This window comes from Triturus cristatus, chromosome 12 (genome assembly GCF_964204655.1).
Source record: "Triturus cristatus chromosome 12, aTriCri1.1, whole genome shotgun sequence".
In the NCBI taxonomy this organism is placed as follows: domain Eukaryota; kingdom Metazoa; phylum Chordata; class Amphibia; order Caudata; family Salamandridae; genus Triturus; species Triturus cristatus.
Window position 1 is genome coordinate 851,281,077 of NC_140595.1, and position 72,089 is coordinate 851,353,165.

General features: G+C 46.4%; 1 protein-coding gene across 1 annotated transcript; it reads right to left on the reverse strand.

Annotated features, from left to right (window-relative positions):
• Window positions 1-7,850: 7,850 nt before the first annotated feature.
• On the reverse strand, window positions 7,851-43,242 carry LOC146783078 (olfactory receptor 11A1-like). The gene is made up of 2 exons (XM_085637276.1): window positions 43,162-43,242; window positions 7,851-8,816 (listed from the first exon to the last, which is right to left on the reverse strand). Exons 1-2 carry the CDS (start codon window positions 43,240-43,242, stop codon window positions 7,851-7,853), a joined length of 1,047 nt encoding a protein of 348 aa, XP_085493402.1.
• Window positions 43,243-72,089: the final 28,847 nt, after the last annotated feature.

Below are 72,089 nucleotides of genomic sequence, written 5' to 3' on the forward strand. Positions count from 1 at the left end.
ACAACACTTCCCTCTTGTGCACCTAGTCAAGTGATTGGGTTAGGCATATTGGTAAATATGATGGGTCATATAATGTAACAGCCTAACTTGCAGGGAAATATCCAAGCCCTTTCTATCAAGGTCTGCAGCGATCCGTTTTGCTTGCATTCGATCACGGAGGAATTAAGGTGAGAGCTCCGAGTTGAGTTCTCCAGCGTTAGCACCTGCCACAAATATTACTTCAAGGATCCCACCGGCGCCATCTTTGACTTGGCACAGACACATGGCAGAAACCTGGCTTTGAGGGCATATGGTGCCTTATGAGGTTGAATTGCAAAGAACTGGTACAAGTTTGTGAAAACATTTATATTGTGCCTTATTCAGCCAGACGTCAAGCTTATATTTAAAGGCGCAAGCCCCCAAGCTAAGGTGGGCGTTATTTTACTGTGAACAACCTTCAATGGTGCCTTGTATCCGAGCGGATCAAACTCTTGTGCAAGGTCAGCTCTTGGGCAGACCTCTAAAAGGCACTCACATGTAGAGTATTCTGCCCTCTCTCGCCCCGTTGATATCTAGAGGCCGACGCCCTCTAGAGTCATGTATGTTCGATGTCCAGCACCACGGCTGATCAGATTGCGCTTCAAGGTCATGACCTTGGTCTTGGCTAGATTAAAAAGAATGTGCAGTCCAGAGCCTCATGTGATCTTTGCAGATTGATTGGTGTCTGATAAATATAAGCACCTTATTGTCTAGGTTGCAGATCAGCTATAAAAAGATTTCGGGCCATATTTATGAGAGCCTTGCATCACGTTTGCAGCACGCAAAGGGGTTTGTGCATGACACAAGCTTCTAACTCAGATTTTAAAGTCACGCAAGCCACTTTGTATGGCTTTGAACAGCTTCAAAAATATGGAGTAAGATAACGCAGCGTAAATCACTGCATTGCCTTACACCACGCAAGGGAGGCATTCAATGGACTTCGCAGTGGGTGTTCCACCCATGGATGGTCAATCATTCCTAAATTTTCAAGGACTTGTAAACCAGGGAATAATCCAAGATCCTATGCCTCCCAGGTATCAAGGAGAAATATCTTTATTTCTCCTTGTTTTCTCCTTATTGCATGTGTGCAGCACACATACAAAGAGGATTAAGACTCTTAGGATTGTTTTTGTGCTGGAAGGTACCCGCCCTGCACAGAACCAATGCTGCTGACAATGCAGGCACCCATGCACCATGGTGCTAGGGTGCCTGCATTGGCGCTCGGCTGCCAAAATGGCACCAGCGCAACAGAAATGCAAGAATGTGTCATATTGGATACATAAGGCGCATACCTGCCCTTTCCCAGTGATGCAGGGCAGTGCTGAAAGGTGACTTGCTGTGCTGCCCCGTACCACTGATTTCATTAAAAAACTCCCTTACTTCAATCCCTTGTTGGTAAAGATCTTGTCTGACATGCCCATCTGAAAGTCACCTTGATTTTGACCAATGTTTCGGGGTACAAGGAGACTGTGGCTATTAGCAAGGCTGCTGGTATGCCCCACTTAACTGATTTAGCTCACAAATTAGGTCTGACAACATTGTCCAAGGTGGTGATAAAGTTGATACATTTGATAATCAATAATTTTCTCCTTCTTCACCTTAGTCTCTTCTATCACTGTTTTTAAACACAAAAGGGCATTGCTAATATTTCCTCCTTTTCAGAACCCTGTTTGGAGGTGTGGGATTATGTGGTTTAGTTTGGAAGTGTAGGATTATGTGGTTTAGTTTAGAAGTGTGGGATTGTGTGGTTTAGTTTGGAAGTGTGGGACTCTGTGGTTTAGTTTGGAAGTGTGGGATTATGTGGTTTAGTTTGGAAGTGTGGGATTATGTGGTTTAGTTTGGAAGTGTGGGACTATGTGGTTTAGTTTGGAAGTGTGAGATTATGTGGTTTAGCTTGGAAGTGTGTGATTATGTAGTTTAGTTTGGAAGTGTGGGATTTTGTGGTTTAGTTTGGAAGTGTGGGATTATGTAGTTTTCCACCACTTAGTTTCCCAGCTCCTGGTTTTAAATGTGAGCGAAGCATTTCCCCTCAACATCCAGCTAAGCGATCGGCCTGAAGTTCTGAGGGAATTTAAAGTCTCCTTTTTATGGATAGGTTCCAGTAAAGACCGCCTCCAACTCTCTGAACTACTTTTCCCTGTGAGGCGCGAATCATACAAAGGCATCAACGTCTCAGCTCACAATGCAGGGGAGCTCCTGACAATGGATGCTGTGAGGCATCAGGCAGGGTGCTCCTTAGTTTTTGAAAAGGGTGATTTTTTTTTACTATTTTAGGGGTGACTCGGATTGGGTACCCTGAGCACCATCGTTGGGGGAGCTCCTCTTTAGAGTGTCCTTGCTGTTTACTAAACTATTGCCCACATACAACTTTTATATGTAATTCACCCAATTAGCGGAGCTATGTTAGATGAGGCTAATTGGGAGTTCTTGGCTGCAAAGTTAATAATTATACACCATTTAGTGCCAACATTTCCTGGAGAAATTAGTTCTCATAACAGCATGTAGCTTGTCTGATTTGCAGTCTGCTATTGGTGCAAAGCATTCTGAAAGCCTTATTTAACAGAGTTTTCAGATGTATAATTTCCTTTCCTAGCTAGCAGAGCTGGTCAACATTTTTCTATCTTGTAGGTTGTCCCCTACACTCCTTTTAATTCTTGTAGCCTCATGTAAAATTGATATCAGTGCCGATCAATGTTTTGGGTGACCTGACTCCAAATTACACCAGGCAGACAATTCCTCCAAACATTGGTCCAGTGGGAGCAGGTAGCTTTTCATGTTTTCAGGCCCACATCTCATCCTTTTGATTGGTTCTAGTTTATCTCGGGTCACCCAGATGTACCGCTGCCCGGGCAGCAAAGGGCTTGTACATTCAAGGAACATTCCAGCATTGCGTGGTCACTTGATACTTTGGGCTGCATATAAAAATCACAAAATTGAGACAAATTGGATGTAGATATCCATATTAAGTACAGAGCAACAATCTGTCAGTTGATGAATGGGTGTAGGCAGCATTCTGCTGTTTAATAAGCATGCCTGCCACTGCTTTCTAAACTCTTTGCCAGAATACATTAAAGTGGTGCTGGTGTTGTGTCAGTCAATCAATCAAGTTTTTTTTAAGCGCAACTACTCACCCGTAAGGGTCTCAAGGCGCTGGGGGGGGGGGGGGGGGGGTCACAGGTTCCAGTCCATCAAGGATGGGGTCTGTCGAAGAGCCAGGTTTTTAGGTTTTTTTGCGAAGATGGGGAGCGATGTTATCTGTCCGAGGTGGAGCGGAAGGTCGTTCCAGGCTCTGAACGCATGGAAGGAGAAGGAGCAGCCTCCCGATCTGGTCTTTCTGCTGCGGGGGACCACGGCATAGGAGAGCTGAGCTGATTGTAGGGTCCTTTGGGTGAGTGGAATTTGAGTCGACTGTTCAGATATGCTGGTCCGGTGTCGTGGAGGGCCTTGTGAGCGTGGGTTACCATCTTGAAGGTGACTCTAGCTTCGATGGGGAGCCAGTGGAGTGTGCGCAGGTGTTGGAATGGAAGATGTGACAGTGTCTTGGCAGGTTGAGTTGCAGTCTTGCGGCGGTGTTTTGGATGTTCTGTAGCTTGCGAGTGAGGTTGTTGTTTATTTCAGCATAGAGTGTGTTGCCGCAGTCGAGTCTGCTGGTGATGAGGGCGTGAGTGACGGTCTTTCTGTGCACAAGGGGCATCCATTTGAAGGTCTTACGTAGGAGGCGGAGGGTGTGGAAGCATGAGGAAGAGACGGAGTTGATCTGGCGGTCCATTTTGAGCTCTGAGTCCAGGATGATTCCCAGGTTGTATTCGTGGTCCGTGGGGGTCGGCAGGCTTCCGAGGGTGGGGGGCTACCAGGTGTCGTTCCAGGCGTCTGGGTTTGGGCCCATGATGAGTACTTCTGTTTTGTTGGTGTTTAGTTGTAGGCAGCTGTTTTTTATCCATTTGGCGATGGCTTCCATGCCTTCTCGAAAGTTGTGTCTGGCGGTGTTGGGTTCGTTAGATAGGGAGAGGATGATTTGGGTGTTGTCTGCATATGACACAATGTTGAGTCCTTCGGTTCTGACGATGGGGGCAAGTTGAGCCATGTAGATGTTGAAGAGTGTAGGGCTGAGGGAGGACCCCTGGAGGACTCCGCAGGTGGTAAGTGTAGGTTCCGAGAGCAAAGGGGGGAGTCTGACCCGCTGCGTTCTATCGGAGAGGAAGGAGCGGATCCAGTCGAGGGCCTTGTCTTGGATCCCTGCGTCATGGAGTCTGCATATTTGGGTGCGGTGAGAGACTGTGTCGAACGCCGCTGAGAGGTCGAGGAGGATGAGGGCTGTTGTTTCTCCTTTGTCCAGTAAGGTACATATGCCGTCTGTTGTGGTGAGGAGGGCGGTTTCCGTACTGTGTTTTTTTATGAAGACGGATTGGGAGGAGTCGAAGATGTTGTGCTCTTCAATTAATGTGGCGAGTTGTGTTGATGGCTTTCTCAATGACTTTCGCTGGGAACAGGAGCAGGGAGATGGGTCTGTAGTTTTTTTGGTCAGTGGGGTCTGCTGAGGGTTTCTTCAGGAGGGGGTTGATCTCAGCGTGTTTCCAGTCATCAGGGAATGAGGCGGTTGCCAGGGAGCGGTTGATGGTGTTGCAGAGCATGGGTGCGATGGTGTTGGCGGCTCTGTTGAAAATGTGGTTGGGGCAGGGGTCTGTGGGGGCCCCGGAGCAGATTGACTTCATCGTCTTCAGTGTATCTTTGGTGGTGAGGGCTGTCCAGTTGTTGATCGCTGGCTTCAGGGTGTCAGGGGTGGTTGGTGAGGGTTCAGTGTGTTGGTTGTCTTCGTCGAAGTTGTCGTAGATGCTCTTGATTTTGTGGTGGAAAAAGGTGCTGAGTTTGTTGCAGAGGTCTTGTGAGGGAGAGATGTCGGTGGACTCACTGGTGGGTTGGGCGAACTCCTTGATGACAATGAAGAGTTCTTTGCAGTTGTGTGCATGGGTGGAGATTCTTTCATCAATCGCTTTTTTCCTCGTTTTCTGATGAGTTGGTGGTAGGCGTTGGTGGTGGCTCTGAAGTTGTTGTGGGTTTCTGTTGATTTGGTGTTCCTCCAGGCCTTTTCGAGGCGGCGGCAAGTGCGTCTGGACTCTCGAAGTTCGGTGGAGAACCATCTAGCTTTCTTGGCGTGGGTGCTGTTGTTTTTCTTGAGGGGGGCTATGGTGTTGGCGCTATCGGAGATCCATCTGTACAGGGTTCGGGCTGCGGTATTGGGATTGTTGTTTTCCGCGATGGTTGGGGTGGAGTTGCTGAGTGATGAGGTTAGCTGGTCGTCGGTGATTCTCTTCCAGTTTCTTCGTGGGAGCAGGTGCTGGTGTCTGTGGATGGTGTGGAGGTATGAGACCTGCCAAGTGTCTCCACTACAACTGTCTCCCTTTGAAAAAGCCTTGACATTTTAACAGACATTGCATTGTTTCCTAGGATTTGAAAATGTGCTGTTAACATTTTAACTAATGGCTCAAAATCTCAGCAGTTTGGTAAAAAGCCAGGATCAGCTGAATGTATCACACAGAAAAATGGGACATCTTTCAGCCATGAATTGCAATGGAATGTGGAAAGTCTTGTGTTATGTTTTCAGCACTATCCAATGTGCATGGTGACAGCACTCTTTTCATAGGTACCTGACATTACAATTTGACCGTAGTGTTTACATTCTAGGGTGTTTGGCAGTTGACCTGCTATCAATATGCACTTTCTAGTAAATAGGCGTATATATCAGAGAGTTTTACCATTCTGTGGCTGTGTGTAAATGTGATAGTACATATTGTCCAACATTCTTATGAGCCAACAGTTTCAGCAATCAGTGAAATAATTAAACACTGCCAAAATATCAAACATGATTTAATATTCATGGATTAACTAGGGTGTATAAAATGATTAGATTAAACCTAATAAATGCTTATAAACCCTGCACTTGTAATCCAAGCACACAAAACTGGAGGAAATAAAAGGAAGAAAAAACAATATTTTAATGGCATCCCTCAAAAACAAAACACAAGCAGAATATTCCTAGACTCTTTGGTGGGGTTTTATCAGGTATTATAGGTTTAAACCTAAAACAGGATAGCATAATTATAAATTATAATGTGTTCATTTTCTGGAAAACATGAGACTACTCAACAGCTATGGCTGACTTTAGGTAAGACCCAACGAGATGAAACCAGGAACAGCATATTATACATTTAAACTCTTTTAAGAAACTGTTGAATTATCAGAAGGTTTGGTAGTGGTCATCTCTCTGACTTTGATGACTGAACCTTTCACTGACAACTAATGGAAAACTTACTTATCTCTAAAAATCTAATTAGCCATTGGCTGCAATCTATACCTGACAAATACAATAGTACCACTACTCAGCAGCTCATGAAGATGGCCCCACGCAGAAAGATCACATCTTTAAGGCAGTAAAGGCAACCCTTTATTCATGCATCTACCAAACATACTGGACTTGTCTGGATAAGGGGACCACTTACAAAGCTGAACCTTGAGGAGCCTGACACAGCTCTCTTGAGAGGTTCTGGCTCTTTTGTAGACAAGGATTTGGACAAACAATCAATAGGGAATGGGACCACTAATACCCGATCCTAGAGAAGGAATTCCTTCTTGTTTTTAAAAGGACTCTCACCCATTAAAATTCACATATGACATGCTACATCACCAAATCTTCACCCAGAATACCTATTGGAGCTCTTACTAGAGGAATTGATAGTGAGACCTGTGCTCTGTAGAAAATTACCTCAAGTACCCGTGTGCAATTTATTTCATTTTTGTGACAAAAACCACGACACAGCGTGCCAGACAATTGCGCACATTCAAGCAAGTCACAAACATGCACACCCTTTGGGTTCACTAGCCCTTGTGATATCCAGGAAGGAGTATACAAAGCCCCCTAGAGAATTTAGAGTCAGGCAGACCGTGCAGTCACACCATTTGTCAAGGGTGCCATCCTGGCCATTGCACCTACTAATCCATGTAGATTGCATTGAAATTACCTCAACTAATGGAATTACCTCTAAAACCTGCATATTGCATTAAATAAGTGGAAGTGCCTGACCAAGACAGGATTTAAGCCGCTTAAGCGATGTAATATCAGTCGATGAAAGCTAAGCGATTTAAATGTTAGGTGTGTTTAACATCGAGTCAGATGGAAAGATCAAAATATTCCATCGAGAGGATCAAGTACGCCTCCAGCTTGAGTGTAGACCAGTGCAGAGGTGAAGAGACTGCACACAAAACCTCTGGAAAAATGCACAGTACTCCACATAATGTACCCAACTATGGGTGCTATGTTATTAGGTTTTTATAGAATGCAAACAGGTACCCAAAACGGGCTTCCCTGCACCATTGGAGGAAATAAACAGCAGGAGTCTAAAAGACAGGGTATCTAAAAGAGGGCCAACTAATTTATCTAAAAAGTATGTAATGGTTACATTTTACATTTAGATGCATATTCTACACTGATAACAAAATAGTTAGAAAAGAGTGAATCTAGTGGGTGAGCACTTGCAGCACAGGGCACCAGACTTGGACTGTGGTTAAGACCTGAGTCCAGTGTCTTCCCATGCTTAGAGTGTTTGCACTAATTCATCCCCTCCAATGCTTCTATAACCCATCAAAGTTGACTCAGGCTGTGAAGCAGTCCTCTGCATGTTTAGGAGTACAAGTGAAATGTACTCTACATTAACAAGCCAGTGCACCATCCTATAACAAAAAACACCACAAGAACATTGCATCCTCCCACTAACAATATACATTGCAACCATCAGTGAGATCAGCAGCTTTTCACCCTGAGTAAAAAGTAAATATTTCTAGACATAAATAGACTGTAGCATCTTCCTCAGGATCCCTTTAAAGGCCTCCAAGACAGCCTTATTCCTCAGGACATAAACAACTGGGTTAGTCATTGGGGTGCCCATGGTGTAGAGGAGCGACAGCGCTTTGTTTGCATTCAGTGAGTGTCCAGACGGCGGCACCATATACATTATAATCAACATGCTAAAGTATGTGCCGACCACCACCAGGTGGGCGCTACATGTAGAGAAAGCATTTCTTCTCCCTTCTTTTGATGGGAATTTAAGGACTGCTGATATAATATATAAATAGGATATAATGATTAACATGAAAGGGATTGAAATGACAGCAATTGATAGGAAAAAAGCTACTACTTTAATAAAGTCGTTGTTAGAGCAGGCTACTCTCAGAAGAGGTTCATAGTCACAAAAGTAATGATCTAGCTCACCGAGTCCAACAAAATGTGCTGTCCTCACAAAAGAGGCCAGAGGTGCCATCAGGAAGAATGAAGCCGTCCAGGACCCCAGAGCCAGCTGAAGACAACACCTGCGGTCCATGAGTCTTGGGTAATGTAAAGGAAAGCATATGGCCACATATCTGTCATAGGCCATGACTGTCAGTAGGATGCACTCAGTAATTGTTGTCCAGCCGAAGAAGAAATACTGTGCCAAACAAGCAGAGAATGATACTATGTTGATTTCTGTCAATAGCCCACTGAGTAAGGTGTGGATGACACTGGATGTGGTACAGACGTCCAACAGCGACAGGTTCCCAAGGAAGAAGTACATGGGAGAGTGAAGGCTGTCCTCCAGATACACAGTCACAATGATGAGGACATTTCCTGACACTGTTGACAGATACATACTGAGGAATATAAAAAAGAGGAAAGGCTTCAACTGTGGGTCAACCTGCAGTCCAGTCAGTAGGAATTCTGCGACACCAGTTGTGTTCCCTGAGCAGGCAGCTTCTGTCATTGCTATTGTCTGAGAAACAAAGACAACAAGAGATATAATGTCTTTGAACCACTTTGCCATTTTATGATCCAATACTGCATAAACAACTGCCACATTTATTATTCCAAAGACATTTTGCATGCTGATGTTATAGCAATATGTTTTCACGTCTGACGTACATAGAACTAGGGGCAGATTTACAAGCCCCTTGCGCCACTTTTGCATCACTTTTCCCATTTTAAAAGTGACGCAAACGTGGCGCAAGGGGCTTGAAAATCTGCCCCCTAGTTTCTATGCTTAAGTAAGCAAACAGGCGATGGGTGGGCTGATTGAAATAATGTCAACCACTAGTAATTATTCAGGGTTGCATCCCAGAACATGATGTTTTGCCGACCATGCCACCCCAGATTAGGCCAAGCCATATGTAAATCAGTCATGATCCTGCTCCAATGGGAAAAGTCCCACCCAGACTGCCAAGCCAGGTCCTCTCCAAACTTGAACACAAGCCCCTGATTGGGGTGCATCGGTCGGGTGTAGTTTGAGCCAGTGGCACAATGAGCACTGGACCCATATCTGGGCACACCCGTTGCAGTTGGGGTGTCAATCTGAAGTAAACTAACGAGTGATGGGTGGGATGCTTTAAATTATCTCTGCCACAAGTAATTAATCAGGCCACATTAGAGTTTGATGGCTTTGGGCATCTTTCACTAGTTGACATGTATTCCCACGGATACTTATGCCAAAGTACGAATCATACAACAGAATTACAGTAACATTACACATTAAACTCATTACTAACATTAAATCTAAGGAGAGAGGGTATTATAATCCACATTAAAGAAGTCCGGGTTTTCACAACTGTAAAAACAAAATTATATCATGTCACCAAATTCTCACCAGTCATTTTGTTTTATTTTATGGTATAGTCATGTGGATTATACCCACCTGAGCTTTAGATGATACACACAACAGTAATATGTCACGAATATGACACGTTACAACGCGAGTCATCACAACGGGAAACAACCTTTACAACACAGTTATTACTAACCCTGGGCAAAGCACTACACAACGCTCGCATAGTTTGCGAAGTTTGCGCTACTTCGCACTACGCGAATTGCACGTAGCACAGTGCCAATACGCGTAGCATAGTGCAGCCGTCATTTTTTGCTTGCTCGTGGTCCTCAACGTCAAGTTGGCGACCGCGAGCAAGCAAAATGGCATCCCGGCGAGACTTTCTCCTCGTGGAAAATAAACCTCCCGGCGAGATTCTCAACGCGGGGAGGTCAGGTTTCTCATTGCGAGTGGTCACGTATGCTCGCGACCGCTCGCGATGAGAAACTACCAGTCCGCATTGAGAAAGCTGCTGCTCGATTAAAAATCTACTCGAGCGGCAGAAAACTACAGCTCGCACTGTGCAAGATGCCGTTTTCAATGATTGCACAGTGCCGGATGCTTGTCCGCACTTTGCAATCATTGAAAACGGCATCTTGCACAGTGCGAACAGGGTACTACGCAGTTCGCGAAGTGCTACGCGTAGCTCGCGTAGTGCAAAGTACACTTTGCGTAGCTACGCGTAGAGCTACTTCGCGAACTAAGCCCAAGGTTAGTTATTACATCGCACTACATTTACAATGTAGTCATTACATTGCAACATCCTTTACAATGCAGCCATTACATTGCATGTCACTACAATGCATGACACTACAACGCATCACACTACAACGCAGGCATAACATCGCATATGTCATTACAATGCATACCATTACAACGCATAGTACCCCTACACTATCCGACACTTACCCTACTGTTGCACGCCCTGGAGTTAGAATAGTAATTTTTACCCCAACACTATCCATCACTTACCCTACTGTTGCACCCACTGGAGTTAGAATAGTCATTTTTACCCCTACACTGTCCAACACTTACCTTAAATGCAATGTAATGTTATGCGTTGTAATGGTATGCGTTGTAAAGGTATAATACGATGTAAAAACTGCATTGTAAAGGCATGCGTTGTATATGTATGTGTTGTAACGTAATACATTCATCACAACGCATGACATTACAACACGGTCATTACAACGACCGTGTTGTTACCACGCAAAGCCATTCCTAGGCAAGTCATTACATCGACTTGCAGTAGATGGCGCGCTGACATTCGAAATTTATAATTTACCATTCCAACTCCTGCCTACATAAAAGTAGGGAAGGTTTTGGAATAGTAAACTACACTATTTCTAATGTTTGCACGCCATCTACTGCAATTCGATGTAATGACTTGCATAGTAATGGCATTGCGTGGTAACAATGCATTCATTGCAATGACGCGTTGTAATGGCATCACGGTGTGATGCCCGGATTGTAGTGGCTGTTTCCCTATGTCACCGGGATGTCAAGTCAGCCTTTAATCAAAGGGCTATTGGTCAAAAGAAAAGATAAGGGGTTTCCAAAGTTCACTTTTTTATATAAATATATTTTTAGTGTACATTCTAACATACAAATCCCCGAATCCCTCACAACCCGTTCCATGCCAAAAACAATCATATTCATTCATTGGGAAAATTACAGGTGCCAGAGGAAAGAGAGAAGAAACACCTCTAACAAGCGGAGGGAGATAGAAAAGACCATCCTAACGAATACATTTTGAAATAAAAACCACCTCATATAAATGTTGCCCAATACTATCCCACTCCCTCACTAATCCAACCTACTCCCCCAGTTTCTAAAGTCAATGATGTGAATCCAGTTCTCAAAGCTGCTGCTTTGAGCCAATTCTGAAGTGCTCGAAGAACATGGAAGATGCAGGAAATGGAGTTTTAAGAACATTACTGGATTTCTCATCTTCCATCTGCACAGGAAGTTACATCAAGTGTTTCCTGCCAAAATTATCTTTAAAAGAAGAAGCCAAGTAAGCAGACTTAATTTCCTATTGCCAATATGCACAGCAGGTGGCATCACTCGGTTTCTCATCACCCATCTGCACAGGAAGTTACATCAATGGTTTCCTGCTAAAATCATCTTTAAAAAAAAGCATCCAAGCAAGAGCTCTTAACTTCCTATTGCCCATCTGCAGAGGAAATGACATCACTGGATTTCCCATCATCTATCTGCACAGGAAGTGACAGCACTGGATTTCTGGTAAAACCATCTTTAAAAGAAGCCAAGCAAGAGGAAGTTCCCATTCCCCATAACTGGATTTCCCATCATCTATCTGCACATTACTTGTTTCTTGTTGAATGAAAACAGGCTGTTTGCAGGGGCCGCCCCTCATACTTTTGGCCCAATTTGGACCTCAAAGTTGATGTTTTTTACTCTAAAAGTACAGTGGAACCTGCTAACCAAGCCCCAGTGCCAGTGCTCGCTCCCTAAATGATGTATTTAAATTGGAAACCCCAATTGGCAAGGACTTTAACCTCTTATAAGTCCCTGATAAGTGTTACCAGTGGTATCCAGGGCATGAGAGTTAAAGGGGTCACAAGGGCCTGAAACCCTGTTTGTGCCATACGGAGTGACCCAAGTAAACAGATGACAGCAGTCCTGGCATTGAAGACTGCAGAAGCAGTGAAAACAGATCCAATTTGACTTTGCCCTCACCATGTAAGCAGTACTATAAGTGATCAGGGGGACTTAGGATAATATGGGCTGGGACCCGGGCAGCCTTTAGGTTGCCAGCTCCATTATGGCCCCACTGAAATATGTCATGTTTGGTATCATCCACCTTATCTCATCACCCCTAGCATGATTCTCATTCCAGACTTGATGCGACATGCACCCAGGTGGCTACCTTAGAGATTGTCCCCTTGGGTGCCCCAGCCTTTCCTGTGCTCCCACCAAGACAAGAATCTGAACCACTGCTAGGAGGTGTGAATACTCCCAGGAATCAGAAACAAAGGACTGTAAGGGAAGGAGGTGACATCTCCCTCCCTAACTAACAGTATGGACAACAGTGGCACATCAAGGCGGTGAACTTCACAGTTTACCCTGCCTCTTATATGCATCCAGGCTGCCTTTCAAAGGAGGAAACAGCCCTGCCCTATCCCCCAGGCACATTTGCACACAGGCAGATGGGAAAATTAAATAGTCAGGAGGTGTAAATCCCCAAAAGACAAGCCACACCCCTAGGGTGGGCTACCTGGTCTGTACAGCTATGAACGTTTTCTGCCATTTTTAAAAGTGGTAGAATAGAGGGTTCTGGTAGCAAAGGTGCTCAACCCACTGGATGTGGTCACCTCAAGGGTGATTAGCCACTGGGGCTAGTAGCCCCTTAGCTACTTGCACCCACATCCCTAAAAACCCTAAATCTAGGATTTGAGGGACACCTCTGGCACCAGAACCTCAGTTCTGATTTGAATTACAACAAAGGACAAAGAAGAGACCCGAATCTGCATCAACAGGACTTGCACAAACAAAGGTGTGCTATTCTGCACCAGTGGCAACCTTCCTTGACCTGCACAACTACAACTCGTCTTGGACCAAATACTGGCTCCCCCAGACAGAGAGACCCCTTTGAGAGCCAAAGGAAACTCCATAGTCCTTTGGACTAGTGGCACTAGCCCACTGCAGTCTACAGGTAAAACAACATACTGGAACCAAAGAATTGCTGGCCATCGGGCTGCCTGAAGAATTGCCTAAAAGTAGATGGTCCTTTGCATTATGGGAAATGTAGTCCGTGCCTACTGCAAATTCAGGTGAGTACCGTTTTCTCCGGACCTCTGGGTGTCAAAATATCTGAACACTGAGCTTACTGCTGCCAAGGCTTGTGGGTGGGCACAATCTTCACTCGATGCTACGCTTTGTGGGAACTCCATAGCACCTTTTAACTGACCACCGCAGTGGCCCTGTTGTCACCTTTTTGCATCCGTTTCCTCACCAACACACTCTAAGCAATAAAATCAGCTCCCCCGCAGATCTCACTTCAGCACTAGGGACAACGAACATCACTCTGTACCCGGGCCCTACCAGCCTGGTAAAACTGAACTGACGGTCGTGGCCTGGTCCTGGGACCCACATTACTTTACTCCCCCAGTGGGTTGCACACAACTCATCCTACCAATTGCCGATTGTCACTAGTGCTTTATACCATTGACTGCAAGGTTAAAGTTCTGCAGGATTGACTTGCTTTGATGTATTTTTCCTTTGAAAATCAAAACTCCAGACATACATTTCTGATTGTCTTCATTTTTGTCTCTAAATTAATATAAAAATCTACATACATTTTTTATAAATTGCTGTTGAATTTCTTTTGTGTCGTGTCACTCACTCATCGTCCATGCTGTTACTCTAAAATGGTTAACACATGTTCCTTTAGTAAAGCCTGACTGCTCTTTGCCACACTAACAGGACTGAGCTATGGATTTATTATTCTGAATGCAAGGACCATCTTGGGGTATTGTGAGAGAATTACATAGTGAAGCCTAAGCAACCTTGCTGCACAATACTTCACTTTCCTACACTCGCTCAGAGTACCTTGCGCTCCTCCTTCCTCCAAGGACCTATTTAATCGTGGCTGCAGTAGCATCACACAGGGGACGCACGGTTGATGTGCCAAAGCCAATCCTATCTGTGCCTTTCTATGCCTCAACTGTGCCCAGTCTAAAGGGACCCTAGTTTACACCCTACCCACAATACCTTACTGTGCTCATCAATGCTCTTAATCCTGGTCACCACTTGTCCCATTGTGCCACATTGCACCACACAACACATAAGGAGCATTCATATGCTCCTTCTGCAAGTTAACATGCACTCTCTTAGACCCCAACACCGGCCACTCCCGTATCAATAGCACCCTGCACCCCACCTGTTCACTCTCAAAAACATCAAATACCCACTCACACACACCAAACACCACCCAAACAACATGCTCCTCTCACATGCTTGCTCCTCGACACCCACTCACTCGTCGAACACACCACAGAGATGTGGGACCTATGGCATGACCATGCTCTAGATCTGCTCTTTCTCACTGATACAGAGCTAAACCAAACCTTTGCACCAGACATCATTGCCGTCATCCCAACTGACTACAAGATTGTTAGGCAAGACCATCAGCAAAACTCTAGAGGTCGAGATATAATCATATTCAAGGATACCATCAGCTGCATTACCTATATGACACTCCCACAAGCTACATGGAACAGCTTCCATTTAAGATGTGCATCACAGCAAACTTCTCCCTGGGGGAACCCTTGAATACAAACCACCAGGACCCCACACCAAATTTGCTAGCGACATCATGGACGTTGTTTGTTGCATACCTCATCATAGTTGCCAGCACCTTCATCCTCCTTGGAGACAACATCTTTCATTTAAAAGACCTCACAGACCCAAAATCTAAGGACCCTTCTAGGAAGCTTCGCAAACCGTGGCCTCACCCAGTATGTTACCGAACCTACCCACACCACCGGCCAGTAATTGGTCCCAATTTTTTACTCTATCGACAGCCTTTGACCTAGACATACATCCCCCTTGTCAGTTTCACCTTTCTCCTTGTTAGAAAGTGGTTTATTAGGAATGATACGGAGTGACTTACCACCAGGAATTAGGTAACAAACATAATAAAATGTTCATTTGAGGTCACAATAAATTAATCCCTTGCTCAACCCTTGGTAGCTGGCAACAAGCAAGCAGGCGTAAATTAGGAGACAGGTGTAGAAACCATTTAAAAACACCAATGCAAAAAATAGGTAAGACACAACACGCACAACCAATGCAACACCAGTATATAAACATAGGAAATATTTTAATCTTTAAAATGACACCAAAATGACAAAAACCCAATGTCGGGCACCGGAGATATTAATTTTTTTTAAGAATAAACAGTTTCTAGGGCTTAAAAACCAAACACAGAAAAAGTTTTAGGCTGACTGTGATGGAGCCCTGGTCAGATACACTAAGCGGGGAAACCTCTGTCAAAATTTTATAGGTGCACTTCAAAATGTTTCTTGATGATTTTATCTCAAAATCGATCAAGGCTCTTCTTCAGGCCAGATTAGTGTCAACATTGTTGGCTTGATCCAGTGCTAGCCCTTGGTCAACTCCTGGAAGCCTTCGGCTCTGGTGATTTCAGCGGGACAACCTGAACTCCTGGTCGGGTCACAGTTTGAGGTCGCCGGCTTGACTCTCGACGTCAAGTTGGTCACCTCCTGGAACTTTTTTCAAAAGTTGTTCCGTACTTCTCCAAACTTCTGGAGCTTCTTCCTGGAGTTCCTCTTGTGGGTTCAAAGTGCCCAAAACACCAATACAAAGATCTAGAAGCTCTGAGATGGTCCTTGGGAAGTTGGGACTACAATTTCCACAATGCACCTGCCCAAATCCTTAAATGTACACTGAACGCATTCAAAAGATTGGGAGTTCTTGGTGGAGATTATGCAGGTGGGCTCTGTTAACCGGCAGCTTGCATGGGGTCCGCCCTTAAATCCTTATGAGGCCAGGCAAAGTCCTTAGGGATGTAGTACAAGACTGTGCAGCAGGTGCAGTCCTTCAGAGTGCAGTACTTTGGGTTTATAGCAGGGTTCCAGCATGGCAGTCCTTCTTCTACGTATTTTTTCAGGTAGTAGATCTTTGTTGCCATGTAGGTCTTCCGTACGTATTCAGTGTTCCTGGGCATGAAGCTGAGGGCACCCCTGACAAATAGGATGCAGGGTGCCAACCGAGTGTATGACAGCGTCCTACAAAGTGTGACAGGTTCTTCTCCTATAAAGCACTATTCCTCCAAAATCCAAAATGGAGTGACTCTCCCCTGAAGGGTTAGATCTGGCTATAGCAACCCACTTGTGTGGCTAAGGTTTTTTAACACTCCCCTTCCAGGCCCTTCACTAATCTAATTACAGGGGCTCCTATGTGGCTGGGTGTGCAGGAACTGGGGTTGAGCCTGTGCTGTGTCAAAGTGGCATTGTCCCTATGAAGACAGGTTTGGCTACTCCACCCCATCCTCTTTATGCTTCTGCAGCTGCAGTTCTCCACCCAGAGCAAATCCTTTGTCTCTCTAGCAGGCTACTTCACACTTCATTAAGGCATCAACAGAAGGCAGCTGAAAGGCTGGATTGTGGCTCACAGAAAAAAAAGTTCTATAACTTATTTTTCTGTAATAGTTATTGTTAGACCTGGCACCTTGGCGTGAGTTTCCCTTCCACTTTTTGATGGTGTGCCTCGACTGTTTTGCTGGTGTTGTCCGCTCAGGGCACTGCGCCACGGCTAATCCGTGCCGCAGTGCAAGTGCTCCCTAAGTAAAGTGTACCTGTAATTGATGTCCATGATTGGTTGATTGGATTCACTATCAGTCCCCAGTAGAGTGCACCAGGGGTGCCAGGGCTTGTGAATGCCAATGCTGCTGGTGGGCTTGCAGCGCTGGTTGCGCCACCCACGGAAGCGGCCTTGTAAAGTGTGTCTAGGGTCTGCCACCGCAGACCCTGTGCGCGGTCCCGGACCGTCGCGCTGACTGCGCAAGTGCCCCCACTTGCCAGTCCCTAAACCTTCCCTTACCTACATATTAGCCACCCCTCTGGTAGGCCCAAGGGCAGGGTGCATTGTAGGCATAAGGTAGGACATGCCCTGATGTGTGTGGCATGTCTTAGTAGTGAATTACAGCCATTTTCGTTCTTCACTATTGAAGGCTACCTGCTCTCCATAGGCCAGAATGGGCTGCCGGGATCACGCCGACGCTGTGACCCCAGTGGACTCAGAGAGCATGGTAGAAGTGTCAAGTTTAGTATGCCTGAACTCAGGATGATAAAATACTTCTTGTAGTCAAGTCTATTTTAGTATCCTGGGTTTGTAAATACTACTTTTAGAAAGTTAGTATTTACTGACCTGACCATCTCAGTCCGCCTCTGCTGTGTGTATGTGTTCTGCCTAGCAACAGTAGGAGCAGGGTGGGGGGATCCCCAGAGACAGGTTGGCTGCCAGGTGGTGGGTAGAGAGATTACACCTGGATGGGTGGGAGGAGTACACCTTGACTCTTGAATAGACCTGTGCTCTGCCACCACAAAGCCGGCGCCACCCCCTGTGGGGCGGCTGATGTCTCTGCCCTGCTGCTGAAAGGAAAGAGCAGAGTCACCATAACAAAGTGCTCCAGAACTGGACTGAGCCAGGCCTAGGCCCCCTGGCGCTAAAGAACAAAAGAATCATGGTATAAAAGTAGGAGCCTGGCTCCTAAGAAATCAGAATCCTGTTTACCACAAAGAACCTCTGCCCGACTAGAAGGAGAAGGAGACGCTGGAGGAGCTGGCCTGCTGCCTGCCTTGCTGAGAAAGGAGAGGAAGAGACTTACTGAAAAGACTTTGCTACTTTGTGCTTGAACATTCTCCAAGGGCTTGATCTGAGCTTGCCCCCTGAACTGAACCCCAGGAACAGTGGGTTCTCTGTGCTTCTTGCTCGTCCTCCAATTCGAGCCGTGTGTGCATCCCGCCGGAAAAGAGACTGCGCCCCTCATCGCCCCTCCTAGGGCCGTGACACTCAGGAGCTCGCCTGCCGCAATCCCGTGAGAGCCCCGCTCCGTCCGGAGCCGCTCTCTGTCCCCGGGCCAGGCCGCCTGCACCCCTGTCACCGCCTGCCATTGGAGTGCGCTGAACGCGCTATCACCCCTCCTGCCGGAAGCCGTCCGACGACTGTGATCTACGCCGGGTCATCCAGCTGCACTGACTGTGCCTGTGACCCCGCTTCGCTATCCTCGGACATCTCAGGCCGCGCCGCCCCCGCTGTGGAGACCCTCCTGCACCGCCGTGCTAAAGGGTCGCTGGCCGCGCCTGCCTACCTGCCCACACCTGCTGATTGAGGACCCAAGAACACTTCCCAAGCTGAGAGTCGCACCGACCTGTGCCGACTCTCCACCTCACGAAAGAAGTTCCAGTATCGGGCTCGGGGCCCGCAACGCCTTATTTCCCCGTTCGCAGGAGTCGATCTCTGTGAGTACTGGAACTACAAGTAAAGAGACTACAAAGTATCCATTTGAAACTACGAACCCAGAACATTTGCCTGCTGTATAACCTGGTGGCCTAGCGAAAACGTTATTGGTCTTGTGATAAGTCTGTTGAGATATATATACCTTATTTTTACATAAAGAATCGTATTTTTATATATATCCAAGTCTGGTGTCCGTTTCTGGGGGGATTGATGTATTTACTGTGTGTACGATTGTAAGTGCTTAACCAACAACGCCTGAGGAATCGCCTTGGCTGCTCACGCCACGCACCTAGAGGGTGAGCAAGGGTCATTCGCGAGGGGTTATCCTGCGCCCTGACGTGGAGGAGAGGGTTCCTGCTTGACACAAGGGCAACCTTGCGCCAACCAGAGATCCCCGACTCTAACATTGTTGGCAGCGGTTGGGATTTCGGATTTGCACTTGTAATTTGCATACAGTGAATTATTAATCACCAGATAGTGAGAGCAGACCAAATAACGCAGCCACAGGTTTTTTGTTGAACTTTGTTGAGACATCTGCCATTACTGCAACCATGCCTGGCTCACACTCCGCTGGGAGAGCACTCTCTGTGATTTCTGGAATCGATGAGGTGGATTGGGAGAGACTGGAAGGCTACACGATGGAGCAATTGAAAGGCTACAGTGTACAATTCAGAGTCCCCCATGCGGGATGCAAGAGGAAGCCCCAGTACACCAAGGCGTTGAGAGCCTGGAAGGAGTCACGAGACCTACGGAATGCGGGGGACATCGTTCCACCCGACAACCTTGAGGAGCCCAGCAGAGTCCGGTCGCCAGAGGAGCTGGCAGACAGGGCAGCAGACAGGGCGCATGCAATGGAGATGGCAAAGTTGGCAGGACAGATGGAAATGGAAAAGCAGAAGTTGGCCCTGGAGGCGCAACAACGCCAAATGGATCATGATATAAGATTGAAGGAGTTGGAGCTGAAGGCGAAAAGTTTGGACACCGCTCCTTCTGGTGGCAGCACTCCACCAGCGCAGGTAGAGTCCAAGGTGTACATCCCCAAAGATGTAGTAAAGGAGTATTTCAGAAAGGATGACATAGGGCAGTGGTTTAGGGCCTACGAGGTGGCCATGTCCTCACACCGGGTCCCTGAGAAAGACTGGGGAGCGGGGTTGTGGGGAAGGTTCCTTGCTGAAGGGCGTGACACACTGTTAGATTTACCCTTAGATCTCCAAACCTCATACCCCCATATGAAGGAAGCTTTAATGACCAGGTATGGGTTAACTCCTGAGCTATATAGACAGAGGTTCAGGGAGACCAAGAAGATCCCTGAGAGTACGTATGTGGAATATGTGACCTTTTTCTGCAGAGCGCTGGATGGTTGGGTGAAGGGTAGCAAAGTGAGTGATTATCAAGGGCTGCTTGATTTAATTGCATGGGAGCACTTGTCCAGTCAATGTTTTCCTGAGCTACGCCAGCACCTGATTGATAGCAAGCTGTCCAACCCGAGGAAGCTTGCTGAGGAGGCGGACCGCTGGCTCAGCACCAGGGTCCACAAGGGTCAAGTGGGAGACTCCGCCAAAGGTGGGCAGGGTCCCCAGCAGAAGAGTGGGGGGGACAAGGGTAAACAGAAGGGGTTCCAAAAAGGCCCCCAAAGTAATTCCCAAGGGAACCAGCAGAAGGGTTCTCAGCCTCCCCCACCCCCGCAGCAGAACGGGGCCCCGACAGGTAGACCTGTTCCAAAGGGGCCCTTCAATTGTTATAAGTGTGGTGACCCGGGTCACATTGCCTCTGATCCTAAGTGTCGCCTGTTTGGTAAGACCGCACCCACTGGTGCTCCACCCCGGCAAGTAGCTAGTGTTAACTTTGGGGAGGAGGTAGCAGTCCAGGAGGGTGGGGGTCCCGGGCAGATGACCCTAGTCTCGCTAGGAGACAGTGAGATGGTCCCTGTAACCTACCTGCCCTCTAACACTAAGAAATATGGGCAGGTGGTGACCATCAATGGAAAGAAGGTTGAGGCTCTTAGAGATACAGGAGCCAGCGTGACCTCGGTGAGGCAACACCTGGTGTCTCAAGAGCAGATTGTACCCAATGCCTACTGTAGGGTTGTCAATGCTGACAACGTAGAGAGTCGTTGTCCAATGGCTCAAGTTCCCTTTGAGTGGGGGGAGGTCTCTGGTACTCTACAAGTCGCTGTGAGAACTGACATGCCTGTAGACTGTCTGCTAGGGAACGACCTGGAGAGTTCCCCTTGGGAAAAGGTGGAGAAGACCACGCATCTGAGGATGGTGGGTCTACCCGACTGGGCGTGCGTGACCACCCGGTCCATGGCAGCCAGTAGGGGTGTTGAGAGGGTCCTGGAGCCTGAGGGAGAGGTCCAGGAACCGGCCTTAGGGAGAAGGCGCAGGAGGCGCGGGAAACCGGCCCCCGAAGTTCCCACGGCCCAGGAGGAAGTAGACCCTGAGGGGGATGCTCTGGAGCCTACCGGGGAACAGATTGCCGAACTGGGAGACTTGCCTGAGCTGACCCATTGGCAGCAAGAAGGAGGTCCCTCCAGGGAGGAATTCTGCAGGGAGCAGAAAGAATGCCCTTCTCTCGTGGGTATGCGGCAACAGGCTGCAGACCAGGCCAATGGTGTTCAGGCCAAAACACACTACGTGTACTGGGAGAGTGACCTCCTGTATTCCGAGCCTAAGGCTGCTGAACCTGGGTCAGCCCGTGTGCTGGTGGTACCCCAGAAGTTCAGAACCTTCCTACTGGGGCTGGCTCATGATGTGCCGTTAGCAGGACATTTGGGGATGGACAAGACCTATGACAGGCTTGTCACCCACTTTTACTGGCCCCAAATGCACAAGAATTCCGATTCCTACTGCAGAACCTGTCAGACTTGCCAGGCAAGTGGTAAGAGCGGAGGGAAGCATAAGGCTCCTCTGCAACCTTTCCCTGTGGTCGGTACGCCATTCCAACGAGTGGGTATTGACATTGTGGGGCCTCTGGACCCCAAGACAGCCCTGGGCAACAGGTTCATCCTGGTCTTGGTGGACCATGCCACCCGGTACCCTGAAGCCATCCCTCTGAGGACAGTGACGGCCCCCGTGGTGGGACGGGCACTGATGGGAATTTTCTCCCGAGTGGGATTCCCTCTAGAGGTGGTGAGCGACAGGGGGACCAATTTCATATCCACATATATGAAATCCCTGTGGAAGGAGTGTGGGGTAACTTACAAGTTCACCACTCCTTACCACCCCCAAGGAAATGGGTTGGTTGAGAGATTCAACCGAACCCTCAAAGGCATGATCATGGGCCTGGACGGTCCAATGAGGCGTAAGTGGGACGTCCTCTTGCCATGCCTGCTCTTCGCTTACCGAGAGGTGCCGCAGAAGTCTCTAGGGTTCAGCCCCTTTGAGCTTCTGTATGGTCACCCGGTAAGAGGACCTCTGAGTTTGGTAAAGGAAGGCTGGGAGCAATCTCCCAGGAAACCTCCCCAGAATGTATATAGTTACATGCTGGCCTTCCGAAACCAGACTCGGCGTTTCAGGCAACTTGCTGAGGCAAATCTGGAAGCCAGCCAGGAGGAGATGAAGCGGTGGTACGACCGGAATGCCACTGTGGTCGAGCTTCAACCTGGACAAAAGGTGTGGGTCTTGGCCCCAGTGGAGCCGTGTGCACTTCAGGATAAGTGGACCGGTCCATTTGAGGTTGTGGAGCGCAAAAGTCCTATCACCTACTTGGTGGACATGCAGACTCCCAGGAACCCTTTGAGGGTCCTACATGTTAACCGCCTTAAGCCCCACTTAGAGAGGACCGAAGTGGGCATGCTGCTGGCCACTGATGATGGAATGGAAGAGGAGACCGAGCCTCTTCCTGACCTCTTAGTGGCCTCTGAGAAAGATGGGTCAGTGGATGGAGTTAACCTCTCACCCACCCTGACGCCCGAACAACAGGAAGACTGCCGCCACTTGCTGGGACAGTTTTCCGACCGATTCTCCCTGGTTCCTGGTGTCACAGATTGGTGCGTCCATGATGTGGACACAGGAGACAGCTTACCTGTAAAGCACAAGGCTTACAGGGTAACTGACAGGGTCAGAGCTTGCATTAAGGAGGAGGTCTCCAAAATGCTTGCGCTAGGGGTGGTTGAGTCCTCCAGCAGTCCTTGGTCCAGCCCCGTGGTCTTGGTCCCAAAGGCTGCTGCGCCGGGAGCCACACCTGAACTCCGGTTCTGTGTGGACTACAGAGGACTCAATTCAGTCACGAAGACTGACGCGCACCCCCTCCCCAGAGCTGATGAGCTCATTGATCGGCTGGGGGCTGCCCGGTTCCTCAGTACGTTTGATTTAACGTCTGGGTACTGGCAGATCGCCTTGACCGATGGGGCCAAAGAGAGGTCCGCATTCTCTACACCAGATGGGCACTTCCAGTTCCGAGTCATGCCATTTGGGATGAAGAATGCCCCTGCCACCTTTCAGAGGTTGGTCAACCAGGTACTGGTTGGGCTGGATGCGTTCAGTGCCGCCTACCTGGATGACATCGCAGTGTTCAGTGCCACCTGGCCTGAACACCTGCGCCACCTCTGGGAAGTGTTGATGGCGCTGCGCCGAGCAGGCCTCACGATCAAGGCAAGCAAGTGCCAGATCGGGCAGGGTTCCGTGGTGTACTTGGGACACCAAGTGGGGAGTGGCAAGGTGGCACCCTTGCAACCCAAAATTGAGACCATCCTGGCTTGGGAACCCCCCAAGACGCAGACCGCAGTGAGGGCCTTCCTGGGGCTCACTGGGTACTACAGGAGGTTTGTCAAGGGCTATGGAACGATCGTTGCCCCCTTGACAGAGCTGACTTCGAAGAAGCAGCCCAGGAACGTGATTTGGACTGACACCTGTCAGAAAGCTTTCGACACCCTGAAGACTGCCATGTGCACGGCGCCCGTGCTCTTGGCCCCTGACTTCTCCAAGGAATTCCTAGTGCAGACAGACGCTTCAGAGCATGGTGTAGGGGCTGTTCTTTCACAGATGACTGAGGAGGGCTGGGACCAACCCGTAGCCTTCATCAGTAGGAGGTTACTTCCACGGGAAAGTAGGTGGAGTGCAATTGAGCAAGAAGCATTTGCTGTGGTCTGGGCGCTGAAGAAGCTAAGACCCTACTTGTTTGGGTCTCACTTCCGGGTTCAGACGGACCACAGGCCCCTCAGATGGTTGATGCAAATGAGGGGTGAAAACCCGAAGCTGTTGAGGTGGTCCATCTCCCTACAGGGTATGGACTTTACGGTGGAACACCGTCCTGGTACAGATCACGCCAACGCTGACGGTCTGTCCAGGTATTTCCGCCTTAGTGACGAGGAACCCCCTGGGCAAGGGTAGTTCTCCCCACATTTCAGCTGGAGGGGACACGTGTTAGACCTGGCACCTTGGCGTGAGTTTCCCTTCCACTTTTTGATGGTGTGCCTCGACTGTTTTGCTGGTGTTGTCCGCTCAGGGCACTGCGCCACGGCTAATCCGTGCCGCAGTGCAAGTGCTCCCTAAGTAAAGTGTACCTGTAATTGATGTCCATGATTGGTTGATTGGATTCACTATCAGTCCCCAGTAGAGTGCACCAGGGGTGCCAGGGCTTGTGAATGCCAATGCTGCTGGTGGGCTTGCAGCGCTGGTTGCGCCACCCACGGAAGCGGCCTTGTAAAGTGTGTCTAGGGTCTGCCACCGCAGACCCTGTGCGCGGTCCCGGACCGTCGCGCTGACTGCGCAAGTGCCCCCACTTGCCAGTCCCTAAACCTTCCCTTACCTACATATTAGCCACCCCTCTGGTAGGCCCAAGGGCAGGGTGCATTGTAGGCATAAGGTAGGACATGCCCTGATGTGTGTGGCATGTCTTAGTAGTGAATTACAGCCATTTTCGTTCTTCACTATTGAAGGCTACCTGCTCTCCATAGGCCAGAATGGGCTGCCGGGATCACGCCGACGCTGTGACCCCAGTGGACTCAGAGAGCATGGTAGAAGTGTCAAGTTTAGTATGCCTGAACTCAGGATGATAAAATACTTCTTGTAGTCAAGTCTATTTTAGTATCCTGGGTTTGTAAATACTACTTTTAGAAAGTTAGTATTTACTGACCTGACCATCTCAGTCCGCCTCTGCTGTGTGTATGTGTTCTGCCTAGCAACAGTAGGAGCAGGGTGGGGGGATCCCCAGAGACAGGTTGGCTGCCAGGTGGTGGGTAGAGAGATTACACCTGGATGGGTGGGAGGAGTACACCTTGACTCTTGAATAGACCTGTGCTCTGCCACCACAAAGCCGGCGCCACCCCCTGTGGGGCGGCTGATGTCTCTGCCCTGCTGCTGAAAGGAAAGAGCAGAGTCACCATAACAAAGTGCTCCAGAACTGGACTGAGCCAGGCCTAGGCCCCCTGGCGCTAAAGAACAAAAGAATCATGGTATAAAAGTAGGAGCCTGGCTCCTAAGAAATCAGAATCCTGTTTACCACAAAGAACCTCTGCCCGACTAGAAGGAGAAGGAGACGCTGGAGGAGCTGGCCTGCTGCCTGCCTTGCTGAGAAAGGAGAGGAAGAGACTTACTGAAAAGACTTTGCTACTTTGTGCTTGAACATTCTCCAAGGGCTTGATCTGAGCTTGCCCCCTGAACTGAACCCCAGGAACAGTGGGTTCTCTGTGCTTCTTGCTCGTCCTCCAATTCGAGCCGTGTGTGCATCCCGCCAGAAAAGAGACTGCGCCCCTCATCGCCCCTCCTAGGGCCGTGACACTCAGGAGCTCGCCTGCCGCAATCCCGTGAGAGCCCCGCTCCGTCCGGAGCCGCTCTCTGTCCCCGGGCCAGGCCGCCTGCACCCCTGTCACCGCCTGCCATTGGAGTGCGCTGAACGCGCTATCACCCCTCCTGCCGGAAGCCGTCCGACGACTGTGATCTACGCCGGGTCATCCAGCTGCACTGACTGTGCCCTGTGACCCCGCTTCGCTATCCTCGGACATCTCAGGCCGCGCCGCCCCCGCTGTGGAGACCCTCCTGCACCGCCGTGCTAAAGGGTCGCTGGCCGCGCCTGCCTACCTGCCCACACCTGCTGATTGAGGACCCAAGAACACTTCCCAAGCTGAGAGTCGCACCGACCTGTGCCGACTCTCCACCTCACGAAAGAAGTTCCAGTATCGGGCTCGGGGCCCGCAACGCCTTATTTCCCCGTTCGCAGGAGTCGATCTCTGTGAGTACTGGAACTACAAGTAAAGAGACTACAAAGTATCCATTTGAAACTACGAACCCAGAACATTTGCCTGCTGTATAACCTGGTGGCCTAGCGAAAACGTTATTGGTCTTGTGATAAGTCTGTTGAGATATATATACCTTATTTTTACATAAAGAATCGTATTTTTATATATATCCAAGTCTGGTGTCCGTTTCTGGGGGGATTGATGTATTTACTGTGTGTACGATTGTAAGTGCTTAACCAACAACGCCTGAGGAATCGCCTTGGCTGCTCACGCCACGCACCTAGAGGGTGAGCAAGGGTCATTCGCGAGGGGTTATCCTGCGCCCTGACGTGGAGGAGAGGGTTCCTGCTTGACACAAGGGCAACCTTGCGCCAACCAGAGATCCCCGACTCTAACAGTTATAATAAATCAAACAATGACAAGGTGTTGGATTCATTCAAAATATTAATTTAAGTCTTTGAATGGTATTTCTAGCTAGCTCCTGTCAATATTATATGTAAATATAATATTCCCATGTTGGCATGTAGAGCCAGTTTTCTACAATGGGGAAAACTAAATTGGCAGTTTTTCCCTCACCTTACCAGGGCTCATAAAACATCTCTTATAATGCCCCTGCTTATAGTTACAAGGCACCCAATCCATAGGGCACCTAGGGGAGACCTTAGGGTTGACATAGTAAAAAAAAGGTAGTTTGAGGCTTCGGAAGTACCTTTAAATCTAAAGTCGAATGTGCATATACATTTAATCAAGGGTAGCCTGAAAAGCAGCAGGGAACACATGAATGCACACTTAAGTGCATGAAGTCTACTGGGCCAATAAACCTATATGCCCTATTATATAGTGGGGATTTACAGCTAGGCTGCCAGTATCAATTGTAATTTAATCTAATTTCCATATACCTTCTAATCAGAGCAATGGCCCTGATTTTGATATGCAAAGCATAGGGCACAGTCAGAGTCAGCTACCACCAGAATCAAGAAATACAATGACGGTGATCAGGGCAAAAAGGATGACTTTCTCACACAAACAAAAGGTGTTGGGTAACTTACCTACACCCTGGTAGTACTCATCAAAAAAGTGGAAAAACCTAGAAAGTCCATCTGCGTTGGCATGAGCATTCCCAGGACTGTGTTTCATCGTGAAGTCCATCCTCTGTTGGGAAATGGCCCACCTCAACAGTTTGGGATTTCCCTCCCTCATCTGCATGAGCCATCTGAGAGGTCTAATGTCAGTTGGAACATGGAAAGAAGTGCCAAAGATGTATGGCCTCAACTTCTTCAGGGACCAAACCACAGCAAAGATTGTGACAACGGTAAATGTTTTTTTAAGGATGATGGGTGAAAACTCGCATATTGCAAGGCATCATTTTTGTCTGTTGCCTTCCTGTAAACGCTTGTGTGTAAGACTTGCTACATTAAGAAGCAACCATCTTTTTACCCTGTACAGATACTACTAGACCCCGGCAAAGATATAAAAGTAATGTGGAGATGAAGTCCAGGAGATGTGGTCTGGTAAAGGCAGATGATAGTCACGTGTTCTTCAACTGTCCAGAGTTGGTGAAGTATTGGAGAGACGTTGGTAAGGCTTAGATGTAATCTTCAAATATGAGATCAAGTTAAGCCCCTCCATAGTCTTCTTTTATATTACTGTTGAGGGAGCATGAGACAGCTGGATTATGCATGATAAGGAAAAAAAATGTATTTGCTATTGTTAGGAAAGAGAGAGATATGTAAAAAGTGGATAAGAGCTGAGGCCCCATTAATTACTGACTGTAAAGCCTCCGTTAGGCATACATACCCACTTATTGTGGCAAATCAACATCCGAAGAAGATTAGCTTATGGTCACTGGGTGAACACTTGAAAAAGGGGTCAAGTTAGACAGTACAATGAGTACACCTTGGATTTGTTTGTGGTACAGGGTTGACAGAGGCCGTGTATGTGTAAATGATCATGAAGGTGTGGATGATCTAAAGGAAGCAGAGGTTTACAGGTTCATAGCCCTCAAATAATGGATGCATCTATGGTAATATGAGCAACAGCATTATGCAAAAAATTGTAAGAAGAGTAAAAACCGGTAGGTAGTGTTTGTGTCTGAGTCATGTCTCTTCTGATCTTTTAACGTTTGTAACTTGTAGTGCCACAATATCAATTCTGCTGTCCCAGATGTGTCTCCGGCCCAAGAACCTCTTATTAGAGGAATACAATCCCTCTTTTTTGGGGAGTTTTATATAGCGTGAACTAGACCCGAGACATCGGGTATCAGAGCGCTTTACAAGAGCACCAGTTTTGTTACAGATTGACACATTCTCTTTTTTTTTTGTTAGACACGGGGAGGCTAAGTGATTTGCCCGAATCACAGGATGTTGAGCCTCATTGCCGAGACTCGAACCTGGGTCCCCAGCGCTGAGTTCGACCGCTCTAGCCGTAAGGCTGCATTCTCTCCCCCCTTTGTTGAAGGTGAGGATGAATAGGCTAGAAAAGAGCAGGGCAATTGAATAGTCTGCAAGAACTTTCAGTATGAGTTTCACTATCTATATTAGTCCTTATAAGGTCGCAACCATGCATTTTGAGGATATTTGGGTTCAGTTGACAGTTCTGCCTCACTTGTGGCACTCTCTCTCTCATAATTAAAACTAAACAACAACAACCAAAATAATATCCCATAACCAGTAAGGCAATGTGATGCGTTGGTATGTTTCCCCCATTGGAAATCCCCCATTGTCATGCATGATCGCACCTCTGCGCACCACTGAGGTGTGATATCCCTCTGAGAGTTCAAACTAGGCCTACCCATGCTCCTCCCTTGTCCTTTGGCATCCCTTACATGCATCAAGATAGCAGTCACGTGGCACCGGGAGAGCTGGTGCCCACCTGAACAATTCAACACAAGGCATTACAACGATATCATAGATGTCAAGATGGTCACCAACTCTTTGTGGGCCTATTAGTTAGTATAGAAGTAATATGAAGCTTCTAAGACAAATAGTGTGGATCTATAAAGGCTCCCTGGCTTAATAGCTGACAGCATCCAATGACAGGTCACTTTGCTAAATGTGATTAATCGTTCATGGGTTGCCATGATCCTCTCTAATGTTCATGGAAAGATGTCCTCATCCTCCCCCTAGGGTGGCAGGGGGATTACTTCTTTTCCCCAACCTCTGAATATACTTAATCAGGAGGTGTTCATCCAATTGAAGTCCCAATATTTGAGCTACAGCCTCGAGTTTAACTGTATGATGGGAAATTTCAAATAAAATAATGACATAAAACTGATAGAAATCCAATGAGCGGAACCTGAGATATGATTTTTTAAATTTGTAAATAAAAATAGCACCAAAAACATAATGATTAGTCTGTGGAAGCAGTTGACCAGGACCTATATGTGATTTTAAACCAACCTTGATGTAACGCTGGTGGGATACCCCAAGTCACTTTGTCCCGGTTAGAGATTTTACCTTCTGACTTAGTTTACCTCATGGACCTCAAAATTCTCCAGCAGGGCAAGTCTGAAGCTGCATCCAAGGAAGGTATATCTAATTTAGGGGTGGGTGCAACTCGCAGAGTTTCACTCCATGGATTTCCGTGTAGTTACCTAAAAACTCCATGAGTCTCCATGGAGTCCTGCAAACTGCAGAGTTGCTTTATGTCGTGCTGCTCAAGCTGATTTTTACCAATGGGAGCTTATCCCGCACTGTAAAATTTAGGTGAATTGCACCACGCAGTGCGCTAGATGGTGGTGCTTCTATCTGCCACACGAGCGGCAGATTTCAAAATGCGTGTGGTAGCAAACTTCCGCAAGCGCCTGTGTTGAGAAACCTTGCTGGAAGGCAGCATAGCACTGGATTTTATCATTTATGCTTGCCATCTTAATGTTGGTGAGCTGTGCACAAGAAAAAACTCTTCCACGCAGCAGTTGGTGGAGCTCCAAGCAAAGCACAGAGTGGGCAAAGCTAAGAGATTTCCACTGGAGGAGTGGAGTTTACTACAAACCCCTAATCAAAATTGGACAACTTTGCCATAAGGTTCCCCCGATGGCTCTGGATAAAACATATTGTAAGTCCTAACTTTTCAGGGTTCCTAGAACATCTCCTCTGGGTTGCTTTTTGGCTACCCAGGCCTGAGTGACAACGACTGGGTAACCCGGACTCACTCCAGTAGGGGCATCTAGCAAGGTTCAGTTCATGTCCATTTGGTACTGGTCAAAAGGTAACTTTTGGTTTCATGGACAACCATACACAATTTTACAGCACTACCTCTTAGCCCTCCTGCTTACCATCCCACACATTGGCTTTTACTCCAATAATTCAAGATAGGGATATCCTTCATTCCATGTGCGAAGCCTGTGCGCCCACCTGGACAAAGAGCAGTCCCTTCCTCTCTGCTGACTCAAAACTAGTTCTGGGGGTAACTCTCTCTAGGAAATCTGCTTTTTGTGCCTAGCCACCCCGGATTTGTCACCTTTTTATGGATCTTATTTTTGCTGGTTTTGAACTCTGTGCACCTTATCCCCACTAAACAGAAGTATACTGCCTGTGCTGCCCACTTGAACATAGTTCAACCCAACCGACATCAAGCATTGGCAGGAACCTCTGTCACAGAAGTTCCTGTCCATGCATTGTAATTTGATGAATGGCTTTGACAACATGACAGAGCCATATGGCAAACAAACTTTGTTTTATTTTCAAAAGGAAAACCCCAATGCAGGATTTTCGTTTTGCAAACCCCCACAAAACAAATGCCCCTCTTGCCTTGGGTTTCCTACCATGGTTAGGGGGGCATTAAGCACTTTTTAATGCCCCTTACTGCCATGTTTTTTCTGGAGGTGATGGGCATTGAAAACCGGTAGTATGTCTGCCCCATCTAAATTAGGTGGAAGTACCTACAGCCAAACCAATGTCCATTATATCATTAACAATTTATTCACAAACGATAAATCAAAATGTTGCAATCATTGCCCGTTATTATCTGCAATAATAATAAAATGACCAAGTTATATAAAAAAGATAATGGGTAACGGGTAATTCGGTGCCATATTGCCATTCAGGTTCATTGGCAATATTGGGCCATATTACATAGATCAGGGGTCTCCAACCAGTTTTGTAGTGTGATCTACTTCTGATCAGTAAAAATCAGTTTGAGAACTGAAGGCCAAGCAACTTGTGAATTGTTACCAGACACCCTCAGGCCCAGCTCCAGTGACTTTTAGCCTAATGTCCACAGAGCCAGATAATATGGTTTGAACAAAATACTTTAACTAGGGCACCATGACAAGACTGCCATGCGTGTCAGGGACTGTGGTCTTTGGGGATGTATAAACATGTGTGTGTATGAATGGGATAAATATGCATAGTTTACTGATATTCTATGTTCTATGTACTTGTGCACTGGAATACCTTTTGTCGTATGTATCACAATTGCAGGTATAATACAAACATAGAACCATTTTTTTAAAATGGGAGAAATTTGAAGTCTAGAAAATTTTCTGCAGAAATGTTCATGATATGGAACATTTTTCTGCACTTTAATTTTCTCATACTTAAATCAATGGCTGTATGTTTCACTTATAAATATGGCACCGTGTCTACCAGTCAATGTGAGCAACATATCTGCTGTGTGTAAAGGCAACACTTTGAAATGGGAGAGAATTAAACTTTAGAGTTAACTTTAAGTTGATATGGATTCCATAAAGCTCATAATATAAAGCAATCCCATTTCCAAGTGTCACATTTACAAACACCAGTGGCCCGTAGACAAAGTGAAGGAACATGTTTAATAAAATATTAAGATGTCTTTGGCTTAATTGAAAGTGGAGAAAAACATCAAGATAGAAATATTTTTCTTCAAATTAACTTTCTACCACTTAAAAAAGGGACTTTATTTTTCAGTTATAAATGTGTCAATGTGTCTACTGGTTACTGGGAGCAAGATGCCTGCTGTTAGTAAATGCAACACTTTGAAATGGGAGGAATTACAAAGAATAGTTAACTTAATCATTAAGGTAACTTTTCATTTTCTCCCATTTAAAAGCATTCAGAAACATAATTCAGTTATTATGCTCCAATATTTAGTTGAAAAGTAAGTACTAAAGAGCTAAATAAGTCAGTGTATCAGATCTTCACCTCTGTGCCCGGGCTTGGGTAATAAATCCGACTCCAGCACGGCTCATTATCTGGCCCTGCTATCTGCAGCCTGAATATAATAATGTAAAATAAACACAGTTCCCTTAAGTTTTTAAGAAAAATGTGACCCTGTGCTTTTTTTTAAAACAACCTTAAAGGTGTGAGCTACTCTGGAGGTGTCAACCAGCTACGGGTAGCTAATGATCAACTGGTTGGAGTCACCTGGCATAGATACTAATTATGTATACTCTCTTTATAAATAAATCCTCTGCCTATTCTGCAGAACTACAAATGCAAATAAATTCTGCATAATTTTGAAATACATAGGGGCATGTTTATGGGACAGTCATGCAGTGCAGCAAGTCATCTTGCTGTGCTGAATGACTGGGAAAGTGCAGAAATGTGCTGTATTTAAAAGAATACAGTGTGTGCCCGCCGTTGTCCCTGTGCTCGATCTGGCTTGGCTGCCTAGTGCCAACACAGGGACTCTTGCACCATGGTGAAAGGGTGTCTGTGTTGTTTTCTTCTAGACAGGAGCACCTTCCTGCACAGAAACAATCCAGAGAGGCATATTTTCTTCTGTGTATGTGTGCTGCACACCTAGAGAGAGAAAGTAATGAGTAAATATGATATTTCCTTGTCACGGTGTCTCTGGGAAGGCTTAGCATTTTGGCTCATTCCCAGATTTAACAGTTCAAAATCGATGGGAGTTGTGTGGGAACACTTACGCCAAACACATTTAGTGCCTTCCGAGTTTTATGGAGCCACTCATGGCCAGGCGTGTCTTCATAAATCTCGTTTTTGAGTTGCATCGCACATGCGCTACGTTGTGTGGTGCAAGTGTGACAGAACTGGACTCATAAATATGGCTCACAATATATATGGATATTTCATTTATACTTACAAGCTATGCAATTTCTCCAGCCTAAGTAATCAAAATTAAAGTAAAAAAGATTAAACATTGCTACCTCTCTTCCCAGCTAGTCGAACAGGTATTGCCCTTTCAATAAACCCTGTCCACCGTTGCATGACAGCCTATTGTGTGCAGGTGGTGGCAGTGTGGTGGTGCATGGTGAGCTGGACTTACCCCAGTGGAGTATCCACTGTGCCAAACAGTACCAGATGCAGGGACTGCCGCTTGCCACTAATCTGAGGGGGGGAGGTGCAGCTCTTAAAATTCAGTGCCGCAACCTCCTTCTCATCAAAAATTCTGTGTCAGATGATGTGTACACATGCGTGTTTAGTCTTTAGGAAGTTGGTGGTTGTCTGGGACATGCTGCCTTGATGTGATTGTAGGAGTTGGAGGGGTTGGTAGGCAATACAAAAAAAACCTGACAAGGAGGGAAAATAGATATAAAATTAAAGGACATGGGAGAGGAAACTAGACTGGAAGTCAATCAAACAGTTGTTGGAAATGCATGTAAAATGGAAAGGATGATGAGGAAACAGGGGCAGGCAGGAGGAGGTTACATTAATTATGTGTCACCCCCAAAACTGTATCTCCCTTCTATTGCTTCATGTGAGATTTCATTGTATTGTCCTGGAATTCTGCGTAATTTCCGCTGATGAAGTTATTTGAATTTTCCACAAACCTATATAAAAAAAATGGGCTTTTTCACAGGCTCTGCCCACTCATAAAGTCTTTTGTGGTGAATGACAAACATGCACAGCTCTGATGTACACTGCAGCCACAATCCTCAGATCTGGACAATGTTTAATAATCTATCACTCTAATACACGTCTGGGCCAGGTAGCCGGCTACAAAGCTTCTGATCCACAAACAAAGCTTTGAAAATCAGGAGCCCAGGCATTCTACATTTCTACCGATGGTTAGTGCAGCTTTCTGATATTTTATGACACCAATCATGGAAGTTACTGAGGAATCTGCAATTGTGTAAATAGAAAATTTGTTTTGGTAATCCACTTACCTGACCTTTTTCTGTTCTGCACCCTTAACGTTGACGTAAAAATGAGGATTATATAAGGTCTGTACCATTGACACTGTCAGTGCTAGTTTTAGATGGGTTTGAAGGAGGCAAGGGTGCAGAATATTTATCAATGTTCACAAATGTATGTGATTGTGGATAATCATGTATGTTGCATCTTTGCTCCAGACACAGGACGTTCCCTGCCCTTATCATAAATATAGGAGCATATTTATGTAGGAGTGCCAACGGGGTGCTAGAGCGACGCTGTTCTTAAGTTTGACTTACATGTTGTTTTGAACGCTACACAATTACTACATTGTAGTGACCTTTCGGAGATTCCCGCCCCCACACTTTCTCAAGTGTGTTAAAATTTACACTGGTATAGTAACCCATGACCTGACAACATCGAGCCATATTTATCTGGGTTTTGCATTGCCCTTTCACCACTCAAAACCTTATTGAGTTTTTTAAAGCCATGTCAAGGCCACCGTGCATGTCTCTGAGTGGCTTGATAAATCTAGAGTAACACAATTCAGTACAAATTGCTGCATTGCATTACTGAGCCACAGGGAGGGGTTCCTTGGGTGGAGTATTTCCACCCAATATCCATGTTTTTTTTATTCATGGCCAGATTTATAAGAAGTGGTAAACCTGGGAATGCACCAAAAAGATGCACTTTTCTAGGAGGGCGTAATACGGACAACTATCTTTATTTCTTCTTGTTAAAATCTCCTACTATGTGTCACATAGAACAAGGAACATGCCTCAGAGGATTATTGTGTGCAGGAAGGTGCAGGGGTGCCTGCATTGCCACTAGGCAGCACATTGGGTGCCAGCGCTGGGAAATGACAGGAATGCACAGAATATTGTTAAGTACAGTGCATGCCTGCACTTTTCCTGTCACAAAGTGGAGCAAGGTGACTTGCTACTCTTCATGATTATTTGTTAAAAAGACTTGAGGACATGCTGGTAGTTGATATTGTAGAACTCATATATGTGCTGGTCAATTTTAAAACATATTATCGAACAAGCGCTGTTGCAAATGTAGATCTCCCAAAAATGAATACCTACACACAGTGCCTTTCACACCAGTAAGACTGCCCTTTACCTGGAGGGTTCTTCATCACTGCAGTCATTGTGAGTACTCACTTTGAGTAGAATCTGAAGAGGGGGAGCTCTCTTCATGTGGTGAGCCCAGATGCAGGGGTTCCTTGAGCTCTTGCACTGTGGGAGCTGCTTGTAAGACATCACAGCACAGCTCCTAGGAGAACAACTGTAGTCATTGTGAGTACTCCCTGTGAGCAGCGTCTGCAGCGGGGGAGCTCTCTTCATGTGTTGAGCACAGCAGCAGGGGTTCCTTGAGCTCTTGCACAGTGGGAGCTGCTTTTAAGACTTCACACCAAAGCTCCTAAGAGAACAACAATTCCCAAGTCCCTAAGCAATAATTACGGTTAGGATTCAAAATTATTTTGAACATTATTACATGTAGCTTCATTGCAAATATAGTACATTTAGTAATTGCTTCTTTACTCATGTTTTACAGTTTGTCATTATTTGTGATGTATTTCTTTGTAGACTCCCTTCTTCCCTTAACAAACCATTTGCACTTGACCACACAGAGCCATAATGGCTGGACATTATGCATACCAGATGACTGGGTCAGGCATCATCTCAGGATCCACTGTCATCTCAAATGGGGGGGTCAGCATCCCACAAAATTGTGTGATGTGTTTTATTCTACACTTTGTTTTCCACCAGTGAACTTAACATTCTGAGGTATTCACCTGAGTCAACAATTTGTGAGTTCACTGAAGGGCTCCATATTTTTGTGTTGTTCACCAGCAGAGCACAGAGCACTGAACATCAGAGTGCAGCACCCTAAGCTTATTCCACCCATGGTGAAGGGTGAATATTGAGCCTCCCATACCTGGCTCTAGGGACTCAGGGGATTGCCCATAGCTGTTCATAGTACAGCTTGGATAAGGTAGCTAGACTGGAGAATCTCCATTATAGTTACAGATCCTCTGCATGCAGCTGTACAAAGATTTCAATAGAAAGGGTTAGAGAAACAATCCAGGCGGGACACCACATCACATTTTCACAAATTAGAACATTGCACAGAGAAAGACACAGAACCCTCTAGGATATTTCAAACAAAGCCCTTTCTGGATGATAGAATACAAAACGATGCTTGAAGAATGATGATGCCAAACACCACTGTGAGATCCAACACGATCCTTAGACAGTTATAACCTTCAACCATAATTCTAAGTGTGACATCAAGTATCTGAAGTGTTGTCATCTCAGTGTTGTGTTTAGGTGGAGTCCAGAATGAAAAGAGTACAATAAACTTTGGTTGGAGATGTGGGAGGGAGGCAGATATGTGACAGCTGAATGAATAGCTTCTGACCGAGGTGCGGGTTTGTAGCTTGCTGGGGTTAAGGATTGGTTTCTTGAGAAGGACAGTGATTTGGGCATATTTGAAAGGTGATGGAAATGTACCTTTTGAATGTGGTAATTTTAATAAGTGCAGGCGATAGCACAAATTTGAATCTTTGTTGCTGCTTTCTTTGACTTCAGATGAAGGGCTGGTTATTATTTACCTAATTGACTGTTAAGGTTGCTTAAATCTGAACCTTCTGTGGTAGATTCTTCGTGGAATGGTATAAGGTCAAGACGTGCAAGATTTACTAAAAAAGTTCTTCATCAGTTGCTCTGATTAGATTGAAGAAAAGTTAGCTCTATTGTTAGCAAATTCAGGAGAGCAGGGCCTTTGCTGGTGTATAAGTGCCATGCTCAAACGAACGCGCAGTGGACGTGCGCACCGGGCGCACCGATGGCACGCCAAAGGCGCGCCAAAGGCAAGCCCGTCTGCGCCCATCCACGATCGGAATGCGACTAGCGCTAGCCACGCTGCCCAAGTCAACACTGTAGCTAGAATTGCTTGGTCTAGAGAGGAGTTATTCCCATTCTCCCGAGTGGGGTGTTTGAACCCATCGTGTATAGACTTCTCTACATGAGAGGGGAGGATGGACTACCTGGGACCACAATGTGATGCTTGTTCTTTTGGCTTGGAGAGGTGACCAGGGAAGATTGGCAGGAGTTTGGCTGGTGCTCTGTCATTGCCATCTACAGCATACCCACGGATACTCTGTTTGGAGACTCAGGCCTGCTTAATTAACTGCAGATCCCGTGCATACAGACAGGTTGCGGAACACTAGATGCACAGGTCACATTTCATAGAAAAAGGACAGACCACACACCTTGCCATGAAGAGGTGCATGTCAAGACTGATCACACATACATTGAGACTACGCAGATATGTCCTCGTCTCGCAAGTCCATGTTCGATGCATACATACACACGTTACGTCTGATTCCACATGTGGCCTGGTGTGCGTAATTGTGTGCCATGCCCATCTACACATAGACACATGTTGGATGCAGCAACTGCAGATGCATTTGACAGAACACCAACAGCAAGCTCAGGGGAGCACATGACACACACATGACATAGTCACATCGTGCCACGCCGGTAGTTACATGTCAGGTGTAATTATCCGTGTACCTGGCATCAGGGGACAGTTGCGGGTGTTGGTGACTGTGCCATGCCAGTGATGCAGTGCTCGACAAGTCTGTACTACATGCACACATCTAAAATGTGTGAAGGGGATGTGTGGCACATAGTGCACCATCACACATGACATGTGTACACAGCTCATCACACATCTATTGGGTGCAAACATGAGGAGATATGTGCCACATCACAGCCTGACATACCTAGGCCTGAGACATGAAGGACTGCACTGACAATGACTTGATGTCCAGGCTTGGGCAAGTATGACAGCTCCATTCCTTTCTGTGTGCCGCCTGTCACCAGTGTAAGGTGTGAAACGCACCATACACACGCTCTGAGGGCGTGTGTAGGGTCCGTATCACTATGGTAGGGTAGCCGTAGGCGTACTCCAAAGTGATACGGTCTGTACACGCGTATGTAGGGTCCGTATCACTATGGTAGTGTTGCCGTAGGCGTACGCCATAGAGATACGGTCCATACACACGTGTGTAGGGTCCGTATCACTATGGTAGTGTTGCCGTAGGCGTAAGCCATAGTGATACGGTCCGTACACGCGTGTGTAGGGTCCGTATCCCTATGGTAATGTAGAAGATCAGGCGCCACCGGGCCCAAGTCATTCTTGTGGGTCCGAATTGGGCACGAAGAGTCTGGTATCCTGAGCAGCTCAACATGGCCATCAATCTTCCGATCTGACTGCCTCTTCGGGAGGATCCTCTGTTGCAGCAGCAGGGGACGGTTCTCCACCGGAACCTGTCCAGTCTCCACCCCCTTGGGTGGAGATTGAGTGCTGGCAGTTGACGTTTTTCGACCTGCCTCCCCAAGTCTGTGAAGTAATCTTGACAGCCAGGCGTCCCTCCACTAAGACGGTATACGCCAGCAGGTGGAACAAATCTGTGGCATGGTGCTCAGCAAAGGCTGTGGATCCCCTTTCTGCCCCTCTCTCTGAAGTCCTCTTTTTCCTTCTTTCCTTGGCCCAGCAGGGCTCTGCTCTGGGCACTATCAGGGGCTACCTTTCAGCCATCTCTGCCTTCCTTCGGCTGCCAGATCAGCCTTCTCTTTTCAAGTCCCTGGTAGTTACCCATTTCGTGAAAATCTTGACGCATCTCTTTCCTCCAATTCCTTTCGTTATGCCTCAGTGGGACTTGAATCTTATACTAACTTACTTAATGTGCACTCCCTTTGAGCCACTTCATAACTGTCCTTTACGTCTCTTTACTCTTAAGACTGATTTACTTGTAGCGATCACTTCTGCTAGAAGCTCCAGGCTCTTTCCTCAAAGCCTCCTTTCCTGTCTGTTCACCCAGACAAGGAGGTTCTCCGGAACCGTCCATCCTTTCTTCCTAAGGTGGTCACGGCCTTCCACATCGAGCAGACCATTACTTTGCCCACCTTCTTTCCACCTCTGCATCCTTCATAGGACGAAGAGAGGCTCTACCGTCTGGACCCAAAACATGCGCTCTCCTTCTATCTAGCTCGCACAAAACAGTTCCGGGTGGATGATCAACTTTTTGTTGGCTATATGTGTGTAAAGAAGGGTCGGGCCGTACACAAATACACTATTTCTCGATTGGTCGTTTTGGGTATTAGGGCTTGTTACTCTCTAGCTAAAAAGGAGCCTCCACTGGGGCTATGCGCTCACTCCCCCATGGTGACGGCAGCCACTACTGCCTTGGGAAGAGGAGGGCCACTGACTGACATCTGTCAGGCAGCCACGTGGACATCGCTGCACACGTTCACCAAACACTACTGCCTGGACAGCCAAGTACGGAGAGACGGCTTCTTTGGCCGTTCTGTTCTCCAGGACTTTCTGGTGTAATCTTGGTTCGCAGACCCACCACCGGAGCTGGTATTGTTGGGGTAATATTCCAAGGTCAGGAATCTATAAGTAACGTGTTTCTTTCAGATGCATAAGTTACCTACCTTTGGTAACGATAGATCTTTAACAAACATTAGTTAGTTATAGATTCCTTATCATCCCACCCATCCTCCCCATTCTGCAAACTGATTTCTAGGGTTAAGGACATCCTTTCAGGGCCCTAGTTTTGTGTACGAATGGTCAGTGTCTTGCATGGCTCTGCGTTTCTGGCGCGACAAGTCATGTACAGAACTGACGTCAGCGTGGGAGGGCAGAGTCTAAGTAGCTGCCGCAACGTCATCCCGGCAACCACGACGCCGACGACGCACGCGGAGCCGACCGACGCCACCTTCCGACGCGCAGAGGTACTGCTGACAAAAAAACGTTCTTGATCCAGTCGGACGCCTGGGGGTAATTCTAAGGTAAGGAATCTATAACTAACTAATGTTTCTTACAGATATATTGTTACTGAAGGTCAGTAACGTGTGCTTTAGGTACACATTATGGGGATTATAAAGAGTTAATTCATTTTAATGAATAATATTTGTTTAATTGATAATTAATTATGTTAATTGTGTAAATATCTATTTGTTTAATACATTTTAGAGGTGGTGTGTGGGTTTCGTAGGGATATGGGGTGGAAAGTAAATCGATTTTAAGCAATTAATATTTTTGTTTAAATAATAATATTTCCTAATTTAATAATTAATTGTGTTGTGTGTTGTGTGTATTGTGGAAAGTGCATGCATTATAATTATTTATTAATGAATATTTAATTAATTAAAATTAATTTGTCGATGGATATTTATATTAATAGTGTAAATAGTTTTTAGGTGTAGTTTGTGAGTTTTGTGGTGTTATTAGGTGGGACGAACTAAACTAAAAGTATTTATTAATTAATGTTTTTGGTAGTACATTTGTATGAGAATTATTTTTGTATTTTATTTATAATAATATTTGTAGGTATTTGCGTATTTAACTTTATAATGTTTAAAAAAAAAATATATTAAATATATTTTTATTTCATTTTTCAAAATATTTATATATTTTTATTTACTATGTTTTGAAAATATTTTTATTTTGTTGAAGATATATTGTACTGACTGGAGTGGTAATAGTAAATGTTACCCCTCCGCTATCCAACACTTTCCCTACTGTTGCACTCACTGAAGTCGAAATAGTAATGTTTACCCCTCGCAATCAAACACTTTCCCTACTATAATACTGACTGAGTGGGCATAGTCAATTTTATCCCTTCACTATCCAACACTTTCTCTACTGTTACATTCAGTGAGTGGGAATAGTAAATTGTACCCCTCTGCAATGTATCACTTTCCCTACTGTTGTACTGACTGGAGTGGGAATAGTACATTTTATCCCTCCGCAATCCAACACTTTCTCTACTTTTGCAGTTATTGGAGTGGGAATATTAAATTTAATCTTTCTGCAATCTAAGGGACATATGTACAAGGAATTAACGCCGCCTTAGCAGCACTTTTCCGATAGTTCGGCGGCAACATTTTCTTCGCCATTTGTGCAAGCTGTCGCTAACATCTGTTATCAGCAGTTTTCTGGCAAAAACATCCATAGAAAAAATTGCCATTTCTGTTAATGACAGTTACATGCAAGGGAGGCATTCCCATGCCAAAACGCCACTAACCCCACTCCTCGATATTTACAAGGGAATTTTTGAATGTAGGAGGACCCAAAAAACTGCCTCTAACTGCATTTAGAGGCAGTTTTTTAAGACGCGAAAATAGCTGGTCTTAAAAATGGAAGTAACACTTGGGGCCTCGTTTCAGCAGGTTTTTCTGCTGGACAGCGCTGCAAGCAATGTTGGTGCGCTGTCCTGCGATACAACTACAGGGAGGGAATGCACACCATCAACAAGATAGTGAGCATTCCTGGGCCTCAGCCATGAAATGTGTTGCAGCACTGTGACAAGACAGCATTCCAACACTTTACACTACGCCCTCGTTGCGACACCAATGATGCGCTGTATTCACTGGACAGCGCTCCATGATGCAAGTAATGACAGATACGTCTGGAACCCTGACATATCTGTCTGCACTAAAGTCATGCATTGCTGCAGTTGTGTCACAAGCATGATGCAACTCCAGCAATGCATGGGGCCAGCCTATCCATGTGGCACTGCGTCACCCTTACACCTGCCATCAGGCAGGCGTAAGATACTGATGGATTTCACTGTGCCAGTCCTATGAGGCCTTGTTGCATGGAAACGCACACCCTGCATACATCATACCTGATGCAGGTATGATGTGGCACAGGGCTTTCACAAGGTAATGCATATGCCTACATGCATCACTTTGCAAATATGGCGCAACATGGTGCTAGATTTTGCCTGTTCTTTTCTTGAGGGGTTCCAGGGTGTCGGCACAGTTAGAGATCCATCAGTGGTGGTTGTGTGCTGTGGTGTTATAGCCTGTATGAGTTGGTGGAGTGGTGGAGCTGAGGGAGTTGATGAGAAGTTCTTTGGTGGCCTTGATCCAGCTGCAAGGGGGGCGATGATGGTGGTGGTGTACGGTGGGCCTGATGAAAACGTAATGTATACAATGATGGTTGGTTCAGGAGAGTCTGGTGGCGTGGCTGTTGTTGAAGTTCCTGCTGGAAGGAGGATCCGTGCTCCACCGAGTGTCCTGCTATGTGGCTTACTGCGGTGACTAGCTGCTTGAGTCTGATGTTGGCGAGCTTCCCCAGGAAGAGGTGGTGTTCTGGTCACTGGGGTTGTCCAGGTGGAAGTAGATTTCACCAAGTAGGATGTCATCAGTGGATGGGAGAGCCTGGGGTGCGATGAGGTCTACAATGGTATCAGAGATTGGGGTCCATGGCCCAGGGGACCTGCAGATGGGGGTGCCGCAGAGGATGGGGTTGGGGTTGGTCCGGATCTGGAAGTTGAGGTGTTCGATGGTCATCGTTGGGTCATTAGAGTGCATGGTCAGTCGGAGTGTGCTTCTGTAGGTGATGGCAATGTCTCCTCCTAGAGGGTCGGGGAAGTCCTTGCAGGTGATTTAGTAGCCGCCAGTGATGGCTATGTCCGGTCCGGAGCAGAAGTTGGTCCTGGCAGGCGATGTGGCGTCCAGGGTTGATGGTGAGGAGCGTGTTGGTGTTGTAGCAGTGGCCTGTCAGAGAGGAAGGAGCCTTGGTGCTGAGTGAGCTCCAGGGGCAGATGGATGCAGACAGTCTTGCCTATGGCTTGCCTTTGGCATTGGAGACATCCTTTACAATGCAGGCATTACATTGTAAGGCCTTTACAACGCAACTACAACAACACAGGTCCCTTTACATTGTATTCCATTCCAACGCATTGTGAGGTTAGTAATGGTGTTTTTTTAAGTTTTAGGGTGGGTATGGGTTTCGGGGGTCAGAAATGAAATTTGTGGTATGTTTTCTCAGGTCAAATATGAATTTTAGGGTGTGTTTTGGGGAGTCAAATGTGAATTTTAGGGTTCAGGGTGTGTTTTGGGGTGCAAGGGTTAGTTTTAGGGTTGAGCTCACTGAAGAGGGAATAGTAATTTTTTCATCTCCGCTATCCAGCACTTTCTCTACTGTTGCAATATGCATAGTATTAGAATGCATTGTAATGGAATGTGATGTAATGGTATGCGTTGTAACATCATATATACCTTTGGCACACCAGTGGTTCGGCCACTGGGCATGGGCACAGAGCGCCCGCCATAGAGAAGTGCTGGACAGCTGGGAGGTAGGAAACGCTGGAAAGGACACTGGATGGGGTGGGGACGCGGGGTGCGTGTGTGAGCGGGTGTTGTAAATATTTAAATGAAAGATATCTTACCTCAAGGCCGGGTCCTGTGTCTTCATTGCTCCTGCTCTCTTGAGTCTGCTTCAAAGCAGTGGGGTGATGCTCTTTCGTCATTGTGGATGAGCCGCCACTGGGGGTTCTTCACACCAGGTGCTATGCCTGGGCGACTTGATCCCCAGCCCTCCTCTGCTATGCGTCCCACCATCTCCTTACCTGGCCATTGACACCATGGTGCAATCAGCTGCACTCTCTCCAAATCTGTGGCTCAGCCAGCAGGAGCCTCAGCCAGGTGTGAATTTCACAAGCCTGGGTACAGCAGTCGCTGCCAAGTCTGCTGGGGAACCTCCCGATGCAGGTAATGCAGCAGGGCCCCCTTAGGCATGAAGTTGCAGCGCTTCCTCCCACAAGCACAAATTCATCCGGCCTGTGATGCAGAGAGGCGCCGTCCACTGTTGGTAATCCCCTCCGCGCATCCCGGTGTAGTGGTGGATCGTTGTATGCGATGCTGACCTCCCTACGTTGGTGCGCAGGAGCGCCTCTACCATTCACAGCTCCAAGGGGCGGAAGTCGGTCTTCTCACACAGGTCAGCAACGTGTCTCCGTGCGCCCTGCCAGACTTCACCACCAGGTAAGGGGATGATTGCCACGCCTGACTGTCTACCGCCACAGCTCATCAACTCCACAGCACCTCCGCATCCCACTCCAGGCTCCAAACGTAGGACCAGTGAGGCCTCCAGGCCGCAGGGACTGTCTGAGCTTTCAAGGTTTTAGATGTCATGGTGTTGCGAAGAGTGCGCAATGAGAAGTGATGCATCACTGGTGTTGCACCACGATGCGCCTCTTTTCATTGGATGTTGCCCTGAATTTCCTCTTCCCCATGGACTCTGGCTGATCATCCTGGATGTTGGGGGCTTGAGGGGGTTATTGATCTGTGCTGTACTTAGCCCTGGCTGCTCCATTCTGCATTCCATGGTTTTTTTGCCTATTTTGGCTATAGAGGCAAAAACAACTCACGTTGGGCTGACTAACATGTTTTTTATGCCGCTAATGGGCCTTTTGTTAGTTTTAGACTAAAAACGCCATAATTTATTTTTTTATTTTGAGGGTTTTATATAGCGCGAACAAGACCCTTGCGGGTATCAGAGCGCTTTACAGTCAAATGGAGAAAGCAAGGTGTAGCGAACAAAGATATTGGTGAACAGCTATGAATAGCATATACATGACAAAAATGACAGCTATTGAGCACAAAGACATAGATAGTTATAATGTACAGTAAGGCTAGCAATAGGCCAGGGTTCGCATGAATTTGGCCATGAGGATCGCTTTCACTTCTTTCCTGAAGTAGGCAGATGACGGGTTCGTTCTTGTTTCATTGGGCAAAGCGTTCCAGATCCTAGCGGCCATACCAGAGAATGAACGGATATATGTTTTTTTCTTGACAAATCATTGTGGTTTTAGAAGAAGTGTCTTGGCACTCCTGGAGGCTCTGCTGCCTGAAGAGAGCTCCAGTTTCTGAGCTAGGTAGAGCGGGGGATTGTGGTGTAGGGCTTTGTGTGTCATACAGGCGATTTTAAGATGAATTCTAGCTTCAAATGATGGCCAGTTGAGGCTCTCAGGACAGGGGATATGTGAGAGTTTCTCTTTGAACCCGTGATGAGTCTCGCAGCTGAGATGATAGTGGCTCTTAGAGGGGCTGTCGATGACCTTGGGAGGCCGCATAAGGTTACCGCCCTGTATTCCACTCTAGGTATAACCAGGGCTTGCACTGCTTATTTGAAATCGACAGCTGGCAGAAAGGGTTTCAGTTTTCACAGAGTCTTCAGGTGGAAGTTGGCTCCTTTTGTGGAAGTCAACGATGAGAGGTTGTCCTTTGAGAGCTGTTAAGTGCTTCTGCCAGTCCAGGATAGTGGGAGTTTTGTTAGGGGGAGCGATTAAGCGAATTCCGTTTTTGGGCGTTAAGTTTCAAATGGTTTTCGGACAGCCATGTTTGGGTTTTTAGAAGGGTGGAGCTGAGAGATTTGATGTCATCAAGTGAGTGGATCTTGATGTAGATTTGAGTGTCGTCTGCAGACATATGGAATGAATCTTGGTGAGGCTGAGAAGATCGGTAGGGGGTTCCATAAAGAGGTTGAAGAGGGTCGGTGAGAGGAAGGAGCCTTATGGAACTCCTAAGTGGAGACTGGCATGGGGTTGGACAGCGATTGGTTGACCTTAAATCTTTGGGATCTGTTATGAAGGAAAGAAGACAACCAGTTAAATACAGAACCAGACAAACCCATTCTGTGTTTAAGGAGTTCAAGCATGTTGTCGTGTTTGACGGTGTCAAATGCTATTGATAGGCCGAGAAGGATGAGTAAGCAGGCCTCGTTTTGGTCCAGGATTTTTAGAGCGTCGTCAATTATATGTGTCATGTCTGATTCGGTACTGTGACCTGCACGGAAGCCTGATTGAAATTGGTTAAGCAGGTTGAATTGATCAATGTGCCTGTTAAGCTGCAAGTTAACACATTTTTCCAGGAGTTTGGCTAGCATAGGTATGTTAGAGATCGGACGATAGTTATTAGGGTCCGGGGGGTCAGCTGTTGTTTTCTTTAGGATAGTCGACACCTGACCTGTTTTCAGGCTGTCTGGAATGAGACCTTGAAGGAGGGACGTATTTATGATCTTGGTCCAGAGAGGTAGTACAAGGGGAATGAAGTCTTTGAAATAATTGGCCGGTAGCGGGTCTGTGAAATGATTGGAGGGTTTCAGAGAGGTTAGCATCTTTAATATGGCGTTTTCACTGTAAGTATTGAAGAGGGACCAAGTGGCGTTGTTTTTGAGGTTGAATTTTGGGAGGATGTTAGTTTGTGAATTCCTATCGCCATCACGCTAATGTTATTGGCAGTTTTCACCGCTGATCACTGAAGCTATTGTCATCTAGTGACGTCTTTTAAATATGTCGCTAACAAGACAATAGTTTTCAGCGGTACATGGCCGTGAAAAAAACTGACGTTAACTAGCGTTAGTGGTAGTTATAGCCAGTTCTTGTACATACGACCCTAAATTTCTCACTACTGTTGTATTATTTGTAGGAGAATAGTACATTTTAGTACTTTTTAGTATAATATTTTAGCCAATTTTGTATTTATTGTATTGAGAGTAGTAAATTGTACTTTTATGGGTTGTAACAATTTTATTACTGTTGTGTTGTGTGAGGTGGGAGTAGAAAATGTTATATATTACTAATATAAGAATGTGATTATTTTTGGCGTAACGGGACATTTTTATGTATTCATTATACATTTTAATAACTTATTTTATATTGTTTTAAATTATATAATTTAGTTTTTGTCTCTTTAGAAGGAAAATAGTTATAATTTTTAATGTTTTTTTGTTTGTAACTTTTTATTAAATTGTAAAAAAAATGTATGATAATTACTTTTTATTTGAATCAAATTGTTTGTTTTTTAAATATTATATATTTATATATATATATATATATATATATATATATATATATATATATATATATATATATAGTACCTACCGGCGGTCGCCAGTAGGTAGTTATAGTTAGGACCCTGTTTCCATAGGAAATCCGCAACATTCTATTTGGAATAACTTTGGCGCCGGTCAACGAATCCTCGCGAAATTTTCAAAACTAATGGGGCGCTACGCTCCGCTCCTACCCTGAAAGTCTCGGGGGGATTCGTCAAGCGGGGGCTGAGAAAAAAGGGGGGTCCCAAAATGCGTTTTCCCCATGCATTTTTCCATAGGACCTTTAGACACAGCTACAGCCCGAACGGCTGAACAGAATTACTTGTAATTTGGCAGAGTGGTAGTCCTCAGGTCAAGGAAGTGCCTTTTGTAGGTCTGGTGTAAATCTGTTCAGTAGTTCCTGAGAAAATAGCATTTAAATCAATATATATATCTGTAAGCGCGCTCCGAGCGCGCACCGTAAGCTTACCGTACGCGTACGGTGCCGTGCGCGAGCGCGATCCTGATTGGCTGTTAGATCTTAGTAAACATTCGAATCGGTCGAAACCAGGAAGTGTCGGCTGCCATTTTCTCTCTCGCACTCTGAGGGGGGGAGGAAAAACAAAGTTGGATATCATAAAAAGGGGTCAGGCTAGACAGCTCCTAACCACCTAGTCTTGGTTATGGTGTGCCAGAAGGCCATCCAAAGCCAAAAAATGTGGGGGTTTTTTTCGGTGAAAAATTAAATAAAAAAAAACAAAATCCATATATACCCCCCCCCCCCGTGTGCAAAAGGTGCATGAAATATCACAGCAGCTGAACATTTAATAGAAAACCTTTCACAACTAAGCGCATAATATATCCTCCGTGTGCGGACGGTGCGCGAAGGGCATCGTGCGTAAATGGCCCATCCAGCGTAACGTGGGCACGGCACTAACTGCGTTAAGTGGGCGCGCAGTGCGCGAAGCGCACCGCGTGCTCACTGTGCGTGCACGGAACGAACTGCGTGAAGTGGGCGCGCACGGCACGAACGGCGTAAAGTAACTTAGCATTTACAAAACCGTACAAATTCACTGAAAAAACCATAGGTTTCACACACGTTATAGTTAGGAATTAGCATTTAAAAAACCTTGCAAATTCACTGAAAAAACAATAGGTTTCACACAAGTTATAGTTAGCTGTACATTTCACTCGTAAAAAACCAATGAAATTCCATGTTATAGTTAGTGCAGGCAACTATAACTCACGCGACCGCAATCCTCTGCTGATGCTAATACTGTATTTAGACACTTATTTGCCCATGTCTTCTTCCATTAAATTTTAGCTATACATATTTTACAAATATTTTTTTTTCATAAAGACACATATGTCATTAGCAGAGGATTGCGGTCGCGTGAGTTATAGTTGCCTGCACTAACTATAACGTGGAATTTCATTGGTTTTTTACGAGTGAAATGTACAGCTAACTATATCTTGTTTGAAACCTATGGTTTTTTCAGTGAATATATATATATATACATATATATATATATTATCTACTGGCGGTCGCCAGTAGATAGTTATAGTTAGGACCGTGTTTCCATAGGAAATCCGCAACATTCTATTTGGAATAACTTTGGCGCCGATTGACGAATCCTCGCGAAATTGTCAAAATAGGTGGGGCGCTCCGCGCTCCGCTCCGCTCGTACCCTGAAAGTCTCAGGGGGATTCGTCAAGCAGGGGCTGAGAAAAAAGGGGGGTCCCAAAACGCGTTTTTCCCATGCAATTTTCCATAGGGACCTTTAGTCCAAGCTACAGCCCGAACGGCTGAACAGAATTACTTGAAATTTGGCAAAGAGGTAGTCCTCAGGTCAGGGATGTGCCTTTTGCATATATGGTGTCAATCTGTTAAGTAGTTCCTGAGAAAATCAAAAGTAAAATCATATACATATCTGGGCGGAGCCTAACCACACATCTCATCGTGAGATCTGATTGGCTGTCAGCACTTCATCCAAGAAGTGTTGGCAGCCATCTTGGGACCAATATACATGATAGCACCTCATTACAAAGCATTGCAGTTAATAGAAGGTTTTAAGACTTTAGTTACATTATAAATCATTTGTTGATGGTACCATACCCATTTTAGGATTTGTGGTGTGTTGTAAGGTGATTTTACCATGTGAAAAAGCCTTCTGCTGTGATATCATGAATCACGTTTGAGAGAAAACTATTTTCTCATGCTTTTCCCACAGAGGTTTGGAAGGTGATCTATAAGCTAAACTGAGAGCATATTTTCTGTAAATTCACATTATCTTTCTCAGTCATGTGAGAATGAAGTCTGACATTCTCAATAAAACATGTACATCCAACAAGGGCAGAGACTGTCAGTTGATTCCTTTGTGTTCTACTGCAGCTTCCCAGAGTGTTCTAAAGAACAACTAGAGCGCTAACAGTCCTACTTATGACAAACGTATGGCACACCTGAAGCCATCTTGGTTGGAATAAAGTGGTAACTCTTAAAACATTTAATGTAAAAAGGAACAAAATGAGGGGGTTCATTTTGCCATAGAAAGTATGATTAGTGCTGCAGAAAGAAAAATTAGGGCACATTTTGAGTGACTTCTCAAATCCTCTTCTATTTCATAAAAAAATTCTGACATGCAGACTGAAACATGCACTTTGAATACCAGCAGCAGACTTCCATGGTGAGCAGTAGCTTTACTACAGTGATCTAATGAGCAACTAGAGTGCTAACATTCAGAATTTATGGCAAATGTGTGACACGTCTGAATGCCTTCTTGATGGAACCAAAGTAAAAAACTGAAAGTATTTCCTACTGAGGAGACTGCAGTAAATGAGGAAATTAGGAAACTTCATAACAAATAAATCTCCCAAGTTGGCCACCAGAGACAAAAGAGCCCAAATGTAGCCCAAATATCACCCAGATGTAGCCCAAGTATAGCCCAATGACAGAAGTGTGCAAAACACTTATTTTTTGTGTATTTGCAGTTTTATATAGTGCAGACTTGTCAGGTATTGGAGTGCTTTACATGAGCATTGGTTACATCACACAAGATCAAATTCATTTTGGTTGTAGACATGGGGAGATTAAGTGATTTGACCAGAATCACAGAATGTTGAGCTGAAGCAGATACTCCAACCTGGTTCCCCAGTTGCAAAGTCTGCAGCTCTGGAAGTAACACCACATCCTCTCCCCTAGGTGCAACATTTAATCAAGTGGTCAACTGGATAAAACAACATAAAGATTACAAATAATTTAAAAGTTCTTTGTCGCTATTTGAAAATTCAGAAAATATGTCCTCATTTTAGTTTTTTAGAGCACTAACCATAATTTTGATGCAAATAAGACCCTCTCATATATGTAATTTCTAAAGGAAATACTCTAGGTATTACAGTTTTGATTACATCAAGATGACGTCAGGCGTTCCACACTTTTGTAATAAATATAGAATGTTAGCAATCTAGTTGTTCATTGGGATACTGTTGAGAGGCAGAGGCCAGGGGCACGGACTCTGAAAATTGAAGGCAGGTAGGTGAGTGCAGATGCAACAATTTGACCACACTGGGCAGGCAGGAAGGGCAGTGGCAGCACAACAGACTATGGAGGGCAGTGGAAAGGGGGGCAGGGGCAACAAACCAACAATACAGGACTGGCAAGAGAGGCTGTGGCAATATAATAGACCATTGTGGGCAGAAGGAAGAGGCAGTGGTAGTACAACCATACATGCCAACAGACCAGTTTCAGCCAGGAAACGTCCAATGTTTTTAAGCTTAAATGGGCTTTATTTGATCTGTCTCCTATCTACAATCTCCTCTTTTTCAATGTAACTCAAAGGGGAAAATCAATCCCCCAGTTTTTATCAAAATCTCCCTCTTACCAAGTTCAAAATGTTTGCAAGTATGGTACATTGGATCATGGTAGGCAGGAGGAATTGGGGTAGGGACATGGACTCGGATAACAGAGGACAGGAGGGACATGGAGAGGTGCACCAAACTGACCATACAGGGCAGGCATCAGGGTTTGCAGCAGCACAATACACCACACAGCGCATGCAGGACGGGAGTGCAACACAACAATCCATAGAAAGCAATAGAGAGGGGACAGGACCATGCACATGGACAACAGAGAACAGAGGGGAAAGAGGCAATGGTAGCTAGCTGACCATAATGGACAGACAGGAGAGAAAGCTGCAGCATAATAGACCATAAAGGGCAGGAGGGATGGATCAGGGGCATTACAATGGAACAGACAAGCCAGGAGGGAGGAGATAGGGGTCTGCACATGGAAACAGAGGGCTGGAGGCAAGGGGGCAGGGCAGGAGCAGCAAAATGACCATGGAGGTCAGGCAGGATGGGCACTAGAAACAAGACACACCATGGAGAGCCACAATGAGACTATGATGGCATACACACAGACCATGGAGGGAAGGTGGGAGGGGGTCAGGGGCAGCTAGCTGACCACACAGGGAAGGTGGGAGGGGCCATGGCAGCACAGAAGACCATGCATGGCAAGCAGGAGGGTTAGTGGCAGTACAATGGCTATGATGGGCAAGAAGGAGGGTGCAGGGGCATGCACAAAGGACCATGGAGGATAGAAGGGAGGATCAGGACCTGGGCACAGACAAGAGAGTTCAGGGGAAGGGGCCTCACAACAGACCGCGCAGGGCAGGCAGGAGGAGCAGTTGCAGCACAACAGACCAGGGAGGGCAGAAGGGTGTGGCAGTAAAATGGACCATGGAGGACAGGAGGAAGGGGATAGGGGCATGGCATGTGGACAGGCAGTGTGGAGGTGGCAGGGACAGGTTACAGTCATCTGACAATGCTAGGCAGGTGGGAGGGGAGTGGCAGCTCAACAGAACACTCAGAGTAGATAGGAGTGGCAGGTCCATGGAACATGGTGGGCAAAAAGGATGGAGCAGGGGCATGCACAAAGACATCGGAGAGCAGGGGAAAGGAGAATAGGGGCAGCAAGCTAAGCACAGAGGCTAAGCAGGAGGTCAATGATGGGCCATAGAATTGGGCAAAGGAGGGCAGGAGGAGTGGACTGGTACATCATGCTAAATGGAGGGCATTGGCAGCACATCAGACCATGCATGGCAGGAGGGAGGAGGCTAGTCCATGGATTCAGACAACAGAGGATAGGGAGGAGGTGGATGGGGCAGCAGGCTAACTATTCAGAGAAGGTGGGTATTAGGAACTTTATTGTTTTTAAAATGTGTGTCTGTGCGAACTACTTAAAATATGAACAAGTATGCAGCATAATCTCACTTTTATTCAGGAAGAAGAGGAAGTTTGTGACTGTGACTCTGGGTTCACTTGGCAGAAACACCCCCTGACCCTCCACCCCCCATCGCAAAATGAAAAGGGTAGGTGGACGCAGTGTTATATAGAACATAGTCCTGAGAGCACGATTGATATGGTATAAACTATGCACCAAAAAGTGTGATATAAGATGAACCGGGGCGTGAAATATAATATGCAATACATTGTGCGCAATGACAGATTCATTGGAGAGCGCGAGATAGCACAGGCACTAGTGCGTGCTATGCGATATGCGCCTTGGAGTGTAATATGCACAGGGCAGTGTTGTGTAACCTAACTAGTCTCTAAAGTTGTAATATAAAATATGTACTGGGGAGTGTAACGTTGCATTTGCATATTGTAATATGTATGGCATAGCGCTGTGCGTTATAACATAGGCATCGAGGAAGGCACGTTAGATGGGGCAATATAACCCGTGCGAAGGCAAGTGTGGCATGACATATTCACGGGGTGGTGTTACAGTGCACATGGGCTAGAGAGTGTCATAGCATGCGCACTAGCTGGTGGAATACAACACAGAGGTGTGAGGCACTCGGCGGGCACTGGTGGGTGTAACACAGCATTGGGCTCAGCCAGGAGCACGCTGTGACTCTCAAGTGAGGTTCGTCTCCTTTCCAGAGAGTAAAATAAAAAGTATTACACATCCGGCGGTGGATGTGTGTTTTATTAAGCGTGAGGGGGGTTTCTTTCATAGTTTGGTCGAATTTTTGTCGAATCCCCTTTGAATTGCTTGGTGTGCGTTTATATTAAATGTGCCCGTCAAGAGCTACCCATGTTTGTATAAATAAACGACAAGGGTGTCTACTTGGAGAGTACCCACCGGCGGGGGCACCGGGATTAGGCACGGTAGGGCGTCAGACACGTCAGAGCTTCACTAGCGGTGTAAATACATTCTATGTGGATTCATTCTATGCATAGTCGCCTTTTAACCCCTTCGCTGCGGCGCGAATTCCGCCGCAGCGCTGGGGGGGTTTGGGGGCAGTGCGGCGCCGCTGTGCTCATGACGGAACCATGCCGTTATGAGTCACGGGTGAGCTGTGCTCATGACGGCGTGGTTCCGTCATGACTGCAACCACTTGCGCTGATCGCCCGCACAGGCGGGGAATTAGCGCCGCGTGGGAGGAGCGGCCGCCAACGGCCGCAGCATGACGGAACCACTACGTCATGAGCACACGCCGCCCGTGGCTCATGACGGCGTGGTTCCGTCAGAAGCATACAAGGGGTTAATGAATATCACGCAAATCGTCATGGTGATAGGTACATACGGTTTGTCCAGCATGTCCTAGGTTTTTCTATAAATAAATTCTTTTTAAAATAATAAAAAACAAAGGCCGGCCCCGGGGGATGGGGTCCCCGTGGCCATAAGTGGCCTGAGGAGGGGGGCAATGCAGCCCCCTCCTAAAGAATTAAAAAAAACAACAAAGGCCATGACCCAGGGGTTGGGGTCCCCGGGGCTGATTAAGGCCTTGGGAGGGCCAAATTAATTTTTTTAAACAAAAAAAATTAGGGTGCAGGCCCTGGGGGATGGGGTCCCCAGGGCCAGTAAATTAGAATAAGAAGGGGGGCCACACAGCCCTCCTTCTTAAAAAAATAAAATAAATAAAATACCGGCATCGCGCTGGAGGCCACGCCCCCTCCTTGCAGCACTCTGCAAACGCGCCCCCTGGCCAGTTGAAAGTTGGGGAATTGGGGGAATTAACCCTCAGGATTCAAGGGGACTTAATCTCCCAACTTAAAATGGCCACAGGGCGTGTTTACACAGTGGGGAAGTGAGGGGACGGGGCCTGAGGTGACATGTGCAAACACGCCCTGTGGTGCATTTTAAGAGGTAGTTTTAATCCTCTGCCCTATTATATACTAGGGGCTTACAGAGGAGGTCATGCTGATCACAGGGGGACCCCAACGCATAGTGTTCCCTAGTGTATGTAGGCGTTTTCACTGTATTCTGAGTGTCTTTTAACATAGCACTGGCTCTAGGACTGGTTAGTCAGACTCAGTTACCACCAGTATCCGTTTGAAAAAGTTGAGGGTACAGGATGATTTTGCAACAAGGCTACTTTTTGCTCTTCTTTTTGTTCTTTCTGCACGTTATCCTTCATCCTGCACTTTTCTTCGTCTTTGAGGACTTCTGTTTCTTCTTTCTGCATTTCTTTTTTTTTTCAGTGCGTTTTTTCTTCTTTCTTCACATGTCCTATCTCTGTAGGCATAGTTAGAAATTAGCATTTAAAAAACCTTTGAAATTCACTGAAAAAAACATAGGTTTCAGGCACGTTATAGTTAGGAATTAGCATTTAAAAAACCTTAGAAATTCACTGAAAAAACCATAGGTTTCAGGGGCGTTATAGTTAGCTGGACTTTTCACTCGTACAAAACCATTGAAATTCCCCAGTTATAGTTAGTTCAGCTAACTATAACTCACGCGCCCGCAATGCACTGCTGATGACGTCACATATTACATCACTCATGACATGGTCAGTGACATCACTCATGACATCACTGATGACATCTCAAATGACATCACTGATGACATCATCCTTTTGATAGAGTGGCAGACCTCCTCTCCCCCTAATATAACCTTTGATACACACATTCAAAAATAGAAACTAAAATTTTCAAAACAATGGACATACCAATATCAGTTAATACAACCTATTCAGTAATTCTAAGATCCACATACACATCCACTCATTCACCAACAGTCCTATAAAGTCACTCATACATGTACTCACTCATCATATGTACTCATACACCTATACATCCTGTTACACAACGCCATTCATCCATAGAGTTACTCACACACATAGTCACTCATGCTAATAAAGAATCAAACATCCATTTACTTGCATATACAGTTATACACAGACCACCACACTTACTTCTACAGAAACTTACACATACTTAGTCTTTTAAACAATCACTTATAGAAACACATACTTATTCATAAAGGAACTCTTTCAATCTCTCACTCTCACATATACTCACTTATATACACCAATAGTCACATATGCTAGTTTAAAACATATGTAGTTACTCATAAAAACACTATTGAGACAGCCATTCACTGACTAACACACCCATGCACACAGTCATCCACCCATACAGTCCTGCAAACATGCTGTCTTCAACACATACAAACAGTGAGTCACTCTTTCATGCACCTATGCACTACGTAATACCCCCCACCGAACCATACAGACACTCAGACACTCATACTGATACTCAAAAAACCAACTAATAACCTATATAGACACTCATGTAGCTACTCACCAACCCATGCAGCCACTTATACACAAAGTGAGAGACTGATACAGATATTTACATATTTAAGCATTACTCACTAAGCCATGTATTCACTAAGATACACTTAATCAGTCAGTTATACAATCAATTTTTCAAAAACAAATCATCCATTTAGACAATTATATACCCATTTATTCTTCCATCGACCTTGAGATATACATATATAAAACATATGTAATTTTCAGAAAAACACACATTCACTGGATGATGTCATCAGTGATGTCATCAGTGGTGTAATTTGAGATGTAATCAGTGATGTCATAAGTGATGTCACTGACCATGTCATGAGTGATGTAATATGTGACATCATCAGCAGTGCATTGCGGGCGCGCGAGTTATAGTTAGCTGAACTAACCATAACGGGGGAATTTCAATGGTTTTGTACGAGTAAAATGACCAGCTAACTATAACGTGTGTGAAACCTCTGGTTTTTTCAGTGAATATATATATATATATATATATATATATATATATATATATATATATATATATATTACCTACTGGCGGTCGCCAGTAGGTAGTTATAGTTAGGACCGTGTTTCCATAGGAAATCTCAAAATTCTATTTTGAATAACTTTGGCACCGGTTGACAAATCCTCGCAAAATTTTCAAAACTAATGGGGCGCTACGCTCCGCTCCTACCCTGAAAGTCTCGGGGTGATTCGTCAAGCGGGGGCTGAGAAAAAAGGGGGGTCCCAAAACGCGTTTTCCCCATGCATTTTTCTATAGGACCTTTAGACACAGCTACAGCCCGAACGGCTGAACAGAGTTACTTGAAATTTGGCAGAGAGGTAGTCTACAGGTCAAAGAGGTGCCTTTTGTAGGTTTGGTGTAAATCTGTTCAGTATTTCCTAAGAAAATAGCATTTAAATCAATATATATATCTGTAAGCGCGCTCCGAGCGCGCACCGTAAGCTTACCGTACGCGTACGGTGCCGTGCGCGAGCGCGATTCTGATTGGCTCGCACTCTGAGGGGGGGAGGAAAAACAAAGTTGGATAACATGAAAAGGGGCAGGCTAGACAGCTCCTGACCCCCTAGCCTTGGTCAGGGTGTCCCAGAAGGACCCCCAAGGCCAAAAATTATTATTTTTTTTTTTTTTAAATACGCCGAATGCGCTTACCGTACGCGTACGGCAAAAAATAAATAAAAATAAAAAAAACTCCACATATTCCCCCCCCGTGTGCAAAAGGTGCCCGCAGGGCACCTTTTGAGCATGGCATAAGTAACTGATGAACATTTAATAGATAACCTTTCACAACGAAGCGCATAATATGTCCTCCGTGTGCGGACGGTGCGCGAAGCGCATCGTGCGTACATGGCCCATCCAGCGTAACGTGGGCACGCGGTGCGCATAGCGCACCGCGTGCCCACCGTGCGTGCATGGCACTAACTGCGTAAAGTGGGCACGCGGTGCGCGAAGCGCACCGCGTGCTCACTGTGCACTGTGTGCGTGAAGTGGCCGCGCACGGCACGAACGGCGTAAAGTAACTTAGCATTTAAAAAACCGTACAAATTCACTAAAAAAACCATAGGTTTCACACACGTTATAGTTAGGAATTAGCATTTAAAAAACCTTGCAAATTCACTGAAAAAACCATAGGTTTCACACAAGTTATAGTTAGCTGTACATTTCACTCGTAAAAAACCAATGAAATTCCACGTTATAGTTAGTGCAGGCAACTATAACTCATGCGACCGCAATCCTCTGATGCTAATACTGTATTTAGACACTTATTTGCCCATGTCTTTTAGCTGTACATATATTACAAATATTTTTTTTTCATAAAGACACATATGTCATCAGCAGAGGATTGCGGTCGCGTGAGTTATAGTTGCCTGCACTAACTATAACGTGGAATTTCATTGGTTTTCAATGTCAGTGATTCCCTGCTCACACCTCTTATTTAACCATATCATTTCATTGGTTAACAGGGACTTCAATCAAAGGAAAATACAGTGATAAAATAAAAAACGGTCTTGCAGAGACCGGATACTAGTTTGGGAAAGTGTCAGCCATATTAGCACTATGTTCTCTAAATAAAGTTCTGCAGCACTTCATAGAGACACATGTTCTCAAGGTGATGACTTCTTTGTGGATAATATGTGTCCAACATGTTTGTTCTTAAAATGTCTGTACTTTCTGGTTCAAACTCTGCTAAATATTCAATTTCTCGAAAAGATTTCAGTACCCGATTTCGCATTCCTGCAAGACCTAAACTTGCCCAAATTATTCTTCTGGATTTTGAGTACAGACTTGCAGATGATAACCTATCTGAGCATTCGTAGGATCCAATTTCTCGATGCGATAACATCTTTAAACTGAAACTGTATAGCTTCTTACTGACAGTCTTCTCGTGAGAAATCTCTTCCCACATTTCCTTCAATTCCGTTTTCTCAGATTTAGTGATGTAAGATGTGACATAGCGAGCAACAGCAATAGAATTGTCAGCCACATACTGTATATCCATGTTAGCATTCCACATGGATAAAATGACTGGGTTGTAGTCATTTATATATTTTCTTCTTAGATTGTAGGTATTTTTAGGTGATTTTCTTGTAATAGTATGTCGCACAGCTGACATAAAACTGTTTACTCTTCCTTTTGAAAGAACAGGTCGTGGAAATCCAAATCAACATTTTGTGTAGAATTTATCTTTACTCTTGTACTTTCGTCAACACTATTTTCCACACCGATGACTTTGGAAACGTAAAACTTGCTCTTTTAAATTTTTCTCTTCTGTGCTTTTAGGTATAGCACATGTTGCATATCCTTCGATGAAACTTAAAACTGCATCATCAGAATCTGTTCCAAATTTTGGGGCATCCTTGATCCACAACAGCATATGAATATGAGGAGCACCTCTGGCTTGGTACTCTTTTCTCCAAAAAAAATCCACAACTTCTCCAAGAGGAGGATTTTTTTTATTGCAGATGAAGGACATCATAGCCTCAAATCTATGATTGAAATATCTGCAAACATTAACCGGATCCAATGAGCACAATTCTCCTGCTGTCTTGTATTGGATGTTTTCAATATTTGAATTTGCCTCTCGAAGAAAATCCAGAAGATCATCCCAAGCGTACTCAGCACAGCTGAGGGTAAGGAACCATGTAGGAGTTCCTAAATTCCGTAACATACACTTCAATTCTCCATGGCGTCGGTACCAATATTCATTAGTTCCACGCTGACAAGCCATCAGATTGATCAATTGAGATTCCAAATGATCATCTCGCTGTTGCACTTTGTTCATAAAATCCTTTGCAGTCACATTACGTAGATGTACTCCAGTTTTCAAAATGTGATTTACTGCATAAGATAGTGCTGACAAGTCACTTTCAAATAAAAGATGGAACAAATAAGGAATACTTTGACGAAATCTAGGATCTTCTGCATATAATCTTGTAGTCCGATACTCCGAAGCAGGAATCTGTACTGGACGTTCATCATATCGTCCTCCTTCTCCTGTAGGAAACAGCTGTGGAAAACATCGAGCTTCCAAGCTCTCTTCCCATACACTCACGGGAGTTCCTTGTGCTTTCTTCATCTGAAACAGATCAATAGCGTTTCCCATAACTTCTTTAGAATGAAGAGGATGTATGCTGAAATGTTCATGAATTTCTTCTTCTTTTGACTTATCCACTTTTTCAAGTTGCCCAATTGGTATTCCTGTGTCTTCTAGTATTTCTTCTTCATCTTCATCCATATAAATGGCTTCATACCATTTATTATTTTTTTTCAAATACAAATTGCTCTTTGTACTTTTAGTACATCCACCAGCTCCTGCCAAATTTTCTTATTCTTTGTAGGTACACCATTAACCAGAATAACTAATGGTTCAGTTTCCAAAGTATCTGCATCAATTGTTCCCATATTTTTTTTCAAATCCAATGGCAAATAGACAACTCTTCCTTTTAAACCTCTTTGTAAATCCGAAGGAGGTAATTTACCAGTTTTTGGCTCCATACGCACTATGGTCTGAAACGGATGAACACATTGTATGAGTATAGACTCATACGTATTTAAATCAGAAAGTCCTACGGAATTTCAACCAATTCTAAATTATTATGTACAGCTCTTGCTGGCATTTTATTTTCTTCTAACTTATTATAACAGTATTTACAAATACGGTGATATTCACCCAAATCAAAACAATTTTCAAGAAATAAATATGTAGCAAAATCCAACCACTTAGTATTATTTTCTTTTTCACTTTTTTTATAGAGATCAACATACCTTGTTTGAATTTTATAATGGGTTCTCCGGCAACAAATACAAGTAATATTTGGCCTTTCGTTAGAGATGATAGTAAATTTTGTCATTTCATCTTCAAAATTTTTACTAACAGTGGGTTCTACATTCTCTTCCACATTTTCCTCAATAACTGTGTCATTTTCTGCACTTTCTTATTCCGGACCAAAGTAACTAAACTGAATTTCATCAGTAACCTTCTGAACATCTGATACAGATCCACGGAACAGAGCATTATTCAACTCATTTAACTTTAGTGCTGGACTTTTAGCAAAATACAATGTTCTCACAAACTTTCTCATTTCAGTATGATGAACAGCCAGCATCCTAAAATGGTGAAAAACACTTTGACACACGTTCCTAGATAGACAAGCCAGAGAATGTCCTTGCAAACCAGTATTCTCTCTCACTCTGCATGGATCTAGTCTTTGAAGCACCTTAATCTTCTGTTTAACACTCTTTTTACTATATTCTCTTAGAAAGTCACGTAATTTATCAATAGATTGCTAACGCACTGTACAAATACTACTACAATTCCAAGTGTACACTGGGGCTTTAGGACGTCTCCCCATAACCTCATCAGCCATCACTTGTTCCTCATTTCTTGGAACCATTTTCTCCTTTTCCATTACACAACCATCCTTAACTTCACACGCTCTACCATTGGTGTCAACTGCATGCAACAAACTATTACTTTGAAGATAACTCTCTTCATTAAAAAATGGTTCAGTACTTGAACTATGCTTCCATTCTCCTAAGAACACTTTACAAAAGTTTTTTTTTTTACTTCTCTTTTCCTTTTGCTTTGTGACTTCATTGCATTGACTAATTTATCTAATCTACGCATCCTGTTCAAAATTAAAATAAATAGTTTTTTTTTATTTCAAATGCCTTGGTAACAATACTTTCAATTAATTTCTTTTTCTTATAAAATTTACTTTTTTTCTTATATTTTTTCATATCCTTCAGCAAATTTAACATCACTCTTCTCTGAAACATTTTTCGACGAATGTTTTTTAAATCTATTTTCCGTGTTAAGTCACTCTTCCTAACTTCTGAGTCTATATTAGCATTTTGTTTTTGCTGTCGACTCTGTTGTAGTTTTGTACTTAAAACACTGTTTGAATTTATCTTTCGATCATTTTTTTTTTTTTGGAAGATATTTTTTTACAATTCTTTAGTTTGCTTACCAGAAGACTTTTTCTGTTTTCCAACACACGCTTCGCCTCCTATTTTTTTTTACCAGTCGTCTTTAAATATACTTGTTGTTTCTTTTCTTTTCTTTTTCTTGACTTTATAGGCATCTTTATATTTTTTCACTGTTGCTCAGCAATACCTGCAAAAAACTAAAAAAAATACATTTATGTATTTTTAATTCATTTCATTTTTTTTTCAACTTTTCAAATCCTATCACATGAGCTGATTCTTTCCTACGAGTCCAGGTGTTACAAAATAGGAGAAACATGAATTAAATCTCTGACAATAATTCCTGTGTGCACACAGACTCATGGTGTGATTCTAGGCAGAAAACGATATTTGATTGGCAATTTCAAAGCACATGTACTTCTGTTGAGGAGCAAGTGATAATTACTGTGACAGCCTGACACATTTTTCTTATATTTTAGAGAACTAGAAAAGAGCACATGTCCTTACAGCTATTTGACACCATGACCATGTGTTACAGGGTGAGTGATTACACTAGAGCAAAGAAAATGAGCCTTGATGACGTTGAATGTGTTTGCGTTACACACTGCTATCTGAAACACCACACACAGCTGAGTATTATGCATGGGAGTGTACGAGAAGCTGCTGCATGTGTGCAAAGAGTGTGTTTCTGGAGACTGTGCATTGTCAGCTGCAAGACAGATCTGCATGGAGACTTCCACAACTGCATGAAGAGTGCAGACATGTGTATAAGACTACATGTGTGGTAAGGGTTAATTAGACTTTTCAACATGTAGGAACCACCTCAGCCATTGCAAGAATTGATGAAAAATCTACCATGCTATTTTCAAATGTGTTTGCATTTGCCTCACATTTTTGAGATACTGATTTCTGATGAGTGCTAATCAACACATTTAAAGAAAACAAGCTGTCCCTTTCCTGAATATGCATGTTTTACAGAACAACAGCAACACAAATTGGAACGCTAACAACAATTCCTGTGTGCACACAGAGTCAAGGTGTGATTCTAGGCAGAAAGCGATATTTCCTTTGGCAATTTGAAAGCACATTTAGTACTGTGGTAGAGCAAGTGATAATTACTGTGACAGCCTGACACATTTTTCTTATAGTTTACACAGACAGAAAGGAGCACATGTCCTAACAGCTCCTTGAGACCATGACCATGTGTTACATGGTGAGTGATTAGACTACAGCAAAGGAAATGAGCCTTGATGACGTTGAATGTGTTTGCGTTACACACTGCTATCTGAAACACCACACAGTGCTGAGTATTACGCATGGGTATGTAGGAGAAGCTGCTGCATGTGTGCAAAGAGTGTGTTTCTGGAGACTGTGTATTGTCAGCTGCAAGAGTGATCTGCATGGAGACTTCCACAACTGCATGAAGAGTGCAGACATGTGTATAAGACTACATGTGTGGTAAGGGTTAATTAGACTTTTCAACATGTAGGAACCACCTCAGCCATTGCAAGAATTGATGAAAAATCTACCATGCTATTTTCAAATGTGTTTGCATTTGCCTCACATTTTTGAGATACTGATTTCTGATGAGTGCTAATCAACACATTTAAAGAAAACAAGCTGTTCCTTTCCTGAATATGCAAGTTTTACAGAACAACAGCAACACAAATTGGAACGCTAACAACAATTCCTGTGTGCACACAGAGTCAAGGTGTGATTCTAGGCAGAAAGCGATATTTCCTTTGGCAATTTGAAAGCACATTTAGTACTGTGGTAGAGCAAGTGATAATTACTGTGACAGCCTGACACATTTTTCTTATAGTTTACACAGACAGAAAGGAGCACATGTCCTAACAGCTCCTTGAGACCATGACCATGTGTTACAGGGTGAGTGATTAGACTACAGCAAAGGAAATGAGCCTTGATGACGTTGAATGTGTTTGCGTTACACACTGCTATCTGAAACACCACACAGTGCTGAGTATTACGCATGGGTATGTAGGAGAAGCTGCTGCATGTGTGCAAAGAGTGTGTTTCTGGAGACTGTGTATTGTCAGCTGCAAGAGTGATCTGCATGGAGACTTCCACAACTGCATGAAGAGTGCAGACATGTGTATAAGACTACATGTGTGGTAAGGGTTAATTAGACTTTTCAACATGTAGGAACCACCTCAGCCATTGCAAGAATTGATGAAAAATCTACCATGCTATTTTCAAATGTGTTTGCATTTGCCTCACATTTTTGAGATACTGATTTCTGATGAGTGCTAATCAACACATTTAAAGAAAACAAGCTGTTCCTTTCCTGAATATGCAAGTTTTACAGAACAACAGCAACACAAATTGGAACGCTAACAACAATTCCTGTGTGCACACAGAGTCAAGGTGTGATTCTAGGCAGAAAGCGATATTTCCTTTGGCAATTTGAAAGCACATTTAGTACTGTGGTAGAGCAAGTGATAATTACTGTGACAGCCTGACACATTTTTCTTATAGTTTACACAGACAGAAAGGAGCACATGTCCTAACAGCTCCTTGAGACCATGACTATGTGTTACAGGGTGAGTGATTAGACTACAGCAAAGGAAATGAGCCTTGATGACGTTGAATGTGTTTGCGTTACACACTGCTATCTGAAACACCACACAGTGCTGAGTATTACGCATGGGTATGTAGGAGAAGCTGCTGCATGTGTGCAAAGAGTGTGTTTCTGGAGACTGTGTATTGTCAGCTGCAAGAGTGATCTGCATGGAGACTTCCACAACTGCATGAAGAGTGCAGACATGTGTATAAGACTACATGTGTGGTAAGGGTTAATTAGACTTTTCAACATGGAGGAACCACCTCAGCCATTGCAAAAATTGATAAAAAATCTACCATGCTATTTTCAAATGTGTTTGCATTTGCCTCACATTTTTGAGATACTGATTTCTGCTGAGTGCTAATCAACACATTTCAAGAAAACAAGCTGGCCCTTTCCTGAATATGCAAGTTTTACAGAACAACAGCAACACAAGTTGGAACGCTGACAACAATTCCTGTGTGCACACAGAGTCAAGGTGTGATTCTAGGCAGAAAGCGATATTTCCTTTGGCAATTTGAAAGCACATTTAGTACTGTGGTAGAGCAAGTGATAATTACTGTGACAGCCTGACACATTTTTCTTATAGTTTACACAGACAGAAAGGAGAACATGTCCTAACAGCTCCTTGAGACCATGACCATGTTTTACAGGGTGAGTGATTAGACTACAGCAAAGGAAGTGAGCCTTGATGACGTTGAATGTGTTTGCGTTACACACTGCTATCTGAAACACCACACAGTGCTGAGTATTATGCATGGGTGTGTAGGAGAAGCTGCTGCATGTGTGCAAAGAGTGTGTTTCTGGAGACTGTGTATTGTCAGCTGCAAGAGTGATCTGCATGGAGACTTCCACAACTGCATGAAGAGTGCAGACATGTGTATAAGACTACATGTGTGGTAAGGGTTAATTAGACTTTTCAACATGTAGGAACCACCTCAGCCATTGCAAGAATTGATGAAAAATCTACCATGCTATTTTCGAATGTGTTTGCGTTTGCCTCACCTTTTTGAGATACTGATTTCTGCTGAGTACTAATCAACACATTTCAAGAAAACAAGCTGGCCCTTTCCTGAATATGCAAGTTTTACAGAACAACAGCAACACAAATTGGAACGCTGACAACAATTCCTGTGTGCACACAAAGTCAAGGTGAGATTCTAGGCAGAAAGCGATATTTCCTTTGGCAATTTGAAAGCACATTTAGTACTGTGGTAGAGGAAGTGATAATTACTGTGACAGCCTGACACATTTTTCTTACAGTTTACACAGACAGAAAGGAGCACATGTCCTAACAGCTCCTTGAGGCCATGACCATGTGTTACAAAAAAACAAGCAGCCCCTTTCCTGTGAGTGCAAGGGCAATAGAGCAAGACCAACACAAATCAAATCTCTGATAACATTTCCTGTGTAATCACTGTCTCATGGTGTAATTGTAGGTAGAAAACAGTATTCCTGGGTAATACCAGTACACCTTAACTTATAGTGAAGACATACTCCATAATATATAACATGTTCAAGCCACTTAAATATCTTCCTTAACATAAAATGAAAAACACAACTTTTAAAGTAGTAGGAAAATGTACCATACTATTTTCAAATGTGTTTGCATTTGCCTCTCATTTGTGAGTAACTGATCTCTGCTGAATGCTAACCATCACACTTTAAGTTAACAAACTACCCCTTTTCTGCGAGTGCAAGGCTAACAGAACAAAAGCAACACAAATTAAATCTCTGACAACAAATCCTGTGTGCAAACAGACTCATGTTGTGATTCTAGGCACAAAACAATATTCCTCACTGATACCACTACACCTTAACTTACAGTGAAGACATACTCCATAATATCTTACAAGTTCAAAACAGTTAAATATCTCCTAAACCTCAAAATGTAAAACTCAACTTTAAAAGAAAAATGACAATTCTAATATTTATATAAAAAATCACAACATACATGGCCAGGCGCTGAAGATGGCGGACGCGTTTTGATCGCGTTCCGTGCCTGATCCCCGGTTTATCCTGGCATATCCCGCTGGCGCGGGGCTCCGCCCGACCCCGGTGCCTGCCTACTCTGTTTGCCTCGTGGAGCGGCGTCCGCTGGAGGTTCCTGGGGCTCTGTGCTCGCCCCGTAGCGCTCCTGTGATCTGCGGCCTGCTGAACTACGGAGGCCTGGGCCGGCCGGCAGACGGCGCGGCTCGCTCGCGCGGGCCGCCCCTGCCGCATCAGAGTGTGTGGCGGGCCTGCAGCGCTCTCCTGCCTGCCTGGGGCCTGCAGTGGCCCACCCTGGCGCCATCGTGAGGGGCGTGAGATGCCCGGTGGCTCCCTCGCATTGGACGTTGCTGCCTGGTGACCGGTGGTGCGGGGACCCCTGACCTAGAGGCCTGTGCTGTGTCTGTGGAGATCGCTGGCCTGGTGCTGCGGCTGGTCGTCGAGGCCTTCGGCCCAGGTAGGCCTGTGTGGAGTGCGGCAGAGTGCTTGCTGGCGGCGGGGGGGCCACGGGGGTTGTTCGGGCCTAGGGCCCCCTGCGGGACTGGAGTGTGGAGGCCGGCTGGAGCCTGGGACCCTACTGCGGCGGACCGGTGCAGTCCTCGGGCTGGGGCGGGCCCGCGAAGGGCGCGGCTGCGTGCTACCCGGAGGCGGTTGGGAGTCACGGGGGCCGGTCGGGCCTGGGGCTCCCTGCTGGGCTGAGACGCGGAGATCGGTTGGGCCTGGGGGCCCGGAGCTGTTTACTGACTGGTAGTGAGTGGCGGACCCCGTGCATATCCTAGGGGGCCCTCGCCTGCGTGGGGGGCTGAGACTGTCACACAGCACTCACTGTGGACCTGGTGAGGTGGTCACATTTGCTCCTACAGTGCCTGGAGTTGCCCTTTGCCACCTGCCCTCGCCATCCCTCCTGGAGCGCTTACAGCCTGTGGCGTAGTCGGCGTGGATCCCTGCTGCGCCCTTGCGGTGTAGGTCTGTGTGGCCTGGACATACCCTACGTGGCCCCGGTTGAGACGCGGGGAGTGGAGGGCTGCTTCACACTGGCGTCTGGGCGTGTGACACCAGGTCCCACGCTAGAGCTGCACCTAACAGCTACACGTCAGTTCACGCGGAGTCTGGTTGAAGCGGACGGGGGCTGCCCTGGCACGAGTCGAGGTTTGCAGATACCTGGGGTTTGGTGTGCCTGGAATCTAGCTCTTAGTGTGACGGCCCCCTTGCTGTTACGCTGTCCTACTCGTTGACCGCCTGCGAATGCCCACGGCGCAGCAGCTCGTGATGGGGCCCATGAAAGCTAGGTTGCAGCAGGGGCCCTCCCGTGGAAACGACTCGGGCCCCCCGCCCCTAGACACTGGTGGCTCGTCGGAATCTACGCCCGCGGCCCTAGCAGCCAAGATGGACTCCGTCCTTGCGGCAATGGAGCGGATAGGCGCTGCAGTGGAACACACCAGGGCATCCCTGGAAACCAGAATGGATAAGATCGCCTCGGATTTTACCCTCTTACACGCGGATCATCGCAAGTTAGTCGACAAGGTTACTATACAGGGCCAAACACTCACGGAACTCCAACCTATTACGCAAAATCATACTGCGGCGCTGCAGGACCTACTGGACCGGGTTCACGAGCTGGAGGATAAGGCGGACGATGCGGAAGGCCGTTCCCGGCACAGCAACGTTCGCGTGGTGGGCCTGCCGGAAGGGGAAGAGGGAGGTCACCCGGAACAGTTTATGGAGCGGTGGCTTCGCGAGCTCATACCTCAGGCTCTCCTGTCGCAGCAGTTCGTCGTTGAGAGAGCCCACCGAATCCCAGCTCGGGGACCTCCGCCGGGGGCCAGGCCGCGGCCATTTCTCTTTAAACTGCTCAACTATAGGGACCGTGACGTGGTTCTCCGGGAAACGCGCAAGTTGGATGCTCTCAAGTTGGGCGGCAGCCCGGTCATGTTCTTCCCTGACTACACGGCTCGGGTGCAGAGGCGCAGGAGCAACTATCTCACAGTGAAACAAAAACTTCGTGCCCTTGCCATACCATACTCCTTGCTATTCCCGGCCCGCCTACGCGTCACGGCCAAAGAGAAGACACACTTTTTTGATTCCCCAGAGGAAGCTTGGGACTGGCTCGAGGAGTCGGGGCTGTGGTCGGGTGCGCGGCCGGCAACCTCAGACACTGGTGCGCCGGTGGCTGGGGGGGGCCGTCGTCGCCGCCGCCGCGGAGCCAGGAGGCCCATCCAGCCTGGGATCATTGCCCCGACCCCGGAGAACATGCACAGGGAGAGACTGGAGGCACTTGAGGCGGTCACCACCCTCGGCTCCCCGCATGCCCAGGATTGCTTGGAGCGCCAACTGCAGGCCACGCTGGTGCGGAGCGGCTCATCCTCGCCCTCCACTACCGCTTCAGATGACATTATCCTACCGGCGGTGACTCCGCAAACAGCTGACGATCTTATCTGAATAAGCCTTTCTGCTGTTTTTTCACCGTTGTGGACACTGCACGCAAGTAGCCCACTAACGGTCCTTGCTGAACCCTGAGCGTGGTTGGGGGCGGGGGTGGTTCTATCGTGCCTCTGATATTGTCTGACCCTGCTGCTGTTGGAGTGGTGGTGCCTTACCTGTTGTTGGCCGTGGTGCGGGGGTCCGCTCGGGGGGGCTGGGAGGGACCCAGGGCGCCGGGGTCGGCTGGCCCCACATGCTGACGTCAGGGTTTCCACAAGCTGACATGCCCACATAGGAATGGGGGGGAAGGTTACGGCACGTCTTAGCTGGCTCACACGCCCTCGCAGGTACCCTTCTGCACTGGTTTACACTATTCCATTGTTACAGTAGTTTGGACGGACGCTACGCCATGTCTGCCCCTATGGTTGCGTTGTTCTTGGTTTCTTTGTTCTGTTTCTTGTTGCAGCACTCCGACATGCTATCACCGGGCCTTGTCCCTTGCCCCACCTGCGCCCGGCCGGGCTCCGGCGCCCCTATCCTGCTGGTCTTCTCTCGATGGCGCACACTGACATAATAACGTGGAACATCCGTGGCATGTACACGCCCTCTCGCTGTTATTCTATCTTTGCGTATCTTCAGCGGCACTCGGCGGCTATTGCCCTTTTGCAAGAGACGCATATGACGCAGCCGGAACTGGATAGGTTACGCAGGCGCTGGAGAGGCCAGCTATATGGCACAACTTATTCGGCGCGTGCCCGGGGCACGCTGATCTGGGTGCGGGTGGGCACCCCCTTTGTATCCGAGGGCACGGTAATAGACCCCGCAGGCAGGTACACCCTGGCTCGTGGAACGCTCAACGGCCAGCAAATACTGCTAGGCTCCATTTATGCTCCGAACATCGACCAGCCATCGTTCTTGGCGCAGTTGTCTCAGTCCTTGGCCCCCTATGCTGGAATTCCGTGGTTGTTGGGTGGGGATTTTAATTCGGTGCTGGACACGCACCTGGACAGGTCTTTTCCACCCCTCCGTACCGCGCAGGCTGGCTCGAACGCCCGGGCTCTCGCCGGATGGCTTTCGGATTGGGCGTTGCTGGATGTGTGGCGTTGCCTGCACCCGGACACTCGTACATACTCCTTCTATTCTGCGGTACATGATCTGCACGTGCGTTTAGATAGGGTGGTGGGCTCCCAATCGCTATACTCGCTGATTGAGGTTGCCGAGTATTTGGGGCGCACCCACTCAGACCACAACCCCCTAAAGCTGCAATTGAACTGGGATCCGGGTCGTCCCCCAGTGCCCACATGGCGTCTCCAACCCGCCGCGTTGGAACATCCGGAATTCCGCGCCTCTCTGGGCACGGCTATCCTAGAATATTTTGAATTAAACGAAGGGACGGCGAGTAATGCGCTGGTGGAGTGGGATGCCCATAAAACGGCTATTAGGGGCCACTGCCTGGGCGCCACGTGGAATATACGCAAACGACTGACATCGTCGCTCACCCGCATTGAAACGCAGTTTCTCAAATATGAGCGGGACGGTGAAGGGGGACATCGCCACTCAGCACAATTGGCACGCCTCCGGGCGCAGCATGCTGACCTTCTGGAGTGTCTGCGCTGTCACAATTACACGGCCCATACTGCGCGTACTCATGCCAGGGCTGACAGGACAGGTCGTTTGCTGGCTTGGCTGCTCAAGCAGGAAACCGCCCATGCCCCGTTAGGGGCCATACGTACGACTGAAGGTCCCCTGGTCTACACACAGCGCGAAATACACCGGGCAATGACTGATCACTATGCACAGCTGTACCGCTCCCTGGGGCGCTGTTCCAGGCTCGCACTTGACCGCTTCTTGGAAGCCGCCCACCTGCCCACGGTCCCTGTAGCCCACCTGGAGTCGCTTGACGGGCCCCTTACATTGGAGGAGATTGATGGGGCGATCGGCTCCATGGCTACTGGGAAGGCGCCAGGCCCGGATGGCCTCCCGGTGGAATACTACAAGGCCTACAGGGAATCCTTGGTACCGAAGCTGCACGCTCTTTATTCCGCAGCCCTAGAGGAGCACATTTTGCCTCCCTCAATGTGCGAGGCCTACCTGGTGTCCCTGCTTAAACCGCATAGGGATCCTGTGAGTCTAGGATCATATAGACCCCTGGCTCTACTTAATGTAGACTATAACATTTTAGCCAAGGTACTGGCGGAACGCCTGGCGCCGGTGGTGCCCCTATTGGTGCACAGCGACCAGAACGGATTCGTGCCTAAGCGGAGTACCTCACTGAACCTGAGGCGTTTTTTCCGGGTGGCCTCGGAGTGTGGGCGGGGGTGGCCTGCGGCGGGTTGTCTCACCCTAGATTTGGAGAAAGCTTTTGACTGTCTGGAGTGGGGCTACCTTGCGTCAGTGCTGACGAGTTATGAACTGGGCCCGGAGTTCCTCCAGATGGTGGCACTCCTATACAGGAGCCCAACAGTGCGGGTAAAAACGGGGCCCTACATCTCATCTGCGATACCAATCTACAGGTGCACCAGGCAGGGGTGCCCGCTCTCGCCCCTCCTGTTTGCACTGGCAATGGAGCTTCTGGCATCGACGCTGCGCTCGTCACTGGGTGACGGTATTCCTCTAGGGGACGCGACGCATCAGGTGTCATTATATGCTGACGACCTTCTGATCTTCGTCAGGGACGTCAGAAATATTCCGGTCGCTCTAGAGCGCACTTCGCTGCCATCTCGGGGCTTAAGGTGAACGCCGCGAAGTCCTGTTTGTATGCGTTTGGAGGGGACACCCCGGACCCAGGATACGTCTTGGATGATGTGCGCGTGCAGTGGAAGGCAGACACTTTCCGGTATCTGGGAGTCCAGATATATTGCCAGCCGGTGGACCTCATCGAGGGCAATCTGGGCAGGGCGGTGTCGGCGATCAGGTCCCAGATGCGTTTCTGGAGCACGCTCCCACTCACGGTCACCGGCAGGGTGGCCCTGGCCAAGATGGTGATACTTCCCGTCTACTATATTACTTTGCCAATCTGCCAATATACGTCCCAGCGGCCTTCTTTACCACACTCACAAGGTCACTCCGGGATTTTGTTTGGGGCAGCTCGCGCCATAGGTTGGCTTTGCCCAAGCTCTACCTGCCTACCGACCAGGGAGGCCTGGCTGCGCCGTGCTTTGAACATTACTACTTGGCAGCGCAGCTCCAGTGGGTAGCTCGTTGGTTGGCGGGTAGGGGCTTGGATGACACTGCAACAACAGCGTCTCCCCTGTCTCTAGCGGACATTACTAGGCTCTTCCATCCGGCCGCAAAAGCTTACGTGCCGTCACCGCTCCTTATGGTAGTGGCCTACAGATGCTACCGCCGCAGCTTGTATCTCACTAGAGCCCTGGTTCCTTATGCCCCGGCCATTCCACTGGAGGGCTCCCCGAGCGGGCGTGGGGTACTCACTGCCACGGAACTAACGGAGTGGCATACAGCGGACATACAGACCTTGGGTGATCTCTACCGGGAGGGTGCTCTCTTGGGCTATGAATCCCTGGGCGACGAGTCGGGCCTGTCACCAGGGCAATTTCTCACGCATCGTTCCCTGATCGCCACATTAGCGGCTAAATGGGGGGACATGTCGGTGGAACCATGCCAACACCTCACAATACAGTATCTGCATGTGATGGGGCGGGGCAGCCACTTGATTCGGTGGTTTGCATCCTCCTTACGCGCGCACGCGGCAATCAGCCTGGAACCGCTTCGCCATAAATGGGAAGCGGACCTGGGGAGGCCACTAGTCGATAGGGAGTGGGGCAAGATACTGCAGAGCCCAACACGAGTACCGCGCAACATGCGATTCCACCAGATACAGCTGTTCATACTTCACAGGGCGTACCTAGCACCCAAAATGATTAATAGATATTTCCACCGCATAGATGCAGCTTGCCCCCGCTGTGCGGAGCCGGGAGCGGGGCTGGTGCACGCGCTGTGGAACTGTCGCGCGCTGCGTCCATACTGGGAGTCAGTTCACGAAAAGCTGCACATGTGTACAGGCCGCACCATACCTTTTGAGTGGCCCGTCTACCTACTGCACCTATTCCGCAGAACACCGGCCGTGAAGGTCACCTCCCGTTTCCTAGACTTGGGACTGGTTGTGGCTAAACGTCTGCTCACAAAACACTGGAAGGCATCAAATCCGCCGCACGTGCGGGCGTGGTGGCTCTCACTTCAGGCATGGGCTAAGGCGGAGGGCATAGCTCTCCTGAGGGAGGAAACACTGGGACTTAGGAGGACACCTATAACAGCACAATGGGATGATCTCCTACAGGCCCTGGCGCGGATCGAAGGGGATACTACAGAGAGTATCACGGCCCAAGAGGGAGGGGTGTCCCCAGACACGGTCGAGCGTGTACATGAGGTCAGTTAATCTGCCAATTAGTCAGCAGTGTAACGTCTGATGATCAGGGTAGTCGGTGTCATTTCCCCAATGTGGGGCTACCCGTTTGGGGGGTGCTGGGGAGGGG

Bases quoted from the DNA above. Each gene is read 5' to 3' on its own strand.
- LOC146783078 (XM_085637276.1), bottom strand. From the start codon at position 43,242: ATGACGAAAGAGCATCACCCCACTGCTTTGAAGCAGACTCAAGAGAGC. The intron at 8,817-43,161 runs GTAAGATATCTT...TTTGTTTCTCAG, and splicing joins ACACAGGACCCGGCCTTGAG to ACAATAGCAATGACAGAAGC.